A 54,580-nucleotide genomic window follows, 5' to 3' on the forward strand; every position below is an offset into this window, starting at 1 on the left:
AAAACTTTAAGTTAATTAAATTTAATTAAATTTTGAAAAATATTAAGTTGATGAAATTTTGAAAAATATTAAGTTGATTAAATTTTGAAAACTATTAAGTTAATTAAATTTGAAAAATATTAAATTAATTAAATTTGAAAAATATTAAGTTAATTAAACTTGAAAAATATTAAGTTAATTAAATTTGAAAAATATTAAGTTAATTAAAAATGAAAAATATTAAGTTAATTAAAAATTAAGTTAATTAAATTTGAAAAATATTAAGTTAATTAAATTTGGAAAAAATATTAAGTTAATTAAATTTTAAAAAATATTAGGTTAATTAAATTTAAAAGGTTAAAATTAATTTTGAAAAGTTTTAAGTTAATTATTTTTGAAAATTTTAAGTTAATTATTTTAAAAACTTTAAGTTAATTAAATTTAATTAATTTAAGTTGATTTGAAAACTTTTAAGTTAATTAAATTTAAAAGAGTATTAATTAAATTAATTAAATTTAAAAAGTATTAATTTAAATGATTTTAATTTAATTGACTTGAATTAATTTATTTTCAATTTAATTCTAATTCTTAATCATCTCACCCGATTTAAGTTTTTCAATCAGGGGATCCTATAATTTTGTGAGATGAATTAGATTTAATTATAGGGTTTGGTTTAACTTTATGTTAGATTCAGGTTTAGCTTTGTGCTCAATAAATAGACATTCTTTGGATAAACTTCTAGGCTATGGTGAGTCACTTGGACATCATTAAAGTAATCATGCCTTCGAAGTTTTTCAAATAGTCCTATCCACTGAACTTAGTGCAAAACATTGGTCTAACTAGTTAGGATCCATAAAGGGTAGCTTCGGTCAGTTCCACTTAGCCAAATGCACCAGGTCAAAGTCATATCTTCCTAGACATGCATAGACTAAGCTTCCATAATGTACTATCATAGATTAAACTTAGCCTTTTTTATTCTAGCTCTAATTACCCTACAGGGTAGGTTGCATTTGGTTACTCTGTCGAGTAGATTTCTTTTGGAGGTGCCAGCTATTTTGGAGCCTCCATTATTGATTTTTCTTTTAACTTGTTTTTAAGGTTTTAATTTTGAATTATATTCCTTTTAAATTTATTTGTTAAGATAATTTTTATTTATTTATTTATTAAGATAATTTTAATTTAATTTAATTATTTATTTATTTGTTAAGATATTATTTATTTATTTATTTATTTATTTGTTAAGATAATTTTTATTTATTAATTTATTAATTAAAATAATTTTTCTTTTTGCTCCCCCTGGATCATAGCCTCGAAGGTTTATCAAGGTAATATACTTGATCCTTGGGGACCCAATACTTACCAAGTCCAATTTGATTGACCAAGTTGGACTTGGGAACCCATGCTTGGACTAGTTTACTATTTGGTCTATTGACTAAGGATAGATAGAATCGATATTTCTTCTTGGTTTTGAAACCTAGTCCAGTTCTATTGTAAACGACTCTTTGTGTCCCAAGAATTAGGTTAAGGTTCTTAGACCCCAAAGAAAACCGTTCTAAGGTCTTATCCAAATCCTTGACCTGAGTTTTCAGACTAGAATTTTCTTCCTCAAGCTTTTGGACTTGATTTGAATTTTCAGTCTGAACTGGGTCAGACAAGGTTTTGGAGTTAGTCACTTCTTTAAGGATTGTTATTTCCTTTAGAAGTGATTTGACCCGAATGTTTGATTTTGCTAATTTGTGTAATAAATAATTAACTAAATTATTTAATCACGGAATACTTACAGTGGAGTCAGGCCCTTCGGAAACGGATACGGATCCGTGGCTTCTTTCCGATTCAGCTTCTGATTCACTCTCGCTCTCGGACACGTTGATTTGATCCCGGGCCATCAGTGCGAGGAGGCTCGTTTGGTTGAGCTCGTCGTCAGTATCTTCTTCTGAAGATTCCTCAAAAGTTGCTTTCAGCACCTTTTTCTTTCGCTACTTCTTTGCTTCCTTTTGATTTGGGCAGTTGACCTTGATATGCCCCTTCTGATTGCACCCGTAGCAAATTACCTCGAACTTGACTTTTGAGCTTGGTTGACTCTCCTTGGATTGTACTGCCTTCTTTAGTTCTCTCTTGTTGAAGCCCTTCTTTTTGTTGTACAGTTTCTTCACAAGGTTCACAAGTTCTATTGTTAGGTCGTCGTCTTCATCGTCTAAGTCGGGTTCTTCTTCTGACTCTGGTTCGGTTCTTCGTCGTGTTCTTGGTTCACGTGTTCTGCTTGTACCTGCAATCAAAGTAATGTCTTTCTCGGTTGGTTGTGCATTAGTCTGCTCATGTAGTTCAAATTCAGAAAACAACTCATCTAGTCTAATGGAAGATAAGTCCTTGGAGACTTTGTAGGCATCTACCATTGATGCCCACAATGTACTCCTCGAAAATGCGTTGAGAACGTACCTTATGATGTCTCTGTTCTCGACCTTTTGCCTGATCGCGTGGAGGGAGTTGAGAATGTCTTGAATCCGTGCATGGAGTTGACTTGCTGTCTCTCCTTCCTGCATTTTTAGATTATATAATTTATTAAATAACAGATCTCTTTTTCTTACCTTGGTGTCGGAGGTGCCCTCATGGAGTTCGATCAGCTTCTCACATAGCTCTTTTGCGCCGGAGAACGGTCCAACTCTGTTGAGCTCTCCTTGGTCAGACCGCACTGGAGTATGCAGGTTGCCTTTGCGTTCACCTCTACTTTCTTTATTAAGGATGCGTCATAGTTCTGGTATGATACTAATTTGCCTGAGCCGTCAAGTGGGAGTTCAAGGCCTGTCTTGGTGATCATCCAGACTTCGAACTGGATTTGCAAGTATGCCTCCATCCGACCCTTCCAGTACCCAAAATCATCTCCGGTGAAGAGCGGTGGTCGAGCGGTGCTATAACCTTCTTGAAGTGTCATTTTAAAACCTGCACACACATAAAAAAATCTGTTCCAAGACTGGGTCTTGGATTAGTAGTGCGGGATGTATAAATAAAAAAAATGAACTCGAGTGGTGTTGCACCAACTTCGAGTAAAAATCGATTTGAGCAAGAAATAGATCGGAATATAGTAATTATACTAATTCCGGTCGACTCTGAAAAAACTGAAAATACCATGAAAAAATTGCTTGATTGGTGGTTGCGCCAAATTGAAGTGACCCCGCTCTGATACCAATTGTTGGATCGAGAAGCGCTAGAGGGGGGTGAATAGCGCTCGTGGCTTTCACTCGTTTAGGAATCGTAAAACAATCGAGTAACGCAGCGGAATAAAATAAATGACAAACAAACACACTCAAACACAGGTTGTTTACTTGGGTCGGAGCCTGTGGCGACTCCTACTCCAAGACCCGCGATCGTTGATCGCTTTCTGTGGGCAACACCTATAAGCTCGAATAACGGTTACAGAATTATTACAATCTATTAAACTGAAAGAGTATACCGACAACAAGAATGAGCAATTTCGAAGTTTCGGGTTGTCGGGATCTCGTTGCAGCATTTCGGGATCGTCTTGTTAGCAGCTTGTAGCAGAAAGATCTCTTGGAAGAAGATGTATTAGACTGCTGGTCGAAACCCCCTTATAAAGGGTGTTCAAGGCACCTCCATTAAGCTTCAAGGCGCCTCCAACCCATGGTTTTATCCCGACTCAGCCGTTGTCGATTAGGCTTTGACCGCTGCTCGTTATCCACCTGAAGGCGCCTTCAACGCCACTCCAAGGCGCCTCTAAGCCGCGGTCCAAGGCGCCTTCAGTCCCCATGAAGGCGCCTCCAGCTCCTCTGCACAGCTGGCTTCGGCTTGCACCCGAGGCGCCTCCAAGCTCCATGGAGGCGCCTCAGACACTATTCATCCGAGGTCAAGTATACTTTCTTGTCCCTGCACAATGTGTTAGTCCATACAATACACATATACCCTGCAAGACAAGGTTAGCACACATAAATATGATAAGAAAGGTGTTTGACAATCTCTTGACAGTGTGAGTCTGACTTCGGATTTCCAACCGAAAATCCTAGGTCGACCCGACGCCTACTGTTCCCTCTGCGGGGAACGTGCCCTCACCTACTCCTCTCAGGAGAGTTACCTGTTGCCAGTGCGATCCTCCAGATCGACTGGACTTTTGCTCAGTGCTAGATGCTTCTGGACTTTTTGCTGGACGTCCGCTCCCCGACCCGTTCAGTCTTCCATCTGATTCGCGACACCAGGACTTTCCACCTACGGTTACCACCCCCTAGGACTTTTGCCTAAAGTCCTCGACCCACCAAGACTTTTCGCATAGGGTTACCACCCCCTAGGGTTTTCCACCTGCCTAACCTCAGTTAGAACTTTTACCTAAGTACACTTAGGATATTCCTGTAAGCTCATTCAGACTGTTAGATCACAACATAACCTTAACTTCGAATCCTTTGCCATTATCAAAACACTGGTTCGATCGGCGGATGCTTCCCACACCAACAAGATTGTTTGACAAAAATTGAATAGCACCTTCTCTGTAATAATGACAATTGAAATCTGGATACATAGCCACAAGGAAACACAAGATAATATCTATAGCCCACACGGCTAAAAATAAATACAACCACATAAACTAAAAAATTAGACTGTATACCGGTACGACTTACCTTAACAAATACATATCAGATAAAAGGACACAAGTCCAGAAATTCACACGCAAGTTATACAATACATGAATTATTTCGGAAAGTCAAAATATGAGTAAGAGTAACAGCAACAACAAAAACTCTCAATGTGACATGAGACTGGCAACTGGGGCTTCTGAGCGACACGATATGACATCTGCATGCTTACTTGGAAACAAAGGAAAAGCAAGGATAGTGAATATAACATACTTCGTAGGTACAAGAAGATAATACATGATAATAATATAAGGAGATCAAAGGGAGCAGTCTTAGGAAAAATACTTACTATGAAAGTAAGAGTGTCACTGTAATCGTTTGCTAACTAGAAGCATAACTAAAAATAATAATACTTCACTAACCTGCTCAACCAGGTATGTATGACCAATAAATCAGGAGTATATATTGTACCTCTAAACCCGCACGAACATATGCATAATTGGCATACAACAAGTATATAATAAGTCATGACTAACTCAAATTGCTACCATGAATATATATATATATATATATATATATCACTATTCGTAGGAGAACGCTTTACCATGGATGGTTCCGTAGGCGGACATGATGAGGTAGTTGTCTAACTCCCTAACCACAAACTGTAGGAGAACACTCTACCACAGATAGACCCGTGGGCAGTCAGGGTATGTAAATAGTCACTGTCTGTTGAAGAACGCTCTACCACGGATGATCCCGTGGACAGACGGAGTATCAAAGTATACAAATCAGAAATGAGAAGTAAACAGTAACAATCACATTCAAGAGTAAATTCTGCTAGCTATACTATGATATGGTATCACTAGCATATATCAAGTATAACAATAGTTACTGACGACTCTCTCAATCACGAATGAGAGACAATGGTCAACACTGGATATAACAATGTATTGATAAAAGGGTCCAATCTCACTAGCATTTAGGCATGAGTCTAAATAACAAATAAGGCCTCATAGGATACTCGATATTCTACGCTACGGTGTGATCCTACTAATACTCAAGCATGAATAAATGTCAAGTGAATATCTTAGCTCAATATTCTACATTTATGTTACGCTATATCATTACTAGCAAGATAATCATAACATAAATGATCACAAATACCATGGACAACAATAAGATTGCATGAATCTCAAAATAGACTAAAATATAAGATCAAACAATGAAAAGTCTAGATCAAGAAGTAGCATAGGGTGGATATCAAGGTAAAATACTATGCAATGAATATAAATAACAGAATCATCCACTAAGGTCAATGAACTATGAAAGCAAGAGAAGAAAGTACATGTCTTTATCTATTGATCATGCTAAACAATTTCATGTTGAGATGCTTGTCTCAAATCAGAGTCCTGCAACAAAATGTATGGTTTAGCTAATTTTATCGTGCATCAAATAGCTAAATCCAAATTCAATTAGGAAATCCTAATCATAACAATCATTAGTTAACCCTAATACTTAAAGGTTAATCAACCTTTTTAACAACTTTGATTACAATTTGAAGTCATCCACTCATTAACTGATACTTAATCAAAATAACTTTTATTCTAACATAATCAAACATGACAGCTTAAATTTGTTGATACCCAAAACCTAACAATCAATCAATTACTTCCACAGGTTAATCCAAATCCTATTCAGCTTATTGAAGTAATCAGGTTTACACAACCTTGGGCATCAATATCAGGTCTTACCCTTTGCCCTCTTCTCAATGGATCTACACTGCCTAGTAGCAGCTCATAACATCGGCTGGTTCGAGAGAAGAGAAGGGCAACAACGCATAGGGAGGTACGGTCGGATGATGGTTGCACCGACACCAGTGGCTTTAAACAACGACGATGCTAGGTCAAATAGATGGCGCTGACTCGGAGCAATGGAGAACGACATTGCTACAAGACTAGCCTCGGAACTGTTGGATCGAGACGCACTAGAGGGGGGGTGAATAGCGCTCACGGTTATTTCGTTCGATTATCGGAATCATAAAAACTCGTTCAGAAATAACGCAGCGGAAAGTAAATAAAAAGGACACGAAAGATTTACTTCGTTCGGAGCCTATGACGACTCCTACTCGAAGGCCCGCAATCCTTGATCGCTTTCGGTGGGCAACAACTATAAGTTCGTTAAAAGTACAATAAGAGATTTACAATTGTAAGCACCAAAATAAATTATACCGACAATAACAGAATCGAAACTGATGTTCCAGGTCGTCGGTATGTCGCAACAGCACCTCGGAATGATCTTGTTAGCAGCACGTTGAAGAAAGGAAGTCTGGAAGTTGTTGTATTGAACTGCTGGTCGAAACCCCCTTATAAAGGGTGTTCAAGGCGCCTTGAAAGCTATTCAAGGCGCCTCCATGCTGCTGAGTCGCCCGCGTGGATCAAGCTTGAACTGGTCAAATTTTATCTGTTCAAGGCGCCTTATGCCTCATCCAAGGCACCTTAAGCAACTGGTTCAAGGCGCCTTATGACTCATTCAAGGCGCCTCCAGAGTGCTTTACAGCCAGCTCTAGCTTTGCACCCGAGGCGCCTCCAAGCCCCATGGAGGCGCCTCGGACACGCTTTACAGCCAGCTCTAGCTTTGCACCCGAGGCGCCTCCAAGCCCCATGGAGGCGCCTCGCACACTGTTCATCCGAGGTTAACTTGTGCTCCTTTGGCCTTGCAAAAGTGTTAGTCCCAAACACATACCCTGCAAACCAAAGTTAGCACAATACAACAGAAAATATGATAACAGAGTAATGACAGTCTCCGGACTGTCTGGGTCTGACTTCGGATTTCCGTCCGGAAACCCTAAGTCGACCCGACGTCTACTGTTTCCTCTACGGGGAGCGCGTCCTCACCTACTCCACTCAGGAGATTTACCTGCTGCCAATGTGATCCTCCAGATCGATTGAACTTTTGCTCAGCACTCGACGCTTCCGGACTTTCTGCTGAACATCTGCTTCCCGGCTAATCCAGTCTTTCACCTGGTTCGCGACACCAGGACTTTCCACCTAGGGTTACTACCCCCTAGGACTTTTGCCTGAAGCCATCGACCTGCCAAGACTTTCCGCATAGGGTTACCACCCCCTATGACCTAGGATTACCACCCCCCTAGGGTTTTCTCTTTGCCTAACCGCAGTTAGGACTTTCCTGAAATACTCAAGCAGACTTGTTAAATCACAAAACATCTTAACTTTGAATCCTTTGTCATTATCAAAACACGAGTTCGATCGTCGGATGCTTCCCGCACCAACAGGAACTATGAGTGGTTGATGCTGCTCTAGTGCAGGAGGCGGCGACGATCATGGATTAGAGAGAGAGAGAGAGTGAGAGAGCTTGGCCGATGGTGGATTGAGAGCTAGGTCACAGTGTCAGTGTTGCTTAGAGCGAGGAGATATGGAGAGGGGTCGACCTTTGCTCCCATCATGGCCAAAGAGGGGCCAGTGGTGGACGAGTCGAATGAGCTCTTGCTTAGGGCCGATGTTAAGGGAGGGCAAGGCTGACCGAGGGCGGCGATCAAGTGCCAATCGAGGCGGCGGCGAGTTCGGGAATCGACGTCGCCAAAGACACAAGTGGGAGAAATGGTGGCACCGACAAAGGGAGGAGGGTGCACGGCGTCCGCCATCATCTTGTGACAACCGACAATAGGGCATAGGAATGTAAATGAACCAAATAGTTCACGAGCTATTCGGAGCTCGATTCGGTAAAAAGCTCATTCGAGTTCATTTGTTTATCTTATCGAGTCGAGCTCTAGCTCGATTTCGAACTCGACAGTTTTATCGAGCCAGGTTCGAGCTTAAGGATATTCGGCTTGTGGGCTCGCGAACATGTTCGTTTATAGGCTCGCGAGCCAAAAAAATGAGCCTTAAATCGAGCAAAAAAACGAGCTCTAAAACGAGCAAAAAAAATGAGCTCTAAAATGAGCCTTAAAATGAGCTTTAAAATGAGTCAAAACGAGTTCTAAACGAGCCCGAAAACGAGCCCGAGCTTGCTTAACGAGTTAGGCTCGTTAACTTTGATAATCGAGCTAATAACGAGCTGAGCTCAAACTGTTCGCGAGCTTGATAATTCTAAAACGAGCCGAGCTCGAGCCTTGTAGTAAAAGCTCGATTCGAGCTCGAGCCCGAATATAACTAAACGAGCCGAGCTCGAGCCTAATACTGTTCGGCTCGGTTCGGCTCGTTTACATCCCTATTAGGGCAGCGACAATGGCACTAACGTGCGAGGAGGGGTGTCAATGGATACGATTGAAAGAAGAGGAGATCTGTCCCCTTGAAACGTATCATACGGACTTTGTTTAAATCCTAAAAAAATTCTAAAAAACTCCCAAAAATTCTATAAGGTTATTTATCTAATAACACTTATTATTTATTTATTTATTGTATCTTATAAATTCTCTAATATATACTCATATGTCAACTTAATATCTTATATTCATGATTTGTCAGATTAAGATATAGATTAATATAGAGCATTGAGTTCTTTTGTAACCCTAAAAAATGACATTTTTTAAATCTAAGATGGTTACAGATTAAGAAACTAATTTGATGCGTGTATCTTTGAGTTTGTTTTTGATAAACTAATCCGAGTTCATGTCGAGAAACTAATCCGATATGTGCATCTTTTAGTTAATTTTTGATAAACTAATCGGATTCCTAATTGAGAAACTAATTCGATATGTGCATCTTTGAATTCATTTATGATAAACTAATCAGAGTTCGAGTTGAGAAACTAATTCGATATGTGCATTTTCGAATTTGTTTCTGATAAACTAATGTGATTATGAGTCGAGAAACTAATATGATGTGCATCTTTGAGTTCATTTATGATAAACTAATATGAGTCTAGATCGAGAAACTAATCCAGTGTGTATATCTTTGAATTCATTTCTAATAAACAGACCAAAAATTATTAAAAATAGTACAAAAGATATTCGAAGTCTCCAAAAAGACCCTAAATGATGTTTTTTGATCCGAAACTTGATCAATTACGAGTTTTACCCAGTAATAAATATAGATCTTTTAACGAGTTTCAATTCGAAAAAGAGTATTTTGTTATGATATCTGAATCAAATGTTTTGACATTCAAGAGTTTCCTCTGTTGTTCCAGTATCGTTAACTAATCACTCTCAGTTGTAGTTATGGAAATTATAGTTCCATAGCTATTATAACTGTTTGATAACTTAATTGTAATAACTATGAAATCATAGATATTATAATTATATAGTTATAGTAACTACAATTTCATAATTATTATAATGTGTGACATTTTAGTTATAATAGTTGATCCGGTGATAAAGCCGGGGGGCCCTCATAAGGGAAAGGTCAACGACACGTGGAGGTCAATAGTCAAAGGGGGGTCAACCCCATGGGCTCGACGAGCGGGCGGGACAGGCCAATTATTAGGCAGCGACCCTCATCCGAGAGAACAACCATCTGACCGTGGGCCAAGATTTCCAATGAAGGAAATCATATGGCCGAGCGGATAGTCCGCTTGGCCGCGGTGCAAGGCTAGAGTAAAGGCCGAGCAGTTTGCCCGCTCGGCCAGGATGTCAGGCTATGAGAGCCGAGCAGGTGACGACCCTGAACCTTCCCGGACGGGCGACCACCTACGTCAGATCAAAGGTGAATGTTCTGGCTGAGCGGCTTGATGGTTGATCCGAGAAGAGGAAGTCAAAAAGTGTGGGACAGTGGGGACGTCATCTTAGTAACCCCTGTTGCTAACAACAGGCATGTTCGAGGACTAGGCCATACTCAGTATTGTACGACAAAGGATTCTGCTGTCCCATCAAAGAGACGCTCAGACTGTAGCAGTATGGCGTCAGACATGCTCTTCTGACAAGCCCATGCTGCGGTATGGTATAGGACACGTGTGCACCTCGGTTTGTGTGCACCAAGCTCCCGTAGCTCTATATAAGAGCCCTTAGACTTCACCGGAGGTATGAAATCTCTGATCCTGGAAGCCACCTTCTTGTTTTTCGTTTGCCTGACTTGAGCGTCGGAGGGTCGTCGCCGGGAACCCCTTCCCGGCTCAACTTCTTTACAGGTTCGCCGGAAGTCAGTGCAAGTGGTCGGAGATCTACGTCAGCAATCGGAGAACGCCACGTACCCAGCATCCGTTGATTCAACGACTCGGACAGGATCAATTTGGCGCCGTTTGTGGGAACGCTCTTGCATCCGATCGGAAGCAATGGACGAAGCTGGACGACCGCATATGGTGACGCTCTCCACGGAGGAACTCGACGCTCTGATCGAGTCGAGGGCAGCTAAGCTTGTGGAACAAAAACAGAAGGCACAAGCCGAGCGAATTGAGCAGCAAGCGACATCAGTATCAGGGGGCCGAGCGGAAGCACCTCAGGCCACGGTTCCGTTTCACCGGTCCCTATTCCGCACGCCTCCAGAAGCAGCAGTTAATCGTGATCGAGGATTTTCATCGGACGAAGTGCCAATACGAGACAATAGAAAAGGCAAGGCCCCCCGAGCCGATGCTTCTCCCGAGCGGATCAACCGTTAGTTTTCGGAAGCCATCTTGCGGGACCCTCTGCCGAAGCACTATGTGCCCCCGGCGATCGGTGAATACAATAGAACCACCGACCCGGACGATCATTTGGGTAAGTTCAATAACACGGCTACCCTCCATCAATACACAGATGGAGTGAAGTGTCGAGTTTTTTAACCACCCTCTCGGGATCGGCTCAACGGTGGTTTCGGAGGTTGCCAGACGGATCCATCACAAGTTTTAAAGACTTCCGCACGGCCTTCCTTCACCACTTTGCAAGCAGTCAGCATTATCAGAAGACTAGTGTCAGTCTGTTTGCCATCAAACAAGAAGCCCGCGAATCGCTCTGAGCCTATATCCAGCGGTTCAACAGGGTGGCCATGGATATTCCTACGGTCACCTCGGAAACCATGATGAATGCCTTCACACAAGGCCTCGTGGACGGGGACTTCTTCCGATCGCTCATTTGGAAGCCGCCCCGAGACTACGACCATATGCTACACCGGGCTAACGAATACATCAATGTGGAGGAAGCCCAAGCGGCCCGAAGAAAGGAAATTCCAACCGAGCGGGCTACTCCTGCCGAGCGGAAGCCTCACACCGCTCATCACCCGCCCAGAGGACCGAGGGTCGAAGCAATCCACTCCCCCCATACTAGGTCACATGTGCAAGAGGTAGCTGCCGAGCGGCCCAAGCCAAAGAAGAAGTGGACCCCAATGTTCTGCTCATTCCACCGGACGGACACGCATAACACCAGAGATTGCCGGAGTCTTCCTCTAATCGCCCACCCCGTTCCCCGGGGTGGCGGTCGTCGATCGCCATCATCCGATAGGTGACAAAGACTTCGTGAAGCCGAGCGGACGATACCTGACAGGCGGCAAAGACAGACTCCCGAGCGGCATCATACTCCGAGGCGTGAAGACAATCCCCGGATGTCTAGAGAGCGGCCTAGACCGACCGCTCGGGAAGAAGAAAATAGAAACAACACTTCCCGAGGCGAAATCAACATTATAGCTGGTGGGCCGACCGGAGGAGACTCTAATCGAACAAGGAAGGCTAGCGTCAGACAGCTCCAGATCCATGCGGTCGGCTGCAGCCAGGAAAGGGCGAGCGGACCCGAAATCAGCTTCGGACCCCAGGATTTGGAGGGAGTCGAAGTGCCACATGACGACGCTCTCCTCATCAAAGCGGTAATAGCCAACTACACTATTCACCGCATTTTCATTGACACAGGAAGCTCAGTCAATATTATATTCAAAAAGGCCTTCGACCAATTGCAAATTGATCGAGCCGAGCTGCTGCCCATGACAACCCCCCTCTATGGGTTTACGGGCAATGAAGTTCTGCCGGTCGGACAGATCCGGTTGGCCATTTCGCTGGGAGAGGAGCCGCTCAGAAGGACGCTGACTGCAAACTTCGTCGTGGTGGACTCTCCGTCGGCATACAACGTAATATTGGGACGACCGGCTCTCAGTGAATTCCGAGCGGTCGTTTCCACTTTCCACCAAAAGATCAAGTTCCCAGTCGAAGACAAAGTGGGAGAAGTACAAGGAGATCAACTGGCAGCTCGGCGATGCTACGTCAAGATGGTACGAGCAGAAGCCAATTCTGCTCGGAAGGCGCCCCGGATTGAGGTAAACGCCATAACTGAAAAACCTCCCTCTTTGGTGTATGAAGAAAAAGAGGAAGTGCAGATTCACCCGACCCGACCGGAGGCCACCACGTTCGTTGCGGCCGATCTGGAGGCGAGCCAGAAAGAGGAAGTGATCAAATGCCTCCAGAGAAACTGTGATGTCTTCGTCTGGTCGACGCACGAGCTGCCCGAAATTTCGCGCTCGGCCGGTGAAGCAGAGAAAAAGGGATTTCAGCGCTGAACAGAATGCCATCATCCGAGCGGAGGTTGAGAAGCTCATGGAGGCCGGCCATATACGCGAGGTCCAGTTCCCGAGCTGGCTGGCGAACGTAGTATTAGTCTCCAAGCCGAGCAACAAGTGGAGAGTGTGCATAGATTTTCGGGATCTCAACAAAGTTTGCCCGAAGGATTTTTATCCTCTGCCTCGGATCGATCAACTGGTGGACTCCACAGCTGGCTGCGAGTTGATATGTATGCTCGACGCTTATCAAGGCTATCATCAAGTGCCGCTCGCCCGAGAAGATCAGGAGAAAGTTAGCTTCGTTACAGCCGACGGTATCCCGTTCGGACTGAAGAACGCTGGAGCAACTTACCAGCGCTTGATGAACAAAGTGTTCAAGGAGCAGATCGGACGCAATTTGGAAGTATACGTGGACGATATTCTCATCAAATCCGTCCGATCGACAGATCTCTTTAAAGACATGGAGGAGACTTTCCGAACGCTGAGGAGGTATGGAGTTAAGCTCAACCCTCAGAAATGTCTGTTCGGAGCAAAAGGCGGACATTTCTTGGGCTACATAGTGACCGAACGGGGCATCGAGGCAAATCCCAGTAAAGTGAAAGCACTACAAGATATGCCGCCCCAAGAAATCTGAGGGAAGTGCAGTGCTTGACCGGTCGGATAACTGCTTTGTCCAGATTCATCTCCAAGACTGCCGACCGGAGCCTACGTTTTTTCAAAATCTTGCGCAAAGCCACTAAGTTTCACTGGGACGAAGAATGTGATCGGGCGTTCGAATATCTGAAAACATACTTGAACTCTCTGCCTATGCTAGCCAAGCCAGCTATGGGTGAGCCACTTTGTATCTATTTATCTTCAACTGAGCAAGCAGTCGACTCGACACTAGTAAGGGCGAGCAGAGAAGAGCCTGTATATTTTCTAAGCCATATTTTAAAAGATGCTGAATCTCGCTACACTGGACTCGAGAAGCTGGCTTTTGCTTTGGTCCTCGCCGCTCGGCGCCTCCGTCCCTATTTCTTGGCTCATACTATCATCGTCCGGACGAATAGTCCATTGGGAAGAGTGCTGTTGAATCCAGAAGCGTCTGGACGGCTCATCAAATGGACCACGGAGTTGAGCGAATTCGACATTCAATATCAACCCCGCTCGGCGATAAAGGCGCAGTCCTTGGCAGATTTTATCACCCGAAGTGCAAAGGCCAGAGCCCGAAGCTATGTGGAAATTATTTGTGGACGAATCGTCCACTCGGCTCGGGAGCGGAATTGGCGTGTTATTACTTTCTCCTCAAGAAGAAAAGATGCACTTATCCGTCCGGTTGGATTATAGAGCTACAAATAACGAAGCGGAGTATGAAGCCCTTATAGCAGGCTTGCAAGCCGCCCGGCATGTGGGGGTCGGTCGGGTGACGCTACATTCAGATTCACAGCTTGCCGCGCAGAAGCTCTCAGGTACTTTTGAAATTAACAACGCTCGGCTCAAACTCTACGTGGAAGCCTTCGAAAAGCTCAAGGCCAATTTCAGAGAGGTCATTATCCAGAAGATACCCCGAGCAGAAAACCAGGCAGCAGATGAGTTGGCCAAACTAGCAAGTTCAATAACGCCGGTCGTCATCCAACAACCAATTGAACAAGTATCTTTGGTGGCACATGTCGACCGGATGGAGGGCCTCACGTTTCCGAGCGACTGGAGGACAGTCATCATAGAGTTTCTGCGCTCGGACGCGACATCGTCCGATCGGGATGCTGCCCAACTATTAAGAAGGAGAGTCGGTCGGTTCACACTCATTGGAGACCAACTCTACAAGAAGGCTTTCTCTCGCCCGCTGTTGAAATGCGTGAGCTCGGAAGACGCGATGTACATCCTCCAAGAAGTGCACCAAGAATTGTGCGGAGGGCATCCGGGCAGAAGATCACTGGCTAAGAAGATCCTGCTGGCCGGATACTTTTGGCCAACCCTGCAAGCGGATGCCGCTCGGACCTTTGCGACGTGCCTTTCTTGCGAGAAGTACCATAACTTCTCCCACCGACCGGCGGAGGAAATGAAAGCAGCTACCGTGTCCTGTCCGTTTGACCAATGGGGAATGGATATTGTAGACTCGTTTCCTATGGCGACCGAGCAGGGGAAATTTCTACTAGTGGCAGTCGATTATTTTTCCAAATGGGTGAAGGCTGAGCCGCTAGCCAAGATCACCGAGCAAATGGTCAAGAAGTTTATCTGGCAATATATCATCTGTCGGTTCGGCATCCCCCGTCGACTTGTTTTCGACAACGGGCGGCAATTTGCGGGAAAGTTGCTCGAAGATTGGTGCAAAAGCTATGGCATCGAGCAACACTTCACGTCCATGGCATATCCCCAAAGCAACGGTCAAGCCGAAGTAGCCAAACGGGAAATTCTTCGCATTCTGCGCGCTCGGTTCGACCATTTGGGAGGAAGCTGGGTGGATGAAGTGTCGGGCATCCTATGGGCCATTCGAACGACCCCGAAGGAGGGAACGGGTGTGACGCCATTCCACTTAGTCTATGGGGGTGAAGCAGTGATTCTAGTTGAAGTGGGTGTCGAGTCCGCCCGGATCCAGAACTATGATAATGACAACGCCGAGCGGAGGAACATGGAGCTGGATTTGGTCGACGAGGAGCGAGCCAAGGCGTCCGTCCGGCTGATCGCATACAGGCAAAGAATGAAGCAGAACTATAACCGGCGCGTGATCCCTAGAGCATTCCAAGTCGGCGATCTCGTCTGGAAAAAAGTAAAGCCGGTCGGCGACGTCGGTAAGCTGGAGGCTTCTTGGGCGGGCCCCTTCAAAGTCATTGAAAAGCTCCACTCGGGTGCTTATTATTTGGAGGATGAAGACGGTCGGCGGCTAGATCGACCATGGAGCGCGAATCATCTCCAGCCGTATCGAGCTGGGTGAGCGGTGCGCTGATGTAATTTTATATATGTTTTGGTCGCCTATGTCCTTGTAATGCAGGAAGCAGAAATAATTAAAGGATGGCAAATAGCTTCGCCGAACGGTAGTGTCAAAATTAGCTTTAATGGCCGTCGAGCTCCGACGTTAAAAATCGAGAGACGAGCCGGCGTCTATAAACCCCCCGAGCGGAAGACCGTCGAGCTCCGACGTTAAAAATCGAGAGATAAGCCAGCGTCTATAAATCATCCGAGTGGAAGGTCGTCGAGCTCCGACGTTAAAAATCGAGAGACGAGCCGGCGTCTATAAATCATCCAAGCGGAAGACCGTCGAGCTCCGACGTTAAAAATCGAGAGACAAGCCAGCGTCTATAAACCCCCCGAGCGGAGGACCATCGAGCTCCGACGTTAAAAATCGAGAGACGAGCCGACGTCTATAAATCATCCGAGCGGAAGATCGTCGAGCTCCGACGTTAAAAATCGAGAGACGAGCCGGCGTCTATAAATCATCTGAGCGGAAGGCCGTCAAGCTCCGACGTTGAAAATCGAGAGACGAGCCGGCATCTATAAATCATCCGAGCGGAAGGTCGTCGAGCTCCGACGTTAAAAATCGAGAGATGAGCCGGCGTCTATAAATCATCCGAGCAGAAGACCGTCGAGCTCTGACGTTAAAAATCGAGAGACGAGCCGACGTCTATAAACCCCCCGAGCGGAAAACCGTCGAGCTTCGACGTTAAAAATCGAGAGACGAGCCGGCGTCTATAAATCATCCGAGCGGAAGACCGTCGAGCTCCGACGTTAAAAATCGAGAGACGAGCCGACGTCTATAAATCATTCGAGCGGAAGACCGTCGAGCTCCGACGTTAAAAATCGAGAGACGAGCCGGCATTTATAAATCATCTGAGCGGAAGGTCGTAGAGCTCCGACGTTAAAAATCGAGAGACGAGCCGGCGTCTATCATGAAGGAAGGCCGTCGAGCTCCGGCGTTAAAAATCGAGGAGCCGGCGTCTATAAATCATCCGGAAGGCCGTCGAGCTCCGACGTTAAAATCGAGCCGAGCAGGCATCTATAAATCATCCGAGCGGAAGACCGCCGAGCTCCGGCGTTAAAATCGAGAGACGAGTTATAAATCATCCGAGCGGAAGGTCGCCGAGCTCCGACGTTAAAATCGAGAGACGGCGTCTATAAATCATCCGGCGGAAGATGCCCAGTAAAAGATGCAGGCGGACCGCGTCTATAAACCCCCCGGCGGAAGACCGTCGAGCTCACGTTAAAAATCGAGACGAGCCGGCGTCTATAAATCATCCGGCGGAAAAGCCGATACCCGGCGTTAAAAATCGAGAGACGAGCCGGCGTCTATAAATCATCCGAGCGGAAGGCCGTCGAGCTCCAACGTTAAAAATCGAGAGACGAGCCGGCGTCTATAAATCATCCGAGCGGAAGACCGTCGAACTCCGACATTAAAAATCGAGAGACGAGCCGACGTCTATAAATCATCCGAGCGGAAGGCCATCGAGCTCCGACGTTAAAAATCGAGAGACAAGCCGACGTCTATAAACCCTCCGAGCGGCAGACCGTCGAGCTCCGACGTTAAAAATCGAGAGATGAGCCGGCGTCTATAAACCCTCCGGTCGGAAGACCGTCGAGCTCCGACGTTAAAAGATGAGCGATGAACCGGCGTTTATAAAGCCTCCGGATGGATAGCTGTTCACATGGTACACCCGGTTGTAAGCGCCAACCCATAACCAGTCCTACTATTAAGGCAAGAATAAGGTCATCGTACGCCCGAGCGGCTCCCTTATAAAGAATACTTAGTGAGAAAAAAAATTTTTTTTTTTAGGACTGAAACAAAGGCTAAGGATGAATATTGGTCCAGTAAGCAAGCAAAAATAGAGTTCATTCACGTCGAACGGCGGCCAGGCAAAAGTAGTAATAACAAGGGTGTTCGTGTCGAACGACGGGCGTACAAAAAATGGTTCAAATACTCCTCATTCATCGAAATTAAAAAGGGCGTCAGGGATAGAACCCATCATGACAGCCAGATCTTCTGGGGGGATGGACAGCTCGGCTGGTAGGTGGCCCTTAGTCTTGAAATAATCAACCGCCACCTTGATAGCCTCTTCAAAAGTTAGAGACAGCTTGTCGCTGAACTTCTCACCAAATTTGTCCGAGCGGACGAAAGCTTTTCGCCCTTCAGCCGACCGGCCGGGCTCCCCATCTTTATATTCTTTGAGCGTGGCTCGGGAAGCGTCAAGGGCAGCCTGGAGATCTTTCAAATCCCCTTCAGATTTGGCCTGTTCAGCCGAGAGACTCTCTCGTTCGGTGGTCAGTAGGTCGTCCAAGTCCTTCACGCGTTGTTCCAGCCCCCGGTTTTCCACCTTCATCAAGTCCATATCGTCGATGGCCTTGAGCTTCCGGCTGGTCGCGAGCTTTATTTCCTTATCGCGCTGCTTGACCAGAGCCTCGAGCCGAGCCACTTCACTCGCCAAGTCAGAAGATCTATTCCGTTCGGCTTCCAAGAGCTTCTTGGCTTTCTTCAAAGCAGCCGTGGACTGTCTGCTTTCCCCCGAGGTTTTGAGCTTTTTCAGCTCATCCTCCAGCTCGGCTAGGCGGTTGCTGATGGCGATCTGCTCCACCTAGTTCTATGAACGGATGTGATCAAGTTAAAAGCTAAACCAAATTAACCAACAAGACAAAGGATATACCCCAGTCGTCTGCTGCAAATTATTGTCGCCTAGTTGGCTGGGGGTCATAAGCGCGATGCGGAGCCGGGCATCCTCCCAGGCTTTGGCGAGGGGACCTGTGAGAGTGATTTGCTGTTCGGGAACCATTGGCCGATCAGCAGCCAATAAATATTCCTCCGACGGAAATCGCAGAACAGTTTTTATCACCCGCGGGCCGCTCGGATCATCTTGAGGCGCAGCTGCTTTGCTAGACGGCTCGCCAGTTGTAGAAGGACGGTCGCCCAATCGTCTAAGGCGACGCAGGGTCCGAGGAGGACTGGTAGGCGGCACCTCGGAGGCAGCCCGGGGAGAGCCGAGCGACGTGGGGGTGCTCTCGGTGGAAACCGCCCCAGAGATCATGGGAGCATCATCAGCCCGCTCGGAACGCTGCTCATCGGATGGGGTCGGCTGAGAGACTTGCTCTTGCCGTCTGCGTTTCCGAGTCGCTAGAGGAGCCTCATCCGCCGAGCGGCCCTCTATCTCGGCTTGAGCCGAGGATGCAATATCGCCCCTAGCCTCGTCTAGAGAGACAGAAGCGGTTAGGGCTTCAGGGACAATCTGAGTCCCCTCACCCCCTCCAGTTGTCGAGCCAGCCAGGACCAACCCCCGTTCGGCGACCTCCTTATTCTTCGCCGCCTCAATCTCAGCAGCTCTCAACTTAAGCCGCTCGGTAGCCTTGGCACGCCACATGATTTCAGCTGCAGAAACAAAGAATAAATCAGTTAGAACAAAGGAAAGAGGACGATAAGAATGCTTACTCATGCTGCAAGGCAGGTCGGCTTGGACAGGGGACAAGCCGAATATGTATAGCACTCCCGGAAGGAGCAGCTTATCGATGTTGTAGCGCTGGCCGACCAGCCGGTTGCCCGCATGAAGATAGGCCGGATCGCTCTTAAACTTGCCGAGCTCCGATTGTGTTGGCACCGTCGTCTGCCATTTGGTGTGGAAAGCAGGTAGCTCGGGAAAACGCAAGTAGAAAAAATATTTCTTCCAGTGCTTGTTGGAGCTTGGCATGTTGTCGAAAAGAACAAAACCTATTCTAGATTGGAAAATGAAAGTGCCCCACTCGGATTGTTTCGGATAGTAGAAGTAGTGAAAAATTTTGGGGTCCAGTGGAATGTCATTCAGTTTAAAAAGAATTACCACCCCGCTCAGTAGCCTAATGGAGTTCGGAACTAATTGGCCGAGCGAGATACGAAAATAGTTGCATACTTGTAGGATGAACCGGTGCGGAGGAAATCGCAGCCCGGCTAAAAATTGATCCCGGAAAAAGAGAATGGTGCCGGGCGGCGGACCATGAGGTCGGTCGGTGGGGGTGGCTAATACTATATGGTGGTCAGCAGGGAGTTCATATGTCCGAGCGAGGCGCAGGGCGTCCTCCTCGTCAAACCGGCTCTCCATGGTCGTGTACCAAAGATCAGGAGCGCCGACAGTCGGTTGAGAAGTGCTAGCCATGGTCGAAAGTAAGGAAGAAATGCAAGGCAGAAAGGAAACAAGAGAGCAAACGAGGAAATATGGTGATAATATGGAAAGGACAGCTAAGGAAAAGTGCAAGGGAATGATGGAATGAAGGGTGAGGGAGGCTTACTAGCGAAAGGATAATCGAAGAAAGAGGCTGTGAAGTCGCTGGAGAGCCGAAAGATGAAGTCGCCGGAGCAGAAAGAGCAACAAGGCTTCGGAGCGCTAGGGAGCAGAAGTGCGGCGGAGAGGAGAAATCGAGAGCTTTATAGTGTTGGCCCCGAATAGCCTAAGCCGTCAGATTCAGGTCGCAAGAAACAAAGCTGTTATCTAGCCGTTCATTTCAAACGGCGGATGTCCCATCGGAGGTAACGCCAACGCCGTACGCTGACGACAGCGAGAACGCCACGTGTCAGCAGGACACAGGGCGCATTTAATGAACGCCCATTACCGTGCGCAGCGCGTGCGCTTGGCGTTAATGGAAAAGATTCGGCATGAATTCTGAGGGGATACCAAAGGCGTCAGCATGACAGCGCCGAACGGGCATGAAGAAGAAGGTAAGCCGAGCGGATGAACCTTCCCGAGCCCAGCATAGTGGTCGTTACTCAATCAGACCGGCAGTCCAGTCAGTCGGACTTTGACGCCTCCTTCGACTAGACTTGAGGGGGAGGCAAGTGATCCGGTGATAAGGCCGGGGGGCCCTCATAAGGGAAAGGTCAACGACACATGGAGGTCAATAGTCAAAGGGGGGGGTCAACCCCATGGGCTCGACGAGCGGGCGGGACAGGCCAATCATTAGGCAGCGACCCTCATCCGAGAGAACAACCATCTGGCCGTGGGCCAAGATTTCCAATGAAGGAAATCATATGGCCGAGCGGATAGTCCGCTCGGCCGCGGTGCAAGGCTAGAGTAAAGGCCGAGCAGTTTGCCCGCTCGGCCAGGATGTCAGGCTATGAGAGCCGAGCAGGCGACGACCCTGATCCGGGATCCGCTCGGCCGCGGTGCAAGGCTAGAGTAAAGGCCGAACAGTTTGCCCGCTCGGCCAGGATGTCAGGCTATGAGAGCCGAGCAGGCGACGACCCTGAACCTTCCCGGACGGGCGACCACCTACGCCAGATCAAAGGCGAATGTTCTGGCTGAGCGGCTTGATGGTTGATCCGGGAAGAGGAAGTCAAAAAGTGTGGGACAATGGGGACGTCATCTTAGTAACCCCTGTTGCTGACAACAGGCATGTTCGAGGACTAGGCCATACTCAGCATCGTACGACAAAGGATTCTGCTGTCCCATCAAAGAGACGCTCAGACTGTAGCAGTATGGCGTCAGACATGCTCTTCTGACAAGCCCATGCTGCGGTATGGTATATGACACGTGTGCACCTCGGTTTGTGTGCACCAAGCTCCCGTAGCTCTATATAAGAGCCCTTAGACTTCACCGGAGGTATAAAATCTCTGATCCTGGAAGCCACCTTCTTATTTTTCGTTTGCCTGACTTGAGCGTCGGAGGGTCGTCGCCGGGAACCCCTTCCCGGCTCGACTTCTTTGCAGGTTCGCCGGAAGTCAGTGCAAGTGGTCAGAGATCTACGTCAGTAGTCGGAGAATATTACGTACCCAGCGTCAGTTGATTCAATGACTTGGACAGGATCAATAGTTATAATACCATGTGCTACTTGGGTAGCTGATTCAGTGCACAGATTTAGATAGAAAAAAAATTAAGAGGAATAATAATAGAATTTTATAGTAGAAGATATATGAATTTATAGTAGATGACATATGTGTCATTTTTCTTTATAAGGGTGAGATGTCTTTTATAATAAATTAATATAGGGCGTCCTTTGAGGATTCATTAAAAACTAAAGCGCCCTTTTGATTTTTTTTGCCTTTATAAAAGAGCTCGAGGGGGCACTTTGACACGAAGAAAAAAATTGGTGGTCAAAACGTAATTTTCCCTTAAAATAATTTTGAAAGAATAAATATTGTAATTCTTTTTTAACATGTCGTTGAAAGTTTGGCTTTCTCTTCTTCCTCCTCCTTGTCGGTCCCGACTCCTTCCATCGTAATCCGATCCATGGCGCCGACATCCGAGGAGGAGGACGCCGAGGTAGCCAGCGGCGAGGCGGTCGATGCCCTCTTGGCGGTAGTGTCGGAGGTGTCCGCGTTGCCAGAAATCCGCGGCCCGTTGAGTCGGATGTGCTGCGACCTCGCGCGGCGGGTGAAGCTGCTCCTCCCGCTATTCGACGAGCTGAGGGACGACCCTGATTCCATAGGACTCACCGAGCTCCGCAGCCTCGAATCCCTCTGCGCCACCATCGTCGAAGCTAAAGACGCCCTTCGATTAGTCAACGAAGGGAGCAAGATCTACCAGGTGCTGTTGTCGCCTTTTTTTTCCTTTAGAATGTCTATTGAAGTTACGTGTTATCTTAATTTACACTGATAATTTCTTACTATAGATTATCTTCCTCCTGAGAAAGTCCCATCATTTCTTATTTTTATCGGCCCTTTCCAGGTTTTACGACGAGAGAAGTTCGAAAGACTTTTCCTTAAGGTGACTGAGTCTATAGAGAAAGCACTCGATGCGATTAACTTGGATAGACTTAACATATCCATTGAAGTTAAAGAGCAGGTAAAATAAAGAATACTCCATCTTTGGAATTGGTCAAGAAGTTTTTCGTTGCAGATAGAAGCATGATACATGCTTGAAGATTTTTTTTACTCAAATCAAAGAAAGACAATACATCATGCATAAAAAAAATTAGCCTCATTGAAATTGAAACTTCAGCTGGAGTTGCCGATCTGTCATAATAAAGCTACATTTTGCAGTTTTGCAAACAGAAGTTATGTTAAGTCTGTGGTTACTAGTTGATGTTTCACTAATTGAATGCTCCGGCTGTCAGAATCATTTAAGATGGACATGTAAACAAGCTTCATGAACTAGTTGCCAAGAAATTTGGCTTTTGCAAACTGAGACAGATCTGTATTTAGGTTAGGATAACACTTTCTAGCAGTAGAAAGTGTTATTGAATTATTTATACAGGTTACAAACACATTGAATTGCATCAAGAATTTCTGCTTCTGGCACATTCTTTTACATTAGAGGCGAGTGCTGAAGTTTAATTTAGTAGTCCTTTCAGGGGAATTGGGTCTAACTTCAAGTGTAATGGTCTTTTCCAGTAGGAAGCTTATTTATTACAGGATATTGGGTAGTTTTTCCTACTAATGCTAGGAGAAGCTGTCAACCAAGTTTATATGAGAAGAAACTTGTTTTGGTAAACATTGTTAAATCATGTGTCATCATTAAGATGTGTCTGTCCCTACAATTTGGGGTCAACATTATTAAGCCATGAATCTAGTTCTCTTATTTTCTGAGAAGAACATCTCTTTTCCAGATTGGTGATAGTCTGTTATTTAGAAACAACAGCTAGAGATGCCAAGAGAGAAAACATTAGTGACAGATTTGTATCATATTGTAAGATCATAGAGTGAGACACACATTGAGTAATTTGGGCAGTGATCAATGAAAATGACAGAATAGTATGAAGCAATAACTGACTAGGATTTGGAAAGTCCCCAATATCTCCCATTCTTGGAATTGCATTTCTAATAAGACACCGTGATGTTAATGCATAGCAACAACTAATGTTACTTTTGGAGGCAACTTCATTTGCCTTGCTTGCTTCATCTATCCTTTCCTTCTATTTTATTAAAACATTGTCGCCTATGCTACTTGGACTTGAGTACATATATCCAATATGGTTATGGATCTAAGTGTGACATCTCCTATACTTTTTTTACACATTGTGAATATGGGTGTTGGTTTGAGTTGAAGTGTTAGTGTCGACATGTTGGATTAACAAGACTTCACATGTTCTATTAAAATGAGTAGGGCAGATTTTTTTCAGATAGCCATGACTTCCTAGCCAATTTAATTGGCTTTTGGTACTCGTTAGAGTTGGAGAACTTGGGCACCTGTATATTAATATATATTGCATACATATTTGCACAGTATGTCATGTAGGGTCATCTTAATTACCTTAAATTAGATGAATATTATGATTTTTTTGGTATATACTTGTTAGAGCTTAATTTACATTTTTTGTGGAGATACTTTGTAGGAAAGATTGGATTAGTTACTTTTAGCGATTTAATTTGTTATTATCTTGAATATGGTAGGTATTATGATGTATTAAAAGTGTGGTTGGATCTTAGTTAGGTTGAATACCCACAGATAGTGATGGAATAATTATGAATAAAATATAAAGTATTTGTAACTGGTATGTGGTGAGTATAGGTTTGAATGTATCAAACATATATGGTGGTTAGTGAAAAAATCTTGGGCATGGTTGTCCTACTTGGAGAATCACTGTTGTTGTGTTGAAGTACAACATGAGTATGGCGAGGATTGATGGAGAACTCAAATAGTATTGATTATCACAACTGCAAATATCTCGAGACTGAGCATGGGCACGCTTTTGTTGTGTTTTTTCTTTTCATTTTTGTTCTTTTGCTAAAGGTTCTATCAGTAATGTTCATGAATAGATACTGATTGCTTGTTTTTTCTAGACTGAACTTGTTCAAGCCCAACTTCATAGAGCAAGAGGTAGCATGGAATCACATGATTTACTATCCAGAGATTTGAATTTGGCACTGCATGAAAATCACACTGATCCTATCGTCCTCAAAAGAATATCAGAAAAGCTTCAACTCAAAAATAAATCTGATATCATGAAGGAGTCTCTTTCTCTCCATGAAATGGTGACTTCAAGCGATGGGGAGCTTGATGTTTCAGTGGAGCAAATGTCATCATTGCTTAAGAAACTAAAAGATTGCGTGCTGGAAAATTCTGGGTCAGCTAGCATAGAAACGACAGCTAGTTTTGCAAAGCATATTCCTCCTGTGATTCCAGATGATTTTCGGTGTCCAATTTCCCTTGAGCTGATGAAGGATCCTGTTATCGTTTCCACAGGACAAGTAACTTACTAAATAACTCTAACCTTTCTAACCTTTTTGATATTCTACTGAGATATATTATTGTTTTGACAGACATATGAAAGATCATACATTCAGAAATGGCTTGAAAGTGGACATAAGACCTGCCCTAAGACTCAACAACCTCTCACCCACTCTACTCTCACACCCAATTTCGTTTTGAAGAGTTTAATTGCACAATGGTGTGATGCCAATGGCATCGAACTGCCCCAAAAACAAGGTAGTTTCCAGGACAATAAGCTTGGAAATAGCTCGGACTGTAACCATTCTGGGATTGCTATACTACTTCGTAAAATGGTTAAAGGAAACCAAGAAGAGCAAAGAGCTGCCGCTGGTGAACTCCGACTACTTGCTAAGAGAAATGCTGACAACAGAATATGCATTGCCGAAGCTGGTGCAATCCCTTTACTTATACAACTTCTCTCATCCACAGATCCCAGAACACAGGAACATGCTGTTACAGCCCTCCTCAACCTTTCAATAAATGAGGATAACAAGAGTCTCATTGTCAAAGCAAATGCATTGCCAAAGATAGTAGAGGTTCTCGAGAGCGAGAGCATGGAGGCGAGGGAGAATGCTGCAGCTGCACTGTTTAGTTTGTCAGTAATTGATCAAAACAAAATCCTGATAGGAGAAGCCGGAGCCATACCTGTGCTCATCAATCTGCTGTGCCGAGGTAGTCCAAGAGGTAAAAAAGATGCAGCGACTGCACTTTTCAATCTCTGCCTTTATCAAGGCAACAAGGTAATTGCTGTCAAAGCTGGCATTGTGGGCCATTTGAGAAGGATGTTAGTTGATGCTACTGGGGGTATGGTCGATGAAGCACTTGCCATATTGACAATTCTTGCAAGTAGTCAGGAAGGCAAGGTGGCAATCACAAATTCAGAACTGATTCCACTCCTGTTGAAGCTTATGAAGACTGGATCAGCCAGGGTTCGGGAGAATGCTGCTGCATTGCTTTTCTCATTGTGCAATGGCGACGAGCTGCAACTCAGAGCTGTAAAAGGGCTGGGTGCTGAAGAGGCATTGAAGGATCTTTCCGAGACCGGCACTGAAAGGGCCAAGAGGAAAGCTGGAAGCCTCTTGGGGCTGATTCACCAGATCACTGAGGTTTCAGGCGGGGACAGTTCTGCTAAATTGTGAGACTTGTTGCTTGCAATTTGTTAATATCGAAAGCTTAAGCTGTGTATTTTATGCAATGATCCCTGGATTCGGACATGGGAAGCCTTGTTATTCTCCGTTAATGTCTTCAGTCTTCCATGAAGTGCCGTAGTAGTTCATGTAATTAAGGATTTTATGCATTTACATATTTGATCCATTTGATAGGATGTGAGAATAATATTATCTCATGAAGATGATATGGACCACTAATGCTGATGAAGTAGGGCGCAAGTTGCCATCCAAATATATGTGGTTCGATCTCAGATACTGTAGAATTTTTTCTCTAAATGGGGTATACAATTATATGTTTTTGGGCTTCTCGGTCATTCGTTGTTAGTACTTTTCGATTTATTCTGAGAGTATGTGAAAAATTTTCGTAGGACTAGGCGGGTCTTCTTCTCAGGTTCGGTATTACTTGATTCATAGTTTTTGCCTTGAGGCTATGGTGTAGTAGAAGGATATCAAGTTGTTATCCGAATATCCGTGGTTCGATCTCTAACTACGGTGCATTTGTAGAAATTTTTTCTTCAAATGGGGTGTGCAATCATGGAATGCTGGACTTCTAGGAAGTCCACCGCGAGCACTTCTCAATTTATTTTAACGGTCGGTGGAAAATTTTTATGAGGCCGGACGGTCATCCCAGATTTGATGTTACATGGTTCATCATTTTAGTCCCTACAAGTTGCTCAATTGACTAGAAGGTGATAACTTTACTATAATGAAGTAAAGGGTCAATTTTGTCGTGAAAAAAAAAATTCCTCACATCTTCTAGCCATTTAATGATCAGTTATAAATTGACTTTATCATTACTTTTCTTCCCATAACCTGTGGATGAGTTGTGAAGAGTAATTGAGGTGAATATAATCACTTTTCTAGCTACAACTAATACGGATGAAGTGACACTGATGATGATAAATCGCTTTCACTATTAATCAGATATCCATGAATTAATTCTTAATTATGGTGTGTTGTAGAATTAATTTCCTTAACGACAATCTTGTAGAGCCACGTGTGAATTATAAATTTAAAATATTTTATTAATTAATTATATTTGAATTGATATTAAATGAGACATAATCCATTTATGTGGTAAAAGTAACTTATTTATCCTAAATATTATGGAAGAAATTTTATTCCCTAAAAAATTTATTTTTTAGGAATTCAATTTTTACTCTCACCTGATTATTTACTATTTAAGTATGATGATCCGACTGACATAATCAATTTATGATTTGCTAATTCAAATTATCACCTAGGAGGATCAAAGGAAAGGAATGGATGCCTTTGAGGCTAAGATGCAGCGGAAGAATGATAAGTTATTTTTTAGGTATTTATATGATTCATTTCTCAATTAGGATGTATTTATAGAGAGTTTTTTTTAAAAAAAATATGATGTATAATTATGAGATATTATGTTTTTACAACGTCCGTCGTGAATCCATGTCGATTTATCGTGACAGCAAAATTGAAAAGCTTCTGTGGGTCGATGAATTGACAATTTTGAAAGCACGAGGGCTAATACAAATTATTTATAATTATGGGGTGCGAAGAGAGATTTTCTCAGAATTATATCACTTATTCGAACCCTAATACCTCCCCAGTTACAATCTCCCTTCCGCCTGCCTCCCGACGTGAGATCGCTGCGCGCTTTCTTCCCACCTTCTGCTGCACGAGCAAGTTCCCGCTTCCCCGGCCGACCCCGACGAACTTAGATCGCTCCTTCCTCCGTGCACGGACTCTGCTACGCCATTGAACTGCTCCCTCCCTCCCTCCCCGCACGGACGCCGTGGAGATCTCTTCTCTCGCGCACAACGCCGTCGAACTCCGCTTAGGTAACCTACCTCTGCTCTTCTTGCCCCTTGCGCTCGCAGATCGGACTCGTTCTTCATGTCCGCACCCATCCCAAACGGAAGCGGTGTATGCCGAGTTCGTGTAACAGAGATGCTAAAGATTTTCTGGATTTGTACCATAATTCCAAAGTGGATTGATAGCCATGTACAAGGATAAAGTTTGCAGAATTACTAGAAGCATCTCCTTGTTTGGGTTCCATGCAATTGGTCTAAGCTATTACATTTGATGTTTTCTTTGAGGGCATCAATCTTTCTCTAAAATGGTTACTACGAAACATATGTGATTATTTTCTGAAACTTGGGGGTATTACAAGGTTGTCATTTGCAGCCCGAGGACGGGTGTTTATTAGTTTGCGGATTCAATGCAAAAGGGTTGGCTATGTGGGTAGTTTTTTCATTGACACTGGCATAACAAATCTCTGTGCATGAATTACAGGGTAGATATCCAAACAACCTTCATTCGAAAGTCAAAAAGTGTGAGATCAACAAGAACCTTGCAGGGAATACTGGTGCAAACTGCCATGGATCCTGGGCATTATGGTCGTGAACAAGGATGGGATACTAACAGCGTAATTGCAGTTTCCTCTTTTGTTACCTATAACCAGGATGGTATAGCAGATTATGCACATGACATGTGCCCCATGTTCAATGGCATGCCATTGTAAAAGAACTGTTGAAGAAAGCTGTGGGACAGTTTTTATATGGAGTGGATTTCCCTACCCCTTCCATAAATATTTGATGCTAACTTGCTTATTCTGTTGAATCTACAGGCCTCAGAGGGGTATGGCCCTCCCCACCAGCAGGAGTTTAGGTGAGCATTAATTAATTAATGGAACTTTGTGGGGACTGTCATGACTTCTAGATCTTGTTTTGCCCCATAATCTTATGTTTGTTTCTAAAATGACTTATTTCTTCCTCCTGGATGTGGGGACTCAGAACTTAAGCATTTGAAATCAAGCTTCTATATGATGTAACATTAATCGTTTGGTCTTTCTATTTATTTTAGGCCTCTGCTTAACTGTGTTCATCATATCATTCTGTTTCTCTCTCCATTGTTTAACTTACTATTGCAGGTTCAGTGGATCCTATGGTGGTAGGAGGTTCTTAGCAGATGGATTTCCCAGGGGTTCTGGTTATCCAAGGAACTCTTTCCGTAATGACATGCATGAGAGGGATATTTATCTGCCACCACATGCTCCTGGTGTCTGGTCTCATCCTAGAAGAAATTTTGATGGAGAATATGCACTCGTCAGGGATTCAAGCAAGAATGTTGAACCATATCACGAGATGGATAGTTTTGGTGACCCAGCAAGTTATCGTGAAGCTGATTCTTTTCATGATGTTGATAAGTTTCATGATAGGTACCGGAGCATGGAAAGATACAGTGATGAAGATAGTTATCATGATTATGGATATGACAGACATGGTAGGTTAGCGGATAGAGACCGAGAAGAAGTCTGCAGTGACTACGAAATACGGCATCATTCATCCCATCGAAGTAGGGAAGGTTCTCGAGATAGAGGTTTTGATCATGATCGGTATAACTATGATTCTGATCATGAAAGAAGCAAGAGGGAAGGTAGTTGGCGAAGACATGGATCTCATGATCGCGATCATGAAAAGAGAGGTTTTGGCAGAGAAAAAGATCAAAGTCCATACAGACAACGTGAACGCTCACATTCTCGAGGTCGTGATGACCAATCTAGATCAAGATCTCCTCGAAGTAAAAGTCGTAGAAGCCATAGAGAGGAAAGTTACGATGATGGGTGGTATGAGAGAAATGATAGACGATGGGATTATGATCGTGACGAAAAACGATATAATGACTCTTCTGTGGTATGCTCTAAGTTACATATACTGTACTGTTTTATGTGTATGTCATAGTTAACAAACTTAATTCTCTTTTTTATTGCAGGCTCCATCTGCTACAGTTGTTGTGAAGGGTTTATCACAAAAAACAACTGAAGAAGATTTATATCAAATTCTTGTATGAAATACATTCACAAATGGTTTCTTTGTTGTTTGTGAACAATCAATTTAGTAGTTATAATCTCTGTCAGGCTGAATGGGGACCACTTCGACATGTACGAGTTATTAAAGAGAGAAATTCTGGATCCTCTCGTGGTTTTGCTTTTATCGACTTCCCTGACGTGGTATCTATCTTCCAAACATCTTTCTTTATCTTTCTATGGCTATGTATTTTCCTAACAAACTTATGTGCAGGATGCTGCTCATAAGATGATGGATGGCATGGGAAATAGTGGTCTTGTAATTGATGGAAGGAAGCTATTTTTCGAGTATAGGTACTGACTTTATCTTGAAATTTGTTATTAAAATTGGAAGGTTACATTGGGAATTATCTACGAGATAAATATACTTTTTGGTGGAAAAGTGTATTTAGAAAGTAGAATACAAAATAAATGGACTTCTACTCTTTTGTGATAGGTTCTAGAACTATTACCTAGTTTTTCTTTATTTAGAACTAGTAGGTTTTGCATTTATTCATACAATACAAATCAACCTAGTCATACAGCAAATATGAGTTTGGTGAAATCTGGCATGCTTCTACTTTATCAATCAACAGACACAATGAATTGTGCAATCTAGCAAAACCATGAAAACCAATGACCGGAATGGTTATAGTAGCATTGGCGTTAGTCCAAAATATCAATTCACCACTTCATATTAAAAATTAACCAATCTAGTAGCTAAGTCATACTGCAGTTAAATAATTCCATGAAACAGCTATATGCATTTGTCTAGGTTGATATGCTCAAGATTTGTTGTAATGCATCCAACAAAAAGGATTTGTTGCCTACTTATGCCCGTGTCCACAGAAAGCAATTTATTTTGGCACATGTTATTCAACTTAATCTAATTATTTTTATGCAATATAATAGAAGACTGTTAGCAAGATCTATTTTATGCGTGGAAGAGATTCTATGTTTCTTCCCCAAACTAAAGCATCATATTGGCCGTGCTCTCTGATTGAGCTTTATCCTAATATCCATCTCTGATGCAGTAGTAAGCCAACTGGTGGGAATGGTGCTCCTGTAGGGCAGGAAAGCATGGGTAAATCAAGCTATGGGCATGGGAAAAGCATTACTGCACCATGTGACTGGACATGCCTCATCTGTGGATATTTAAATTTTGCACGGCGAACATCCTGTTTCCAGGTGTGTTTGGCACTTTCTGTTTCTTTTTGTACATTTTATTTTTTTAGTTAAGAGACACTATAAACAATATTTTGAGTTAGGATATCTTGGTAAAATTGGTATTTTTGGTTTCAACGAGTTCAACAAAGAAGTATTTCAGTGAATATATTTCAAAATACTATAATTCAAGAGTTCAAATAAATTTACCAGTATCTTATGTTCCCTTTTCTTTCAGCTGATGTCATATGCTTAGTATCTTCATCACCTTTTAATATTTGGACTCTTCATCTATTTTTCTACATGCCTGTGTCAATTATTGACACACTGAGTGGACACTTGAAATCCCTATTGATCAAGTGTGAAAACCTTTTAGAAATAGCTATATCAGTCTGTTGGACACTAGGGTTCACATTCATATTTGTAACCAAGCCTGAGCTACCTAGTTCATCCTATTATTTTCATGCCTATATATTGCAATAGAGTTGAAAGAAACTTATATTTGTGCATTCATGGGTTACTTTATCAGCACTTACTGAAACATACGCCCCTTTGTAAAGGTTAGAATATTAAAATTGCCATTTCATGTAGACTGTGGTCCAATTTGCTAATCATCTCAATTATTATCTTTAGTAAAAGGTCTTTGCATGGAATGAACTTATTATTTATTCAATCTCTTTCTGGACATAAGACATGTTTTTTTTGGCCAGTCATGTAACTTAAAAATTGTATTCTGGAATCAACTTCTAATAGGTCCAAAACAATTTTCTATATGTTTAAATATTTTAAATGGAATTTTGCTGCCAAAACAAGGCATGTAGCATAAAAATGCACTCTGGAATTAATTTCTAATAGGTTCAAAACATTCTTTTTTTATACATTTAAATATTTTAAAAGTCTACTGCTCAAATGAAGTTGCAAAGCTTACAACTATTTGTAGGTTTCCAGTTTCGAGTCATTTTTTCAAGTTGGTATTCCTATATTATCCTTTTGGTGATGTATGCTATTTTCATTACTTTATATTGTGCTTCTGTCTGCAGATTATTTTGACACTTTGCTTTAATTTCCAATTTGTTTTTGTTATGTGCCATGTATTCTATCTCTTTGGTTTTTTTCCCTCAGGAATTATGCTTTTGCTATTTCTGTGTTATTTTTCTGAATTAGCAACTTGGGGTGGAAGTTTTTTTGGCCTGTGCACAACATTTTGTTGGCAATTGTTGCCAATAGTCTTGTTGATTATAATAGAATTTACTCAATGACATCTTACAGGACTTCTTATTGAAGCAACTTTAATTTAGGCAATATGATATGGGTATTTCTTTTGTTTGAGAAGAATATATTTATTTCTCATGGTCACATCTATAGCCCATTCATATTCTGTTGGATTTTGTTAAGATCTCTGAGTAATTTTCATTTTTCTTCCAGTGCAATGAAGCTCGTACTAAGGATGCTCCTCCAGCTGATATAGCAAGCACAAATCCAGCATCATCAGGGAAGAGGGGTTCTGATCTAGGTATGCCATTTCTTTAGATTAAAATTTTCGCATGGTTACTAATCAATATTTCATTTTCAGGTCCTACACATGTTTTAGTTGTACGGGGGTTGGATGAAAATGCAGATGAAGAAATGCTTCGTTATGAATTTGCCAAACACGCTCCTGTTAAGGTAACAAATACAGTATTAGAATGTTATGCTTTTCTTAGTTGTTAACTTACTCTTTTCATTTGTAGGATCTTCGCCTTGTCAGAGATAAATTCACCCATGTGTCTCGGGGATTTGCTTTTGTGCATTTTCACTCGGTATTAACATATTCAATATACCTATATAATATATATTTTACATTTGCCCTTGTGACAGGCTACAACAATTCAATTTGGGGTTGGATGTTTAGGTGGAAGATGCAACTAAAGCTCTTGCAGCTACAAACGGAACAACGCTGGAGAAGAACGGTCAAGTCTTACGTGTAGCATATGCTAAAAGTATTCATGGACCTGGATCTGGGGCTCCACAATCAAGCAGTCTTGCGGCAGCTGCTATTGAGGCAGCAACATTTGCTCAACAGGTCATTTTCTATTTCCCATACTGCTATTGAGGTGCCTTGGGATTGCTGATATAATTTTGTGCTGTCAATAGTGTCTAGGGTTTGCAAATTTTAAATATCAGATAACCTTAATTTCTACCATATTTTTAGCAGCATTACCTCTATGGTCTTTCTAGTTGTGCCGTTTATTACTTTTTCGATATTTGCCTTTTTCTCATCAGATTCTTTTAGTTCGGAAAGACATGCATCATGAGTAGTGTTAGGTATATATGCATGCATGTATAGATTTGCTAGCATTGATTGATTGGTGTTTTCTTTATTTAGTCATCTTTGATATTAGTTTCTTGTATGTTTTGATGTTTGGTATGTCTCCAAGATGTTCGAGAAGGTTCATGTATGCTATGTTAAATTTTGCAATTTTTAAAGAATTTGATGGTGTTTCTTGTATGAGACTCGGTACTGGGAAGTTATTAGCTCACCGCTCAATCCTATGGTAGGGACACTTGTGAAAGAAACTAAATGTTTTTGGATGTATTCTTTTGACTAATATTTTGAATTAGCTGTTAACTTTTCTGTTCGGTGGCAATTAGTTCTAGCTGCCAATTTTCGTGTTAGAATGATTATGCTGTGTCTATTATTGATTTTTTTCCTGTACTCTAAAAGTGGATTTCTCACAGGTGCTTAACAACCTTCAATAATGCACTATACGAGCTTTGCTTCTAAGTGTGTTTTAAGAACTGTTTTGACATGATATCCTGCTTATGTAGAAAGATGATAATGCAAGATGAATGTGGGACTTTTTAATAAAACTAGCCATCGTGTACATGCACGTGTTGCATGTGTAATATAATACATGAATATGTGTAAATTAGTGCCCTAGGCCCATAAATTGGACTTGGTAAGGGTGCGTCAGGCCATGCAGTAGTGCAATGCAAGGGCGTCGCTCGAGAATCCCAACAGTAAGCTATTGTAACGAACTCTCCCTTATACAAAATTAATTTAATTTTTTACATTAGATATTAAATTGATAAGAACAGATACTATACTTGATCTTAGTTAAAAGGCCTAGAAAGGTATGCTTTCTAACGTCACCGGCCTAAGGTATTTATAAAAGTTTCTCCACTCGCGGTATTGTCAATCCTAAGATGTGAGAAATTAAAGAGAACCATGACAATGTATATTTTTTATATAAAAAAGATAACATTAACGTAATTTCATTTTGGACCACCAAAATTAGTTAGTAAATGTTCCAGATTCTGAATAAAATAGGAAGATAAATAAAACACTAGATGAATATTTACTATGAAAAAATAAGTTTAGATGATACAAATGTGGTTGTACACGAGTAACAGATTCAGAAAGTTGAATCTTGGAGATGAATGAATGAGCGGTAGTGTTCGAGTCCAAAGAAAACTCTAGTAGTTAATGTAATTAAAAAGTGCCTTGAAAGATATGAATATTATTATTAACACATTTTCATATAACATTCAATTAAGAGATAAGATCTAAGTTAAGTGACTCCAAATAGTTGGGACATGGGATACAACTTATTGATGGCAATGGCTGTTTTTCATGTTCACTCTTTTAAAATCTTTGAGTACATAAGATATCAGAAAATTACCAATTTTCTTCCGTTTTAGTCTCTTTTTGTAGAACTATTCAAATAGGGCGTACATTTTCTTTAATTCTATAACATTTTTCATCACATATGTTCTATGTTGGAGTAGCATTAAAAAATTATGTGCTTAGAAAGTTTTGATAAAAATACTAATAATTATTCTCTCAGAGTTCATTCTTGCCAGAATAGGACTCCTATGTTGTAACTTCTGTTTAGTAGTAATGGTAATATTTTTCTTTCTTTTAGTACGATGCTGTTGGTTGGGCACCAAAGGAGTACAACCCAGATAAAAAACAATCTACAGCTGGGCTTGGGCAAAGTAATGCGGAAGCTCTGGAACATGGTTCTGCACCACAATCTGGTTTTGTGTGGGATGATAAGTCTGGCTATTACTATGATGCGGCCTCTGGCTTCTATTATGATGGAAATACTGGTGAGTCCATTAAGATAATAACAAGATTGAAGGACAACCATTTGTCTTTTTGGTAATATTTTTGCAGTAGTTTTATATTATATCGATGCCTTTCTTTGGTAAATGCAGACTGGAATTTAATGTGCAACATATGATTTTTAGTGTATATTTAGTGCATCTACACTCTTTTGTTATCTGTGTTCCATAATTTAAGTAGATATATGCATATAATATTAGTATATATTTTTATAATATTGGAGCAGATGCTGATATTTTCACGATCCCCATTTGTTATATTGTCTTATGCAGGTCTTTACTATGATGGGAACAATGGGGTTTGGTATTCTTTTGATGATCAAACTCAGCAGTATGTACCTTGTAATGAGCAGAGCAATAACAAGGCAGTTGGAGACACAACAAATGAAACTTCAAAGACTTCAGATGCAACCACAAGCAAAAAAGTTGTGATATCTGCACCTGCAACTACAGTGAAATCAAGTGAAAAAGCTTCATTGCCTGATGCAGTTCAGGCTGCTGCTGCAGCAGCGTTAGCAGCAGAGAAAAGAGAAAAAGAAAAATCTAGAGAGATAAAGTTGGCATCCAAAAGTAGTCTTTTAGCAAATAAGAAGAAGATGAATAATGTCCTGACAATGTGGAAGCAAAGAAACCATGAGGGGCAGTCAGCCCATGTAGTTCTCGATGACAAGGAACCAATGAATTTTACCGATGATAAAGCAAACAATTCTTACTCTGCACCTGGAGCATCAACTGCAAAAAACAAGACAAAAGCTGATTCTGCAAGTTTGAATAGCTCAGTTCATCCATCTTTATCTGCTAGCCGTGGGGCTGTTCATGTTGTTACTTCTGAAGCACTGAACACTGATTCACAGATTAAGCCGAGACCTGTTAGTAGTTCAGGGGGCACAATCATGGGTGTTATAAGAGGTTCTGGAAAAGGGATTATAAAGCCTGATACAGCTTTTCCTGTCTGTGTCACTGGAGGTACCTCACTCACTACTGCAACAGCACACCCAACAGAAACAACATCCACTAGCACACCCTTCAAGACTGATGCCTCAGCGCTGGGTTCATATGCATCATCTTCATCTGCTGGACGTGGAAAACGCAGGTTTTCGGAGGCACCAGTGCAATCTGTTTCCAGAGATCAACCTCAGTCAACTTATAGAGATAGGGCAGCTGAAAGAAGAAATCTTTATGGTTCATCATCTGCTACAGGGGATGATTCGTCAGATATGGGATATGGGGATTCAAGTAAGCATTGAAAATTATCTTCCCTTTGATGACTGTATATCATGTTCATTTGCAATTTGCAATATTTGTGTTTAAAATTCTTCTGTTAGTCGCACTGCCATGTCACCCACCTAAAAATTTGTCTGTGCCCCTTTTTCTTCATCTTGTAAAATTTTATTGGCAGCTAATTTTTTTACTTCATTCCTGTAAGAATTTAGACATGGTAACTTAGATATGTTCATAATTTCTGGCACTAGTTTCCCAATCACTTGTCAACCTTCCAAATCAATAGTTGATTATTCTGGTATGCTTGTCAATATATATATTCACATGCTGGAAATGGCTTTATTTGAAGATTGTGATTACCCATTTCGAAAGGGTTCTTTATCAGTAACGGGAGCGATGCCCTTTCCCCCTGGAGTTGGAGGATGGGCTGCTGGCGATACAAGTGATGCTGAGAATTATGAAGTGATCACTTCTGATCGAGCTCTTGATGAAAACAATGTGGGAAACCGGATGCTTCGCAATATGGGTTGGCAAGGACTGGTAACTCCCTTTCTTTATGTTTTGTGCCCATTTTTATTCTGCATTATCTCAACCAGCTATTTTTTGCGTGGCATGTTTGCATCAGAAACTCACAATATTTCTCCCATGTAATGGTCTAGATTTTCTGCGGATCATTCTCTCCTTTTCGCCTCCGCCTAATATGCCCTTTAGGAAGCATGTTTTCACCTATCAGATAAAGTGATACGAAATCGTGATACAGAATACTTAAGAAGATTTGTAGATTTCATGTTTTACGGTTCTCAATTATTAGGTTTTGGTTCAAACTACAATCAGAACAAAATCTTTCATCTTACAATAGGATAGTAAAGGTAGTTCCATCGATAAAGCTGAGATGACCGCCCATTGAAAGTTACTCTGTGCAGTGAGGGTATTTTGTATTTTACACTACTATGGTTTCCTCGTCCTGACATCAGTTTCGGTGGTTGGCTTCTTGCCCCCCTTTTGTTTCTTTAAACTTCTGAGCGAGCAGGGACTTGGCAAAGACAGCAGTGGCATCAAGGAGCCTGTCCAGGCAAAAGCTGTGGATGGTAGGTCGGGGCTTGGAAGCCAGCAGAGGAAAACTGACCCATCACTAGAGGCACAAGCTGGTGATAGCTATCGAACCATCATTCAGAAGAAAGCTATGGCGAGATTCAGAGATATGGCATAAGTAGATCAACATTGATGATATCAGTTATAAATACTACAATTGCTGTAGATTCTGAAACCTTCTTCGAGATTTGTCTCTGCAAATATCCTGTTTATCATTTATGGCTTATCTCTAGCTATGCCGTAACAATTGTGGATCAAGTTAGAGTTGCTGGATTCATGCCTGTTTGAGGTAACTTTATAAGCCGACTTGCTGCTGCCTTTCTTCGCTGTTGGCTATTAAAACAATGAGACATGATTTGAATGGCTCAAATAAAAAATATTATTTTATTTTTTGCGTAAATAATGTTATCAATTTACTCTTACCTAAAAATTCAATTAGATGGAAGAAAATTTTATAAAATCTAAACGAAACAAGTATCAATGGTTTTGAATTTCAATATTACGCTATTCGAATGTCAATTAGGGTGTGTTGCAAGATCTTGATCCATGGTTTTGAATTTCAATTACGCTCTTCGAATGTCAATTAGGGTGTGCTGCAAGATAATGATTTTTTTTTTAAGAACTGGACACCCTCTGAATTCTCGAAAGACACCACACCCCTTGGGGCTCAAGTAGCGTACATCACAAGATGTCTTGGTGCACTCATTGCCACTCAATGAAAGCATGATTTAGAACGTTCTTTTATCATAATTCAATGAGGATCCGATGCAGTACAAAGCAAAGCGGAAAAACTGAATTTAAAAGTTGTTCTTCCAAAAGAAAATATTAACATTCTCATAAACACCCAACCTAGACCCGTCATAACACATCCGTCTTTAAAGGGTTTTGTTTCATAAATACTCATTAAAGGGATTTGTTTCAAGTAGGCCAATTGTGCCAGTTGATGAGGTCGGTCAGTTCGTCTACCGAGAGCGTTGAAACAACTGACGGAGGAAGCCGACAGGAAAAAAAAAAGAAGATAATAATCTTGTATTAATTTTAATCTAGATTTATTGCATCATAATCAAAATCAATATGAATAGATAGTATAAGATAGTATTTTCAAAATTACTATATTTATGGTTGTAATTATATTTATTACTATTGTATATCATATTTATTTATTTATTTATTCATTTTACTCTATTTCACTAACTCTTCTGTTGGGGCACACTTGACTCATTTCAGCTCACCAACCCATGCAAACCACCCGCTCATTCTTTTAATTCCTACACCCCAACACGCGAGCCACTGGTAGTTAGAGTTAGTTGCACCCGGACTCCACTACTTAAGGCGCCAAAACTTGCAACTTCCCTTTCCCCTAGCATTCTGAAATGGCCGAGGTCGGCCCCTCCCCAGTCGTCCCCTTCCTCCTAGTTGCCGCCCTTGCCATGTTCATCTGCCGCGAAGACCTTAGAAATGGGTACGACTACGTGTCGGGGGTCCAGGACAAGACGGTCTTGTTCCTCGTCATCCTCCCGATGATCGGGTTCTTCGCCATGCAGTCGTCGACCGAGAAAATTGTCATCCCGATCGCCTTCTGCACCGTCGTCTTCCTGCTTCGGACCCAGCTCCTCGGCCCCATCGTGGTTCTCGTGCTCATCCATCTCCTCAGCAAGTGGTATCGCACGCCGAAGCAGCGGTCAGCGTTTATTTGGGAGGAGGAGGAAGGCGGCGGTGGCGGCGATGGGAAGGGCGGGATGGGTTGGTTTTTGTTCCTGCTGCTCTGCCCTTACCTCTATGACTGGTTTTATGAGGGTGAGGGGTCTCCCTGGCTTGGCTTTTGCTGTGCTATTGCCTTCATGGTCTATTTCAATGCCATGTGAAGAGGCTGAAGAGGGCAATTTGAGGGGAGGCAAGGGCGAAATTTGAAATATGGAACTCAATTTCAAACAAGATCAAATGTAACATATACAAAATTTGATTTGATTGAATTGTATATCATCGTAATAATACTATAATATATATATTTTTTAATCGAGGTACGATCGTAATGTGAATTAGATCAAACAATTTAAAACAAGCGACAATTTACCAAGTTGGCGCGAAGCTACTCGAGTGTGTGTCTCTAACTTGTCGACGGTTTGAGTTCTCGATCACAAAGCAAAAGAATGTGCTCCCGATATGGCCAATGGATGATATCGATGAAATCGACTAATTTATAATCCCTACCTTCTACATCACTTAGACTAGTAGGAGTATTTCAGAGTGGTGATGCCTGGTTGATTGATCTGATCAAGCGATTTGGGTAGGATGGATCGATTAGTTTGAAAGTTGGATGAGCTAGTTAGGTCGGTAGAACCAAACAAACTGCTGGTTGGTCAGGCAGATTTGAGTCAGGTGAGCTTGGTCATGCCCATCAAGATCGGCCGTTTCCTTCAGTGGCTGACTGGTCAGACTGATTGAGTCGGGTGATACTTTCACAGTGCTATATACATAGTTGATTCTACCCAGCTGATCGGACAACCTCTCGCTAAACTACATCCCAGCATCCAGTTAAGAACTTTGCACTGATTCCATCTGGTCGAAGCAAGTTGAGTGTTTCGAAGTCTCACGCCCGTCTCAACATCCAGTTTTCGTCTCTCTCGTGCACCTATTTAGTGTTTGATCTTTAGGCCTGAATTAAATAGAATGGCACGGTGATCCGATAGCCATTGATCGTCTACTTCTCAACTGATAAAGAATCTATCTGGTTTAGCCATTGGAGGAGGATTTCAATGGTCGCGCCAAGTTAAATGATCCTTCGGAACTAGGCATGAACTGCATACCGAATAGTCTTGTAGCTGTGCATCTCTCCTAAAGATAGCGTGACATTGAAATCACCTCCTAACATCTTCAAAGAAACAGCCTTTGAGACTATCAACTATAGGACCATACACATTTGTGGTTATAACTTTGTACCGCCAAATCTTCAAGGTGACGTTTAATAGTTTAGCATGCTGCAGGAGAAGCTGTTTGAATCAACACATAGCATTAATGGAACACAGAAATAAGGTCGATCTGGAACTCTGGTTGCTAACCAAGAACAATTTGGACTTAAAAGGAAATTTCATCAATGAGCAAGATGATCCTCTAGTCACTGGAATAATCATCGACAAAGTTAAAAGGAACAACAAAATGAAAAGCTCGGTGCATAAGAAGCGAGAGAGTTGCGACTTTTGGATGGCTGTAAATGAACCTGTGTCAGGTCCCAAGCAGTACCAGTTAAGTCGCAGAAAACAGTTCTTGCAATGACTTCAGTGGCGAACTGTATTGATGTACTTTTCCATCTCTCCATAGTGCTATTCCTAATTGCGATGGAAACAACAAACTGAAGTAAGCCAAATGCTACACAATTTGATCGGTAATGGGAGAGGCACAGTTTGTATCATATCAACAAAAGGAAACTTGTTCAGTTCATGAACTTTGTTACTTGTGAACTAATTTTTTTCAAGTTACGATATCGAGATTCAGCTTTCTCAAATACCAAACACAGAAAGGGAAAACATAGTTATCGTCTGCTCCTACAGTTGGCACAAACAAATTCTACTCGTCAAAAAGAAAACGAAACAACTTTAACTTTCAAGAAGGGGATTTAATAAAAGAAATCGCATGGTTGTTAGAAGTTGAGGCATCAAAACTAGTGTTTGAAATGCTGCACAATTTGATCGGCAATCAGAGAGGAGCAGTTTGTATCATGTCATTGCAATATACGGAAAACAATTTACGCCAAAGATAAAGTGAGAACCTGTCCAAATATATAAGCTCAAAGTTGCACCTAGGAAGAAAGTCCAACTGATACTCTTGAAACTGCAATATAAGATTTCAAGAAATATCACAATGAACATCCACACCAATCACAAAGCTAAAGCTTGAGAGCTAGAAGCTTACTAGTACATGCAGGCCAAATTACCCCAGCCATGTAGAAATGACGCCCAAGATGCTCCAGTGAACCTGAACCCACATAAGAATATTTGATTATTTCTCAGGATGCATGATAAGGATGACAATATATTCCAAGCACACATATGAGTCCTTGATATATTTGCATCCACAAACCTTTACTATTTCAGATCAACTATGATTGCATTCGATACTATGCAGTCATATCCACCCTCAGCATACAATGCCATTCTCATATATAAACACAAGCAAATTTCCGATAGGGGAATTGTACAAAACAGATGCTCTATAAGCACTATCACATTTATTTGCACGATCTTCATAAAGGGCAAAAAAATTAACATCATAAGGTAAAATAAACAGTGGATAAGATTAAAAAACTGTGAACGTCTGAGAAGTGAGAATAATTGAGAAGATTATCTACCATATCAAGTCACGGATGAATAGCGCACGAGGAATCATAAGACCATTCCCAATCATGCCAAGCAAGATAGTGAAAGCTGATAAGCCTTTGATGTTATCTGGATTGAGATAAGTTGTCCACTGCAACAGAAACAACTAAGCTGCATTGACGTGCCATATGAAAACAGAAGATGTGAACTTGACATAGATATAAAGAAAAGCCTGCTCATACCATTTGTGCAATTGGCATCCACATAAACAATAGAGTGGCAATCCATGCAGATATTGACCTGATGAATGCCACCATTTTCTCAGGGAGCTTCCTCATTCGAGCCTGCATGTCTTAGTTACTGCAGAATCAAGCATTGTCCACAAAACATAAACAGTTAAAATGTTTAAGATAATGATGCCAAACATTGTTGCAAGTAAATGTCTATTTCCTGTTTTACTACAGACTAAGAAATTGCAAAATGTTTTACAAGGAAATTTTTAAGTGAATTACTGCAAACTCAATGACAATAATAGATTGTGGTATTAAACATTATCAATCATCCTGCTCACTGCTCGCTACCTCTAAGCTATACATAAATCACCCAGTAGCTCAATCAGTTCAGTTCTCAGCCAAATCAGTTCAGATCTCTTTTGAGCAGTGACTGCTTGGCATTCTTCTCTTCTAGTAACAAGCTGCCTTCTTTACTTTGCTACTCCAAATGGCTATGTATTACAAGAACACAGTGTATGTCTTTCACAAGAATTTAACTATTGAGCATTGGATATCTTGGGAAGTGGCTATACATTTTCAAATAAGATAAACAGAGAACCGCTCTACCTTGAAGGAGCCTGAATGTTCGTGTGATAATATTTTAAAATGTTTATAACAGAATATAAGGATGGCCAATAAAATCCGCAGTTAGATGAATAGCAAAGCAAATTTTACTTACACAGTTAGAAAGGTCAAAATATTCAGTATTTTTAAGTTCTAAAGCTGTTATCAATTACTTTGAAGCTCAATGGAAGGATAGAGAAATAGTTGATACGTACAGCTTTTGTTGTTATTCTATAAACTGTAAAAATGCATGGTAAACTAATCTCTATGACATATGCCCGGCTAAGATGCATACCAGGATAATAGCTCCTAGTGCTATGACAAAAGATATGACTCCAGGCAAGATGCTTTTTGGAAGGAATGGAACAAATGTCGACCACATCACCTGCAAATCCCAATAAACACTATGCGATAACTTGGATCATTCCTAGGCAAAAAATTGCCCTGACAATTGTGGTATTAAATAGGCATTTTCGACAGTTTTCTCACTGGATTGGCATGGGAATCTCAAGTCATAAAGGCTCAACTGGGCTCACCTGAGGAAGAACAGAGATCCCAGCAACCGTAATGAAGTCTTCCCAGACCAGCCACAGCCCGGCACTTAGCCAGCCAAAGTAGTTCACAAAGTTCAAGACGAGGCCCGACACCACGAGCACTGAGATAACCGCGAAGTACGGAAGGCTCATGGCCTGGGCCATCGCGAGCTGCCCTAGGACGACATAGATCGACAAGACACCCAGCGTCTGGACCACAATCGCCTCCACCTCCTTCTTCTTGGCGAAGTACGACAGCAACGTCATGTTCCCAAGAAGCCCCGTCAGCATCCCCTGCCACGTTAACATCGGTATTTCATCATCAACCTCACCGGAAGTATTTGGGCGAAGGACTAAATCGACGGAGAAGCGGCGGCTCACTAGCCAGGGGACAGCGAGAAGAGCAGCCTTGTTGCCGGAGATGAGGTTGTTGTAGTTGAGGAGAATCTGGGGAATCTGAATCAGTAGGAAAGGGATGTTGGAAGCCCCGGCGAACCTGGCTGTGAGGGTATCCCATTGCCGCAGCCCGGCGGCCTGATGGCGTTCGGAACCATAAAGACGACATTTTGGGTGGAATAGGAGGAGAAATATCAGACCTAGGCCAGTCATACCTCCTCGGAGGACGGTGTCGAAGTCGTACGAGAGGCGGCCGCGGGGCAGGGACGGCGCCGGCGGCGGATGCGGAGATTACGGGAGTTCAACGCCCGATGTGCGGGAGGATAGAACGGATGGTTTAAAGGGGTTAAAAGGCGGAGGCTGAGAGAGGCGGCGGAGAGCGAGACCGACGGCGACGACGCCGGCAGCATTTCCGATGGAAGAGCGGAAGTGAAAGCACCGAGAACACTGTGAGCCGTGAAGAATTGATAAGGTCGGTCCGCGGGATTCCCTCCAAGTCACTCTCATCTAGACCGTTAATTTCTACTAATTCAAATCCCAAACGTTCATGTAAATCTTTCACAATCTCTTACATTATTCAAATTTACTAATTTTTAATTTTGCAAATTGCTTTTTTATTTTTTTTTATAATGGATCAAATCGATTAATCCTAAAATGACTCCCACATAAATTTTTAATTGACGGTAAATCTGAGAATATCTAAAAAATATTTTTTAATTTTTAGAAAATACATATTTTTAAAAAAATAAAAATGAAAAATGCTTAAACCAAACACCCCTAAATTTTTGATCTATGCATAGACCCAATGATTAAATTAATGGTTGTTAAATTGTAATATGAAACATAAATATTATGTTAACTTAGATTTTTTAAAAAATATATAAATATATTTTTATTAGATTAGCTTAATTTATTAGAGTCTTGGCTAGGGTGCAAATGAAAATATTAATATTTAAATTCGAATGCAAAAACATATATGTGATATTGGAATTCTAAAGTTGAAAATATAAATAATTTTAGTGTGAACTCGGTTCAAAATAATATTTAAGTTCGATTTTAATTTAAATATATTTAAATTAAAATTACATAAATAATTCTTGAATAATCTAATAAAATATTATAGACTCTAATTCGATAAAAAAAAATTATGGAAGTTGAGCTATAATTTTGAATAAAATTAAATATTTTTTAAAGCGACTTAAAAAAAACTCCCTTGGCCTAAATCGGTCCGGTCGGGAGTCCGGACCGTTGGTTTTTTTTTTCGCGACGATATAAGGTCCGGAATTGAGAGGCTCCCCGGCACCTCCGCGACGTCGGTTGTCGGTTGCCACCCGCTCCAATGGCACCCTGCAAGACCGCCACCACCCCCCTCGATAGCCCTTCCACCAATGCCCCAATTTTAGGAGAGACAAATGGAACCCACGGGGACATCCGGGAGTTCGCCTGCCGAAGCATCGGCACCGACCTCTCCCTCGCTCCCCTTCCTCGTGGAAAAATCGTTCGATCTGTAGATTTGCTGCTTCCGAGATGGATCTCTGTCTTATTCCCCTTGTTATTCTCTTGCTGACCCTTCCGATCGCCAAGCCGGTCCGAGGCGAAACCGATCCGCCAGACGGTAAGCCATGCCTGTGATTTTTTGCAGTTTCTAGGGCTTGTCTTGTTCTTCCGTGGCTGAGAATCCAATAGGAATTGCGTTGATTGTGGTCGAATAGCGTAGTTTTTTTTTTTTTAAGAAACCATTTGATGTTTTTTTTGGAATAACAAAAAATAGGCCAAAAGGGAATCTTTTTGATTCGTAGATTACAGTACCAGTCCGGTCGATCAACGATCGCTTTTCATATTCCTCTGATTGAATGTGAGAAAATGCAATGTTCTACCCATTTGATCAGCTTCTTAGTGTTCGCTCTTTGCCTGTCCACACGTTGGATTTATTTGCATGCTCACCATTACTATGGGAAAAAAAAAGTTTTCTGCGAGATCCTCTCTTCTAAGCTTTGAAACTCTAGTTTTGCAATGTTCTTATCCGTTCTAATTTTTTATACTTTTATGTTCGTCTTTGATCTAAGCTATTGCCCTTTCTTTTGCAGTTTCTGCCTTGAATGTTATGTTTCGAAGCTTAAATTCCCCCTCTCAGTTAAATGGATGGAAATCCAGTGGAGGTGACCCTTGTGGCGATGATTGGAAAGGCATCACATGCTCTGGCTCATCCGTGACCAGAATGTAAGGAACTTTCATATTTCTTGGATTTTTTTTTTATTTTTTATGTTTGTTACTTTTGTTGTTTTAGTTCAGTTATCACCTGCCTTTCTATACGCAATCTGTAACAAATTTATGTAGAAGCTAGAACTTCTACTTTCTTTTCTCTGTATACGCTTCATCTCCACACTCTCATGCATTCACCTGTTTCAAGGAGTTTTTCCCTTTGCCCTACAATTGTTCTCCAAAGAAAAAAAAAATCAACAATCCCTTAGCTGGGCTTCTTCTTCTCTTTTTCTTGTTCACTACATTTTTGTTTTTCTGTTGGTTGTATTTTTTCACTACATATTGGAGGTGTTAACTGCATCTATTCTTTTGATGCCAATCAGAGAACTCTCGGGTCTTGGTTTGTCAGGTACACTGGGTTACCAACTATCGAGCATGACTTCGGTAACTTATTTGTGAGAACTAACTTGCTATTTCTCTAGATACATTGGTTTGCAGCTCAACTACATTGGTTTGCAACTTAACATGTTTTTTCTTTGTCTTAGTACAGTGACATGAGCAAGAACAATCTTAATGGTGATGTACCTTACCAGCTTCCACCTAATGCTGATCATATGTAAGTCTCATTGAAAACATGCTATTTATCTATCACTAATTATTTCAAGCTAGCTATTTATTTCCTCTAGTATAAGAAAGAAAAATATCAGAGTCAAGTAAAACCTGGAATTTTGCCCAATAAAGTCAGTTTGACCTATGTTTGTGGTTGAAAACAAGTGAATCATAATGTTTGCAACATTAATATGTTGTGTGTTTTGCTTCTCTTTATGTTTAAACGGCTAACAATATATAACTGGACATCCATGCACATACCAGATTATTGGGATTTCTTTTCATTTATGCAGAGATCTTGGTGGAAATACACTTTCTGGAGGGATTCCTTTTTCAATTTCTCAGATGTCTGATCTTACGTACCTGTAAGGGATTACATTTTTTCAATGGATATTCCCTTGCATGGTAAACTTCTCTGTCATTAATGATTTGAAGTTGGAATTAATGCAGAAATCTTGCCCATAACCAGCTTCATGGACAGTTGACTGATACGTTTGGTTCACTTCATAGACTCTCATTGCTGTAAGACAGTCTGTTGATTTATTTCCTTTACTTATAAAACCTGCTAAAGTAGTTTCCTTATATAAATAAAACTATGTATCTGTTTCTCTTATTGGTCTAATTCATCACAACAAAAATTCTGCCAATAATTTAATCAAGATTTTTTTCCCTTCAAAACTTGATGAAAACAACCATGGATACAAACATTTAGATTATAGCATTAAGGTGCCTAGGCAATGCACCATCTTCTGGAAAGTCCTTTTTGTTTTAAAATTCATTTTGAAATATTCCCTTCCGTTGAAATAATTCTTTTGTTTGCTAGTTTGTGAAAAAAAAATAAATCAAATGTCGGATAAAATATTAGTTTCCTGGGCATGTATTCATGATTTTGGTATATATAAGCTGAGATCAAGATTCTGTAGCATATAATTCAAGTCAAAGTTTCTAGGAGATTTGCTAACTTCTAGAAGTTCTTTTGGTTGTTTCAATTTTTTTTTTTTTGGTATAAAAATATTCCTTTCTGTTGAAGGTAATGCTTTTGTTTGCTAGTTAGTGAGATCAAATCAAACATTGGATGAATGTGCTTCCTTTATCTCTATCAATGATTTTTGGCATTAGTATGTTGAGATCGACATACACTGTGACAAATAGTTCACTTTGAGACTTATTTGTTTTTACTTCAAGCTTGAGGCTTTTTTAGTGGAATATATTGATAGAATTATTGGTGTAGTAGATTTAGTCCTAGATTAGTAGTTCTAGATTTTGGGTTTTATGGTCACTTGATTATATGCAATACTTTATGGTATTGATCCCCCTTCTAGGGTTAGGATTTTCCAAAGAAGAAAAATTCCCTAAGGGGGAGGCCACCCACCAAGCTTCCCCTTATCCACATCTCCTCTCTTTTACATCTTTCCTGTAAGCAATATTGCTCCTCTTTCCCATTATTCCTTTTGTGCGCTAGTAAGTGACCTTGTTACTCTCTTCCCTATGCCGCTAGCGAGATGACACCTTCCCCAGTCACGTCTAGTAGCATCACATTGCACCGTGTAAGATGTACTCCCTCCATCTTGTGCTTCGGAATACACATTTCTGTTCTATTGTGTGTGATTCATCTACTTTCGTTGCCATCCACATTATCAAATGACAACATACACAACTATGATCTCCACATGTGGCCTTCATGCATGACTTGGTTTTTGCATGTGATCCAACTAGCCCTCTCCATGATTTCTGCTTGTGGCCTTCACATGTGGCATCTCCACACATGATTGCTTGCTACCGACATTTCCATCTGTGATTTCCACATATGCAAACCAGTTTGATGTTGACTCTTGCAATTTCCATGAGCACGATTTATAGTCCCTCTCTATCTATGATATTTCCTCTGACTAGGCATGCCATTTCCTTGTGGCTTCTTCAAGTGTGCAAGTTTAGTCATACTAGGCGACTTTGATACTTGAGGATAGGTAGTTCAGATCGAGTGATTGATGGAAAGTTAAGGGGTTAGGGGATGCTTAGAGTACATGAGGGTAGGGAGTCCAAATTGAGGAAGAACTTGATGGAATTGACGGTAGGTGACCTAAATTAGGAAGATGATCAAAATACTCAAGCTCAAGGATGGAATATGTTCCACAATTTTAGGAAGAAAGGTAGGGGACATGCTGCATTATAATCTTCAAGTGGTATTTTACAATTAGTTGGAGTCAGCTATATGAATCCTATCTTTATTGAGCTCCATGCAAAGCGATGCCAATAGTAGTATTTCAATTAGTTAAATTATTATTTTTATTATATTAACAATGTTTTCTTTAGTCCTACTTTGCCATTTATATCTTCACTTTAATTGATTCATCTATTTTAAAATCAAGTTTTGAAAAACGTTTATAAGCAAAATGTAGTTGAGCTATTGCATAACACAAATGCAACATCCTTATGTGGGTGCATTAGCAATGTGAATACAACAATAGCAATAACAATCAAGCTTTATCTCACTAGGTGTGATCGATTATATGGATTCTTCTACGACATATCATCATCTATATTTAAATAAATTTTATCTTATTTTATCATTACCAACCAAGTCTTCTTTAGTTTTCCTCTTCCTTGTTTAATGTGTATATTTATCATAATTTTATATCACCTAATTGGAGCATTTATTGGTCGTCTAAGTACATGTTCATACTATCTTAAATGTGTCTCTCGGAGTTTTCCATCAATAGATGCAACCCCAATTTTCTCTCTATATTCTCATTTCTTATTTGTCCATCCTCGTGTGTTCGTACATTTACCTTAACATCCTCATCTCTTAAATTCTTTTTGTGTGGTCGAGTTATAGCCCAACATTCAGCTGCATATAACATAGCAGACTTAATCGCTATTTTATATAACTTCCTTTTAAGTTTTAGAAGTATTTTAGATTACAAAGAACACCTGACACTAAGTTATAGGCAACTCTTCATCTCCTATCTTAATATTTCCTTATTACATCTAATATTACTAAACTTAAATTTTATATATTTTGTCTTGATTCTCCTAAGCCTAAAACTTTCATTTACAGTATTTCCTATCAAGATTCGAGTTTAACATTTACTCATTCACGTGTCTCATATACCAAAACAATATCATCTACAAATAACATGCACCATGGTAACGTGTCTTAATGTGTCCGGTGAGTTCATCCATGATTAGTGTAAAAAGATAGAGACTTAAAGCTGATTCTTGATGTAATTCTATCTTTATAAGAAACACTTCAGTTAATCCGTCTAGAGTCTTCACTATTATCATTACATTCTCATATATATCATTAATTATTTCAATATACGCTATGCTAACACCTTTCTTTTCTTAAATTCTCCACATAATTTTCCTCAAGACTCTACCATAAGCTTTTTCCATGTGAATGAATACCATGTGTAAGTCTTGTTTTTGTCTCGATACTTTTCAATTATTTGGTTAAGAAGATGCATAGCTTCTATTATCAACCTTCCAACTATGAATCCAAATGGATTTTCGATCCCCATGGTCTCCTTCCTTAGTCTATTTTCTATTACTCTTTTCCAAAGTTTCATGGTATAATTTATTAGTTTAATACCCCTATAATTCATATAATTTTATACGTCTCTTTTGTATTTATATAAGGGGATATCCTCTACTGATGAGATTTTTTTTTCGTTTCAATAACTTTATAAGTCATTCGATACCTTCCTTCCCAGACACTTTCATACCTCTATCAGAATATCATATGGTCCAACTACTTTACCATTTTGCATCCCAGTAAGGCCTGTTCTATTCTAAAAATTGAATTTTACTATAAAAATTTAAAATTTTATACTTCTATGATCTACCTAAATTACCTAAGTTAAGTTAATCATCTAAACTTTCATTAAAAAATTGACAAAAGTACCTCTTGTGCTCTTTTATTTCCTCATTATTCACTAATACCCTATGACATTCATTTTTAATAAATCTTATTTGGATAAGATCTCGCATTGGCAATGTGAATAAAATTAAAAATTAACATTGGTTATTGATGATAATATATATCTAGTACATTGACAATAATATCTCAAAAAATTGTATGTATTTGCATCTACTATATAATTAATCAAATTAATCAATCTATGCAATTTTAATAAGCAAAATTTATATAAAAAACTTTTAAAAAAAAGTTAATAACCATAATTAATTTATAAAATGTAAATATTTATAAATGTTGAATTTAAGCAAAGATCATGTTAATCAACAATAATCCGTATAATAAGAAAATTATTGTTGAGCTAAGAAATACATCAATTTTTCTCAATTTCTCATCTATTTAACAAAATTGGTTTATTCTAATATAAATATTTAACTAAACATGCTTTGGGCTTTAAATGAGCTAGGGATTGAATACATATGTCATGTGGTTTCGCACTGCATAAACTAGGGGATGCATAAGCGATTTCGGTGGAGGTTTTTGAAAACAATGTATGCTACAATAAAATTGGGAGACATGCCTGAGGTAGGGAAGGGTTTGTGTGAGATGTAGGGAGATGAATAGATAGATTAGGTTTGTAGGAAGATCATGTTGTTATATTGAACTCGTGGTTCCTCAGGGATTGTAGTAGAAGAAAGCCTAAGCTTAAGATTACCAACAAACATAAGATCATGACCTATTAGAGAAATTTTCATGTAAGATTTAATTATATATAGTGGTAAGTGATGGTTAATGTGTTAATTTTATTCCATTAAGTTATTTGCAATCTAAGGCTTGTAAGGGTTTTAGAAAGAACTGGAGTGCTAATAATGCAAAGGATAAATGGCGGTTAGATTTTTCTTATAGTTTCGTTATAAATATTTAGAAACAGAAATACTCATGTATTTTGCTTCTAGACATGTCAAGGTGGAATTCACCTATTACACACTTTTCTTTTTTGTCCAACTAGTTGATTGCTATGTTGACTCTCATGAATCTTCAAGAAATGATTGTGGAGCACCATATGCTGTCATTTGGAAATATTGCAAATTTGGTTCTTCCACTTTGGATAAGTTTTCCTCCAGCTTCAATAAGATTAAATGATACTTTTGTTTGACTTGATAATGGTTATGCTATCTGCATGCCAGTTATTTGTCTATGAATTCTGTGCATACGGTCATATTCTCTGTTACCAATTTCAAATTCTGTTATCAGGGATCTCTCATACAACCAATTCTCAGGAAACCTACCTCAAAGCTGTGGATCCCTCTCTGATCTCAAAAATTTGTAAGCAACTCGAAATTTTATTCAACCTAAGCTCTTGTCTTTTACATCTGATGTTATTTGTATTTCACTTTCAGGCTATTACAGAACAATCAATTTAGTGGTTCAATAGGTGTGCTTGCCCATCTTTCTCTTGAAGAATTGTAAGTATTTTTATGATAGTCATGTCATGTTTAGATGCTCTTTTTTTCTAGTTAAAGAAGTATATAATATGCAGTTTCAAGTACAACTACTTACTGTTTGTTATTCAATTACTCTAAAAGAAAGTTTCTTGGGAGCTAATTTTGTGTCTGCTCCTGTTGAATATGAAATTATGTGGATTTTCATAGCTGTGAAATATGTGCTGGAGAAATTAACATCATTTTGTTGGAGTTATCAAGTTAACATTGTTATCTTGATTCATCTCTCGGATGCTTGAGTCCAAATGATGCTTATGAATGCTGTTCAAGGCAATGGAAAGTCTGGTTTACAATAATGATACAAGGATCTCATAATTTAATAATATGTTTACTATGTGAAATTATATAAATTTCATGTGAGAACATTATGTTTTTTCTGATTGTTTATCTTTTGTTTGCTTTACATTTGCATACTCACCAATCTTTAACCATATTTCTCATTATACTGTCAGGAATATTCAAAACAACCAGTTTACAGGTTGGATTCCAAACAAATTGAAAAGTATACATAACCTCAAGTGAGTGGCAGTGGTTTTAAGCTTTTTTTTGTGTGGATTTTGTTCTTTTTTTTTTCTTCTGATGATTACTTTTTCTTTTATAGAATAGATGGAAATTCCTGGTCATCTAGCCCAGCACCTTCAGGCATGTCTAAAGCTGGAGATATAAGCTCATCCACAGCCGATGATGGAAATCAGAATTCTGGTATGAAAGCTGCAGCCATTGTTGTGACAGTTATAGCTGTGTTAGTATTGGCTCTTCTTTTAATGGCTCTTGTTAAGAGAAGATCTTCAGCTTCATCTCATTATATTGTTGATCAATATAGCCAGAACAGATCAAGTACACCTCTAGTAGATAATGGTACGTATGGACTTTGCTATGCTAGTTCTTTGGAGTCATTATATTGTCTTATAAGTTATAACTGCTACTATATGAGCTCTTTATTTTCAAGAAGCTACACTAACATTGTTGTGTAGTTGCTCTTCTATGAGATTTGAGTGTAGCAGTGAAACTATGACTTATTGCAAATTTCTTCCTTGGCTTCTTCTCTTGAAACTTAAATTGAGAGTGTGTTTTACCATTAAGACACCATTTGCTCAGTTAGCATGGGTGATCTATACTGATCAAGGCCAATAAACATGGATTAAAAATTATATTTTTGACCCATCCCGATCCCATGTATTGCTCATAATGGGCTGTATAAATATTAGTTTTAGCTCATGTCGAGCAGGACATAATCATTTAGAGCCAAGTAAAATCCAATTGAGATCCATTCCAAATAATTACTCGATCAAATATACAGGTTGGTTTAATTAATGTAACTTCATATATATGCCAAAGTAAATACAAGGCAATTTAGTGTTATCCTGCTATTACGGTTTTAGTAGAGATATTCTTAGCAGTATGTTATATCATAAATTAAGATGTTTGTCTTATAGTATTAGTTGTTTCTATGAACTGTTAATTTAATTGACTATGAAATTGTTATGTTATTGTTTTGGATGTAAACCAAATAGGAGTGAATCAAAAGGATGGGATTAGTCAAAAGTAATGTCACCGCTGTTCGAATTGTCTCATTCTGTCTATGAGTGCTAGCAAGCATGACACCAAGATGGTGTAATTTGAGCCTGATATCAACACTGAAATTATGAACCTTGCTTAAAACTTCTAATTCTCAATCAGTGCATAATTTAGCTCATCAGTGTTTGCAAAAAAAAAAATCTCGTGGAAACGTCTTGCAATGTAGGATAAGGCTGTGTACCCCTTCTCCGGGACTCCGCATTGGCGGGAGCTTCATGCATTGGGTTGTCCTTTTTTTAGTATTTGCAAATTTTTTGTCTAGCTCGTTTAACCAATTTTCATGTTCATATAATTGATGGCACATATAAAGTTGTTTCATCAGTAGTAGTGTAACCCAGCACATACTTCCTATTTTTGCGAGAAAGAGAATCAAATATGTTACAGTGGCTTTTCACAATTTTCACTAGGGATTCCTAAATTCCTAATCAATTGATGACTGTAGGACAACTGATCTTTTCTTAGTATGTAGTTTACTAAATTTTAGAAGTAAACCTGCTGGTTATGTTTACATGGATCCATGATAATTTAGTGTGAAAAATTTGAAGTTAACATTATGATGCACCTGGGCACTGAATAGTCTCGAAGCCCATTGTTACATGAGTCAATTCATTGAACTACACTAGTATAATAAGAACAATAGCAGTGTTCTTTCAGCATCACAATTAGCATGCATTACCAGTATATAAGATGAAATTTCATGGATTATATGCGGATACTTTAAAAAATGTGTTAAGGTGATGATATTTACATTGGTGCACAAGGTTACCAAAGAAATTAACAAACAAACCTTGAATTTGGCTATCTGGCATTGGCTGGCAAATCTTATCCTGCCACTGAACTTACTCAAACATGCATTTGAGTATCCAATAGTGCAAGCTCCAAGTGTGCCCCTTTCCTAAGGCTAGGAATGAGTAAACCAATAACAGACGATTCCATTGACATGCTCTTTGTGTTCGGTCAAGGAATTATGTCTCAGAAACACTAGATAAAATGCAAAGCAGTAAGATTACGAGAGCAATCATATTCAAGTGACACTAACATTTCAAATATGATTCATTGCAAAAAAAAATACAGAACAACA

General features: G+C 40.8%; 4 protein-coding genes and 1 pseudogene across 11 annotated transcripts; 3 read left to right on the forward strand and 2 right to left on the reverse strand.

Annotated features, from left to right (window-relative positions):
* The first annotated feature begins 22,041 nt into the window (after positions 1 to 22,041).
* Positions 22,042 to 26,370, forward strand: LOC122002783 (U-box domain-containing protein 12-like). Its single transcript, XM_042558101.1, has 4 exons — positions 22,042 to 22,410; positions 22,552 to 22,668; positions 24,606 to 25,013; positions 25,086 to 26,370. The coding sequence occupies exons 1-4, from the start codon at positions 22,114 to 22,116 to the stop codon at positions 26,172 to 26,174; spliced, it is 1,911 nt and encodes a 636-aa protein (XP_042414035.1). The 5' UTR covers positions 22,042 to 22,113; the 3' UTR covers positions 26,175 to 26,370.
* Positions 26,371 to 27,782: 1,412 nt separating this feature from the next.
* On the forward strand, positions 27,783 to 38,001 carry LOC122002784 (SUPPRESSOR OF ABI3-5-like). 8 transcript variants are annotated; one of them, XM_042558105.1, is made up of 16 exons: positions 27,783 to 28,024; positions 28,479 to 28,611; positions 28,813 to 28,853; positions 29,116 to 29,878; positions 29,958 to 30,029; positions 30,103 to 30,195; positions 30,266 to 30,345; positions 31,065 to 31,218; positions 32,620 to 32,707; positions 32,768 to 32,859; positions 32,925 to 32,993; positions 33,086 to 33,256; positions 35,100 to 35,286; positions 35,575 to 36,537; positions 36,872 to 37,062; positions 37,553 to 38,001. In XM_042558105.1, exons 2-16 carry the CDS (start codon positions 28,564 to 28,566, stop codon positions 37,730 to 37,732), a joined length of 3,192 nt encoding a protein of 1,063 aa, XP_042414039.1. In that variant the 5' UTR covers positions 27,783 to 28,024; positions 28,479 to 28,563; the 3' UTR covers positions 37,733 to 38,001. The 8 variants fall into 8 exon arrangements, 7 of the variants coding, with proteins under 7 accessions (XP_042414039.1, XP_042414036.1, XP_042414038.1 ...); XR_006117721.1 differs by having other exon boundaries at positions 27,786 to 28,611; positions 36,895 to 37,062; positions 37,553 to 37,691; XM_042558102.1 differs by having other exon boundaries at positions 27,786 to 28,611.
* On the reverse strand, positions 34,135 to 34,312 carry LOC122003134 (annotated as a pseudogene).
* Positions 38,002 to 40,605: 2,604 nt separating the features above from the next.
* LOC122002785 (maltose excess protein 1-like, chloroplastic) lies at positions 40,606 to 44,134 on the reverse strand. The gene is made up of 9 exons (XM_042558109.1): positions 43,908 to 44,134; positions 43,678 to 43,830; positions 43,300 to 43,590; positions 43,059 to 43,148; positions 42,170 to 42,271; positions 41,960 to 42,078; positions 41,524 to 41,586; positions 41,381 to 41,442; positions 40,606 to 40,940 (listed from the first exon to the last, which is right to left on the reverse strand). The coding sequence occupies exons 1-9, from the start codon at positions 44,100 to 44,102 to the stop codon at positions 40,858 to 40,860; spliced, it is 1,158 nt and encodes a 385-aa protein (XP_042414043.1). The 5' UTR covers positions 44,103 to 44,134; the 3' UTR covers positions 40,606 to 40,857.
* Positions 44,135 to 44,976: 842 nt separating this feature from the next.
* LOC121999759 (protein STRUBBELIG-RECEPTOR FAMILY 4-like) lies at positions 44,977 to 52,909 on the forward strand. Its single transcript, XM_042554399.1, has 11 exons — positions 44,977 to 45,307; positions 45,780 to 45,912; positions 46,278 to 46,349; positions 46,445 to 46,510; positions 46,797 to 46,868; positions 46,954 to 47,025; positions 51,674 to 51,745; positions 51,820 to 51,885; positions 52,374 to 52,439; positions 52,523 to 52,779; positions 52,896 to 52,909. Exons 1-11 carry the CDS (start codon positions 45,220 to 45,222, stop codon positions 52,907 to 52,909), a joined length of 978 nt encoding a protein of 325 aa, XP_042410333.1. The 5' UTR covers positions 44,977 to 45,219.
* Positions 52,910 to 54,580: the final 1,671 nt, after the last annotated feature.

This window comes from Zingiber officinale, chromosome 7A, assembly GCF_018446385.1.
Source record: "Zingiber officinale cultivar Zhangliang chromosome 7A, Zo_v1.1, whole genome shotgun sequence".
Classification (NCBI taxonomy): Eukaryota; Viridiplantae; Streptophyta; class Magnoliopsida; order Zingiberales; family Zingiberaceae; genus Zingiber; species Zingiber officinale.

Excerpts from the sequence above, each read along its gene's own strand:
- LOC122002783 (XM_042558101.1), top strand. The coding sequence starts at position 22,114 with ATGGCGCCGACATCCGAGGAGGAGGACGCCGAGGTAGCCAGCGGCGAG. Across the intron at positions 22,411-22,551 it reads AAGGGAGCAAGATCTACCAG|GTTTTACGACGAGAGAAGTT; the intron begins GTGCTGTTGTCG and ends GGCCCTTTCCAG. Across the intron at positions 25,014-25,085 it reads TTATCGTTTCCACAGGACAA|ACATATGAAAGATCATACAT; the intron begins GTAACTTACTAA and ends TTGTTTTGACAG.
- LOC122002784 (XM_042558102.1), top strand. The coding sequence starts at position 28,468 with ATGAATTACAGGGTAGATATCCAAACAACCTTCATTCGAAAGTCAAAA. Across the intron at positions 29,879-29,957 it reads GATATAATGACTCTTCTGTG|GCTCCATCTGCTACAGTTGT; the intron begins GTATGCTCTAAG and ends TTTTTATTGCAG. Across the intron at positions 32,994-33,085 it reads CTTTTGTGCATTTTCACTCG|GTGGAAGATGCAACTAAAGC; the intron begins GTATTAACATAT and ends TTGGATGTTTAG.
- LOC122002785 (XM_042558109.1), bottom strand. The coding sequence starts at position 44,102 with ATGCTGCCGGCGTCGTCGCCGTCGGTCTCGCTCTCCGCCGCCTCTCTC. Across the intron at positions 43,149-43,299 it reads GGATCTCTGTTCTTCCTCAG|GTGATGTGGTCGACATTTGT; the intron begins GTGAGCCCAGTT and ends TGGGATTTGCAG. Across the intron at positions 42,079-42,169 it reads GGATGCCAATTGCACAAATG|TGGACAACTTATCTCAATCC; the intron begins GTATGAGCAGGC and ends TTTCTGTTGCAG.
- LOC121999759 (XM_042554399.1), top strand. The coding sequence starts at position 45,220 with ATGGATCTCTGTCTTATTCCCCTTGTTATTCTCTTGCTGACCCTTCCG. Across the intron at positions 46,350-46,444 it reads ATGACTTCGGTAACTTATTT|TGACATGAGCAAGAACAATC; the intron begins GTGAGAACTAAC and ends GTCTTAGTACAG. Across the intron at positions 51,746-51,819 it reads CTCTCTGATCTCAAAAATTT|GCTATTACAGAACAATCAAT; the intron begins GTAAGCAACTCG and ends TTTCACTTTCAG.